At 43.0% G+C, this 72089-nt stretch overlaps 2 long non-coding RNA genes across 2 annotated transcripts; both read left to right on the top strand.

The window, feature by feature from the left end:
* Positions 1-12574: 12574 nt before the first annotated feature.
* LOC306920018 lies at positions 12575-15649 on the top strand. Its single transcript, XR_013789601.1, has 4 exons — positions 12575-12618; positions 14593-14714; positions 15296-15461; positions 15541-15649. It is a non-coding gene; the product is annotated as an uncharacterized lncRNA (long non-coding RNA).
* Positions 15650-27808: 12159 nt separating this feature from the next.
* Positions 27809-28933, top strand: LOC306920136. The gene is made up of 3 exons (XR_013789620.1): positions 27809-27933; positions 28228-28337; positions 28763-28933. It is a non-coding gene; the product is annotated as an uncharacterized lncRNA (long non-coding RNA).
* The last annotated feature ends 43156 nt before the right edge of the window (positions 28934-72089 follow it).

The following is a 72089-nucleotide window of genomic DNA, read 5'->3' on the forward strand; positions in this document are numbered from 1 at the left end:
AGTGTCTATCATTTTTAAATTATATGGAGAGAAAAGTCGAGAGTCGGGATTTGGAGATTTACGCACATACTGTAGTGTGACATGCTGACAGACAACGAAAAAGAATGTTCCACTTCCACTCACAATTTAGGTGGCTTTTACTTATTCCTTCATTAAAAAAATATGATTGGCACCTCATAAGTGTAAATATAAAATCAAATATAATATAGCCTACAATTGAAACCTGCTACTGCAGTGATTTTATCCTGTGTTCAATGCGTTTCTGCGTTTGTGTGTGGACATAGATATCTCTGTCGTATGGCCAGGGATTCTTTCTAAAACGGAGGACGAAAATATCCGTTTTGCAAAAGATCCAGAGTAGTGTGGCCTGGGCCTAAGAGGGTGTTTACACTGAGACGATCCGCAGTCAAACCGCATACATTTTGTATCGTTTTGCCCTTTCATCTACACACTGCCGACCAAAACGGTCAATGAATCCGTTCATTTTTTAAACCGGGTCCCAGAGTGGATAAATATGAAACCGCAACTTTTGCGCCACTGTGTGGACGTCCGAATCCGCATATTTCCTGGACCGATGACGCAAGAGCCCACATGTGTTTTAAGACGCATGCGCCACCCCCGAACAATAATAAACAAAGATGGCAGCACCCAGCGTTATACATTGCATTTGTCCTGCAGAAAATAGTTAATAGTTAGGGCTTTTACAGCTAATGTACTGCTCCTACACACCACCACCGTTGGCAACAAGTGGACATGGAGAATAGCATTCTCCTGTCTGTTTTTGTTTACATCGGAGCGTCTGCACTGTTGCCAGATTGTGTGAGAGAAATAAGCAACCAGGTCTATGAAAACAACCCCAAAAGCGACCAGGTTATTTGAGAATAGCAGATCTACAAGTTTGCGTCGTGATGTGACACGTTGTGAGCTTGTAGATCTGATATTTAAAAATATATATCATGGAAAACAAAGTGAAACATGTGGAATATTTTTTAAACAGAACAACAAACATTCTGATTGACCAGATGACAATAAATATGTTTTTTCTCTTACTGTAGATTAAGTGTTGTATTTTTTAATTAGAATACTTAATATATAGTCCAATCATGTATTTAGGAAAATCTATACAATCATGTCCTAAACCTAAATGTTTTATTGTAGTCTATCTTGTAGCCTCTACAGGTAGCCCATTGGGCTACTTGCCTCAACCAGGCACTTTCCCTTTTCTGTATTTTTGTTATATATAGTTTCATTATTTAGTTTGTATAATGTGCTAAATCAAATAAAATAAAATAAAATCATATCATAGGAAACAAGACCAAATAATCAACTATACACTTAACAAGCCAAAAAAGAAGCCCAAAGTCGCTTATAATAAACAGACATGGCAACACTGGCATCATGTCTTCTTCTCTCTTTTTGAGGCTTTGTGCCAGCTAGTGCTACACCACCACCTACAGACTGGCCATATATACTACAGGCGCATTCAGGGCCGGTTGCCGTTTTGGTTGTTTTAGTGTAGACACAGATTAATTGATTCGATTAAGTGTATACAGTCAACTTTTTGACACCGACTCCTTGATATATTTTAAAACGTCTCAGTCTAAATGGGGTCTTAGTCTCTTTGTGTGACCAGTGCAAACGGAGCTGCTGCATCCTGCTGCTGCTAGCTGCTTGTGGCTTGATTGCTTACACAAAAAACCTGTGTACCCAATTTCCATGAGCAGACCAAACGAGACACGGAACATGACTTTGACTCTTCAAAATAAAAGCATTACAACAACTTGACACAAATACATGAAATAATGTTTTAAACGTAAATGTGACTTAATTATGAACTTCTCCATTATGAACTTGGACCTTTTAGGAATAAAGCAAACTATATCACCTATAGTGGCAACAGTTACAATATGAATGTGTTTAAATGCCAGTGTAGTATGGGGTGAATTTAATGCCATTATTATCTGCGTAGTTTTACAACCTGCGTTGTAATTACACTTCACCATAGAATCTCATACGTACGTACTTTTACAGAAACGTACGTCTTTAGAAGGACCTACGTGTTATTTGTCCCATTGTAATCCAATTCACACGTAATTTACAGTTCCTAAAATTACGAATAAAAAATCACGACTAATGAATTCATAAGTACGTAGGTACGTTTCATCCATTACGCCCATCCATTTCTTACTACTAGGTACGTTTCATCCATTACGCCCATCCATTTCTGATATTATGCCCATCATTAAAGTCACGTATCACTCATTATGACCATCTCAATATAGGAGTCATTTTGGCAGTAATCTACCATGGGAAGAAGACGTACGTAAATGGACCAATCAGGGAATGGGGGCGGAGCCTCCGGTTGTTAAGGGAACCGGCACCCCATCTCTGAGGAGGACACCAAGCAGCAAGCAGTGATCCAGCACAATGGCAGACACGGAGGTAAACTTTAATGCACATTAATGTTTAATTGAATGATTCGAGTAGTCAGTTGCAGAAAGACAACCTTTTAATGGGTGATAGTTGTTGTTTGATAATGAAGCCGTTTGTTTGCTCTTGTTTGTTGCTCTGTAGGTCTAGGGTGAAACTATATGCTAATGCTAATGCTAATGTTGGGCCATGTGTTGATAATAAAAAACGAATTCCTCTATCAATCCCTAGTTTTGTTTTTTTATATCAAATAGTATTACTTGTAGTTTACTGATGCATTTGTCTGCTTTTAGTTACTTGTAGCGATCAGACAGTTGATCCATGGAAGTCTAACTCTTGGCAATATAGCCTACAAATGGAACCAAATGGACCACAATGTTTTGAGTTGAGGGGGGTTTTAAAGTTTGAGAAACACTGACATACAGTAGTGTGGCAAACCATATAGTTGCAATCCGAGGGTTTTATGTGTTGTTTGTGATAGGAAATGTATTGTGTTGGGTTCAAGAATAGATGTGTAAAAAAAAACTAGTATGACCAGTATGACCAGGTGGTCCCCAGCTAAATGATGGGGAGTTAAAGATCTGTAAGGTTCCATTTGGTTTCATTTTACACTCGAGATAAATTATTGTTTTCAACACTTTACTTCTGCTGATGTAATTGACGTAATTAATGTGTATGCATCCATCCAAGCCCTTGGCTTAATGGTATAATTCCCTATAAATGTGATAAAACTAATGTTGCGTGTTGCCATCATGTGACACTGCCTAGGTACTACTACAGACTTGCTCTATTAAGACTGATGCATTGTTTACCTAAAGTCTTAGAGGCATTGTCTCTGCATTTGATGTTTCATGTCTTTGCCTTGCTTCATGTAAATTGCTCTGGATTAAGAGTGTCTGCTAAATGCCTAAATTGTACAAATGGACACTAGAGTTTGCAGTCTTTTAGTTCATTTATTGTTTGTGATGCTCTCTCATCAGAAAATGAAAGAAACCCTCAGAGGGCTCTACAGTCTTATAGCAACTACACTGGAGGAAGGTGTATCTGAACCCCAGAGACCCCTGCCTGCGCCTACTGCTGGGCAGAGGCCTACAACCGCTTCAGCGGAACGGTGTCCAAGGCGTATGGCAAGCACTGCGGGGGGATTTCTACCCAGTGCAGCACTGAGCCCTGAACCCTCATTGACTTTAGTGACGTCAGCTGTAAGTGCTTGAGGGTGAGAGGCTACAGTGATACAGCTTTGTGCTGTATCACTGTAGTCAGTGAGTAAACAAAGAGCTTAGTCCATTCACCCTGGGTAAACAAAGAGCTTAGTCCATTCACCCTGGGTAAACAAAGAGCTTAGTCCATTCACCCTGGGTAAACAGAGCTTAGTCCATTCACCCTGGGTAAACAAAGAGCTTAGTCCATTCACCCTGGGTAAACAAAGAGCTTAGTCCATTCACCCTGGGTAAACAGAGCTTAGTCCATTCACCCTGGGTAAACAAAGAGCTTAGTCCATTCACCCTGGGTAAACAAAGAGCTTAGTCCATCAATCAATCTTACGTTTTTTGTTGAGAGGTTAAATCACTGTCTCCCCCGTTCTTTATTAAACAGAACATAAATTTTCAGGTATAGGTGACGCATTTTCAGCCAATCAGGAGAAAGTAGGCCATTTATCATCTTAATTGTTATAGTGTTCCAGTTTCAATGTTGTCTGCTCATTTCTTTGGCCCAATCCCAATCGCCTCCCTCAAGCCCTGAGCCCTGAACCCTCATTGACTTTAGTGACGCCTCCCTCAAGCGCTAAGCCCTGAACCCTCATTGACTTTAGTGACGTCTTCCTCAAGCCCTGAGCCCTGAACCCTCATTGACTTTAGTGACGTCTTCCTCAAGCCCTGAGCCCTGAACCCTCATTGACTTTAGTGACGTCTTCCTCAAGCCCTGAGCCCTGAACCCTCATTGACTTTAGTGACGTCTTCCTCAAGCCCTGAGCCCTGAACCCTCATTGACTTTAGTGACGTCTTCCTCAAGCCCTGAGCCCTGAACCCTCATTGACTTTAGTGACGTCTCCCTCAAGCCCTGAGCCCTGAACCCTCATTGACTTTAGTGACGTCTCCTTCAAGCCCTGAGCCCTGAACCCTCATTGACTTTAGTGACGCCTCCCTCAAGCCCTGAGCCCTGAACCCTCATTGACTTTAGTGACGCCTCCCTCAAGCGCTAAGCCCTGAACCCTCATTGACTTTAGTGACGTCTTCCTCAAGCCCTGAGCCCTGAACCCTCATTGACTTTAGTGACGTCTCCTTCAAGCCCTGAGCCCTGAACCCTCATTGACTTTAGTGACGCCTCCCTCAAGCCCTGAGCCCTGAACCCTCATTGACTTTAGTGACGCCTCCCTCAAGCGCTAAGCCCTGAACCCTCATTGACTTTAGTGACGTCTCCCTCAAGCCCTGAACCCTCATTGACTTTAGTGACGCCTCCCTCAAGCGCTAAGCCCTGAACCCTCATTGACTTTAGTGACGCCTTCCTCAAGCCCTGAGCCCTGAACCCTCATTGACTTTAGTGACGCCTCCCTCAAGCCCTGAACCCTCATTGACTTTAGTGACGTCTTCCTCAAGCCCTGAGCCCTGAACCCTCATTGACTTTAGTGACGTCTTCCTCAAGCCCTGAGCCCTGAACCCTCATTGACTTTAGTGACGCCTCCCTCAAGCGCTAAGCCCTGAACCCTCATTGACTTTAGTGACGCCTCCCTCAAGCCCTGAGCCCTGAACCCTCATTGACTTTAGTGACGTCTCCCTCAAGCCCTGAACCCTCATTGACTTTAGTGACATCTTCCTCAAGCCCTGAGCCCTGAACCCTCATTGACTTTAGTGACGTCAGCTGTAAGTGCTTGAGGGTGAGAGGCTTCAAGGGTTAGGGATTAGGGCTTGAGGGTGAGAGGCTGCAAGGGCTCCACATTGTTGTGAAAGGAATGGGACAGCACTTTGAAGATGAGTCCGCCATTCATGACACTTTGCATCACTTTATACAAACTGTCCTTATTCACAGCCAGTGCCTACATGAATATTCATATATAATAATATTCATTATAAATTGCATTTCCATATTATTTTACTTTGCTCATTAGTCATTTATCATCATTATTATGGTTATTAAATATATAGCCTATCCTTCCATTCCGTCTCCCTTTGAGAACAGTGAGACAGTGACATTCTAACCGCGATACATAACTCATTTGCATATACTTAAATGATTGACGTTCGGCGGATCCACCTCATTCCCCTGGTAACGCTATGAACTGTGGGTAATTTCTTTGCCAAAGTCAGCCAAAATGCTGACTTTGGCAAAGGGCACATAAAGGTGGTTAGCCGAAACGTTTATTCATTTGACATCAAGAACCAATAAAAGAGGAAACTCACTCTCGCTACTCTGACTGAGTGTGACCTATGACCTTTATAAATGTCTGTCACCAGTCGACGCCCAACCCACCATGTTGTTGACTGCTCTCCACACCAGGTCACGTGTCTCCCCAACATAGAGTCCTCTGTATTACTGATGAAGAGGACTACCAGGTCACATATCTCCCCAACATAGAGTCCTCTGTATTACTGATGAAGATGACTATCAGGTCACATGTCTCCCCAACATAGAGTCCTCTGTATCACTGATGAAGATGACTATCAGCACAACATTGGATGGAAAACTCATCATTGTGTTGATTCTCCTTCTTACAGATGGAGCGTTGATTAAAGAGAAACACATCCTGCAGTCCAGTTTGGATCAGTTACAGAACAGACATGACAACCTGACCGAACTGACTGACCATTTGGACAAGTTACTGACCAGACTTAACAATATGACTGTCCAGAGAGGCCAGTTACTGACCAGACTTAACAACATGACTGTCCAGAGAGGCCAGTTACTGACCAGACTTAACAACATGACTGACCAGAGAGGCCAGTTACTGACCAGACTTAACACCATGACTGACCAGAGAGGCCAGTTACTGACCAGACTTAACACCATGACTGACCAGAGAGGCCAGTTACTGACCAGACTTAACAACATGACTGAACAGAGAGACCAGTGTCAGACTAGTTATGATGAGTTACAGAGCAGACATGACAACCTGACCGAACTGACTGACCATTTGGACAAGTTTGAGACCAGACTTAACACCACGACTGACCAGAGAGGCCAGTTACTGACCAGACTTAACAACATGACTGTCCAGAGAGGCCAGTTACTGACCAGACTTAACAACATGACTGTCCAGAGAGGCCAGTTACTGACCAGACTTAACAACATGACTGTCCAGAGAGGCCAGTTACTGACCAGACTTAACAACATGACTGACCAGAGAGGCCAGTTACTGACCAGACTTAACAACATGACTGTCCAGAGAGGCCAGTTACTGACCAGACTTAACAACATGACTGACCAGAGAGGCCAGTTACTGACCAGACTTAACACCATGACTGACCAGAGAGGCCAGTTACTGACCAGACTTAACACCATGACTGACCAGAGAGGCCAGTTACTGACCAGACTTAACACCATGACTGACCAGAGAGGCAATACTGACCAGACTTAACACCATGACTGAACAGAGAGGCCAGTTACTGACCAGACTTAACACCATGACTGACCAGAGAGGCCAGTTACTGACCAGACTTAACACCATGACTGACCAGAGAGGCCAGTTACTGACCAGACTTAACACCATGACTGACCAGAGAGGCCAGTTACTGACCAGACTTAACGACATGACTGAACAGAGAGACCAGTGTCAGACTAGTTATGATGAGTTACAGAGCAGACATGACAACCTGACCGAACTGACTGACCATTTGGACAAGTTTGAGACCAGACTTAACACCACGACTGACCAGAGAGGCCAGTTACTGACCAGACTTAACAACATGACTGACCAGAGAGGCCAGTTACTGACCAGACTTAACAACATGACTGACCAGAGAGGCCAGTTACTGACCAGACTTAACACCATGACTGAACAGAGAGGCCAGTTACTGACCAGACTTAACGACATGACAGAGAGACCAGTGTCAGACTACTGAGACTAGTTATGATGAGTTACAGAGCAGACATGACAACCGGACCGAACTGAAGAGGATTCTTTGTGGTCAGTGAGACGTCACTGTTTTTATTCATTCTTGTATCATGTTGAGCAGATGTACTGTAGCTGTTCTGCTGTTTGATACATTTACACTCTCCTCAATCCAACTATTTTAAATGCTATTATAAAATACAAACCTACCACACTGAGACCACCTGTTGTCAATTACACTATCCAGTTAAGATGGCTCCCCCTCTGTGGGTTCCTGTCTCTCCCTTGATTCTGACAGTAAGACTCTTTCTCAATAATGCCACTATGCCAACTTCTCTATTTTACTTCTCAATAAGGCCAACTTCTCTATTCTCTCTCTCACACAATAAACTATAAAGGTCATTGACCCTTTAAGTTCAACTAGGTCTTTCTGAAGGGTTCTACCTGGTGCAGAAAGGGTTCATTCTGCTGAGAAATAGCCTTCCTGCCCAGGTTCAAATCTGGTAAAGTATGAAATTCAAATGACTATAGTTGGGACTTCTTTATCTCTACCGCTAGCTGTTAGCATAAACCCCAGTTCCCAGTGCCAGCATACACGTTCACTTTAAAAGACAGTGTTTGCCCCCCCCCCCCCCCCACACACACACACACACTCGCCACACACACTCTAGTATCTTTGATTGATTGATTGATTGATTGAAATATTTATTAACAGTTTGCAGAATTACAGTACATTTCAAGCACAAACTCAATACAAAGACTGTTAACTGTGAGTGGACGACCCAATTAAGCATTACACTTGTTTACAAGAGGGCCCACCTTGTTCAATTCATCAAAACATTTAGAGACGTACAAATAGACACTTCTATATACCGGTAGTCAAAGAACAGAACAGGAATTCATCATAAAGGAGGTAAAAAGGGAAAAGAAACATATAGGGGAGAGCCTGGACGGTTGACGCCCATTTTACTAATTCCCTCCCTGCACAGAGATTAATTAATTTCAAGTAACCAAACTTTTTTGTGAACAAGATACACTTGTCCTCTCCCATTACCCACAGTGTTTTTTAATTTTGGTGAAACGAGTCGGACGCAATCGGCAAGTAAAGTGATCTCGCGCTCACTTCCGCACAGCGCTTTTGGCAGGACGAAAGCTGCATAGGGACAGGGCGAAAGGCACCCTCACATAAATCGTCCTAAATAAAGCTATTAAGTCATGTTTCTGGCATCTAACGCTCATTTATGCTTCAATACAGCCTACAACAAAATGAAAAGTGCCTATAGCCTACATAGGCCAGTGGTGGGGGTCCGTAGACTAAATGGGGGTCCGTAGACTAATGCATGTCAAACTGGGGGTCCTTGAAATGAAATCACTGCTATAGAGCTGTAAAAATAAATCTTCTCTGGCATATGAAGAAAAAAAAACAAAAACATAAACAATGCGTAAATGCGCAAGGATGCAGCTTTCGTCCTGACCTCGTCTGTTTGTTATGTTTTGCTAGCTAGCTCAAAGGCTAATGCATATTTTTCAATGGAATTTTCGCCTGGGGTTAACATACAGATCAGTCTAACAGATGAAATCCATTAACAATCGTCAGCAAATAAATACATCCGTACAAACAGAATACACTCAAATAGGCGATTTTGTAGTTATAGCGTGCAAAAACACAAAAGAGTCTGTATCTCGGTCAATCTTGGGCAGAAATTAAAAAAGAATTGTCTGCAGGGCTTTCGCGCGATGTGGAATCGAATGACATCACCGAAAATACGTGTCGAAAAAGTGTTGCATGGTATCCAGGCCGACGTGAAACCGTCCTACCCCACCAACCGACCAGGCTCTCTACAGTGAGGGGAAAAAAGGGTGGGCGGAGGGGGGGGGGGGGGGTTCAAGTCCGTTGCTCTCCCCAGGTTGGCGGAGGGTGTGTAGAGCCCAGGATCACATTAGATAATTGACACAGGGGTGAAAAGATGGGTTACAAAAATCGTGGGATAAAAATTATATATATAAAAAAATAAGTATGTTGGTACACGACGAGTCGACATGGACTTTCCACCACGTTTAGCCTTTGCACTTTCTTCGGATGCTTCTGCACTCTTCGCTAACTCATTTCACACAGCAGGGCTAACTGTCTAATTAATGGTTTCATTAATTAATTGACTCTTTTTTTTTGGGGGGGGGGGGGGGGGGGGGGGGGGCTTGCTGCTGAGTTGCAGAGGGCTGGGATTGATTGCCTTGATCAAACACTGGGGAAACTTGGGCTGGTTTGTGTTATGATGATTATTGTTGTTGGGATTGTCGTCATTATTATTATTATTATTCCATTTATGAATGAATGTACTCATTACTGTATACTAGAGGTTGCACTGAGAAACGCTTGTTTAAACCCGTCGGTACAAAAACATGTCTTGGAGCTGAAATGTAAATCATCCGAGGGCAGAGAGGGGGGGGGGGGGGGGGGGGGGGGACGTCCTACATACGGTTTTAAAGGCCTGACATTGAAATTTAAAAAATGTATTCTAAATCATGACAATTTTCTGAAAAACGTTTCTATATCAGTGGTGCTCAAATGAGCGGGCGGGGTCGACATATGCCCTTACTGAGCTGCATTCAAGACACCTGACTTGTGTCTGAACACAGCTTTGATGGATGTGTTGTCATCGTCCCAGTCTTACTGGGGGGGGGGGCCCCCAGTAAGACTCTTTCTCAATAATGACAACTTCTCTATTTTACTTCTCAATAAGGCCAACTTCTCTATTCTCTCTCTCACACAATAAACTATAAAGGTCATTGACCCTTTAAGTTCAACTAGGTGTTTCTGAAGGGTTCTCACTGCAAAAAATAATGAACTTAGCAAGAATTGCCAACTTATATCTAGCCATACTAGATTATTGATCTTGTTTTAATAATGATATACTAAACAAGAGAAAATTGTATAAGAGGATTAATATTGTTTTTAGAATATATTTATTTTTTCTCTTACTAAGTTATTAAATCTTCAATCAAATAATTGTACATGTACATCAAGCTAAAATTACTCTCTGAGAAAAGATTGCAGCCACAGTGTGACTTTTAAGACAATTTGTAGTTGTAAGTACTTATTTTAAGACTACCAAATAACTGCTTTCACATTACATATTGAAATGTTTCCAAACACTTCTGTTGTGTCAACATCACATTTAAGGCCTTTTCAGAAGGGCAGCGACTGACGTGCCTAGTGATTCATTTTCAGTGAGAGGCACAGCCCTGTGAAATTGTTGCGTTCATGCTCATTTTGTGCACACGCCTGCATAGACCGGCCTGGATTGTGTTGAGCTTTATTTTTATTTTTATGCTACGCGTCCCTTGCCCCTCATGAGCAGACTTGGAGTTGATCCAGGTGACAACGCCTGCATCACACACTCCCTGTCTGAAAGGACCTTTATTCATATGTAATTCAGTACCGATTGGCTTTCAAAGTGCAAGATCAGAGTACATGGAATAAAGGATAGCAAATTGAAACCATCCCATAACAGGAAAGTTTATCTAAATATAACATGTCAGTGGATCTCAATGTGGGGTTCGGGGACCCCCTATAGGGGTCCTTAAGGTTCCAGTTGGTCAAAATTAGTTACTGGTATTATAGGCTACTATAGAGCGTCGCAGTCCCGCCCCCTTGAGAGACCCGGAAAATAAATCACCGTTCATTTTCCTCATAGACTTTTCAAAAAGTATTTATTTAAAGACGTTTACGCCGCGGACAAAGCCAACTCTTGTCGTGACAAATCATGACAATAAACACAATGTTTTGGGCCAAACAAAGAATTAGAAAGTAGCAAAAAAGGGTTATAAAATACGGGGTTATTTTTGTACCCAACATGTATATTCATTTTTTATTCATTCATTGATTGATTGACTGATTGATTAAATAGGCCTACTTTATAAGAATGTAAAATATTAAAATTGACAGTAACCAGGATAATAGCAATTGACAAATTTACAATTTAGGCATTTAGCAGACGCTATCCCGAGTGATTTACAGTAAGCGTTTAAGTTCTGCAGAAATTGGCCTCATGGTGGCGCAACAACAGGCAGATGTGGGAAATGCAGGGCAAAGGTTTTGTCTTGGCCTCTAGGGAGTGAGCATGCAAAGTTGTACACAGATCGGTGCAATTATAGGTAAGATTCAAGAACATGAATTGGTCTGTTATAGCGCCACCATGAGTCCTCTTTTTTAAGTGGCATTTCTTCCTCTGCCTAGTGGTAATGTGTGTGCATAATTTCACGGAAATCGCACACTGTGTTCATGATTTGAGGCATTTTGTTCAAAACGGACAAATCTGCAGAACTTTGAAAGGCAATCTTAGCCAATGGCGATGGAATATGGGGACGCGGAGTGGTCTGTGTTGATCACATGACTATAGAGATGGTGTATACTGAGTTGCGTGATGTATGGATAAACTATGTACGAGTAATATAAAGAAATGTGTTTTGCAAAAGTCCGCCTCATGGTGGCGCTATAACAAGCTGTTGTGGAAAAATTGGTCAGAGGTTCGTCGTTGGCATCCAGGGAGTGTGTGTGGAAAGTTTGGCATCGGCAGCGCCAACGGTGCCGGAGATTAGCTGTACACACAGACGGACGGACGGAGTGCAAAACATACTCTCTCACCATGCCTTCGGCCTGGTGGAGACAATTAAACCCAAAAACTGTATACTGTATTTTTACAGGTCATTTTTCTGTTATAAGCCTATCTGTATAATATTTTTCTTACCATAGTTCCATATTACAATACATCAAAACAATAAACAATGATATTATTGCAGTCTTAATAAATATACTACCTTACTGTGAAAATAAATGTCCTTTTGACATTGCTATGAAAATTCCTGTCAAAATATTTAGGCCTGCTCATATTGTGTGCGTGCGTGCGTGCGTGCGTGCGTGGTGGTGGTGGTTGGTTGGTTGGGGGGGGGGGGGGGCTCTGCGCGGACAATGCGCATCTGACGTAGTGAGTAGTGACGTCACTTATCAGGAAGTGTTTGCATCGTTGGAAAAAGCCATAGGAAAAAGCCCGCGCAGGCTGCTGCAGCAGCAGTCCAGAGAGCAGTGAGAGGAGAGGAGGATAACCAAAAGGATTACTTTCAGTGTGCCATTACATTAAAAGGTTTGTGTTCATTTGTATTTGTCTATGCCACCAGACCACCACGTTGTTGTTGTCTACACAATACACATGCTGGAAGCTTCATTATCCCAGTAGCCTACCAAGCAAGCAACCTGTTTGCAGTGCTAACGAGCAACATGCTAACGTTTTGCTAACGCCAGTCAATGAGACATTGTGGTCTCAGCAAGCTGTTTAATGTAAACTTGCTGTTCTGTTGAAGTAGTAGTTTGGTTGGCATGTGTATTTCTGTTATGAAATATATGGAGAGGATGTTTCTGGATCTAAATGCTACATATATAAGCTACTCAAATACAACCAGAGTACTACTGTGTCCTTCATGGCTATTATACCATAAGTGCAACACTAACATTTCCCCAGCTTTAGCATTAGTTGTTTATTCCGGTAGTCAACATGGCAAACATAGTGCTACATTAACAATGAACAAATGCATTCAGTGGTTTCTACTTTGTAGCAACCATGAGCTCACTGTGTTGGCTATTTGTTAAAATAGTTGAATAAATTACCCTAGCAGTGGTGTTCAAGGCATGCAAACATTTTTCTAAAACTTGTTTGTTTCTATATCAGTGATGCTCAAACTATTTCATATCAAGGACCCCCAGAATGATATGTATTTGGCCAACGACCCCCATTTGAAAATATGTTTTTCCAGGGACCCCCAGAAGCAAATATTTGAGTCAAAAATAGCTCATATCTAGCCCGTTTCCGGACCCCCCGGGTTGAGCTCCTTTGGACCCCTAACCCGTAGGGTCCGGTATCACCGGCTTCAAGCGACATGGGATGCAATCTGATTTACCCTGACTTACCCCTGTGCTGCGGTGTGGGTGTCACGCTGACATATTCCAAAAGAACCATATGAACGCTATAGGAGACAACGAACCTTCTGACCCCCCCCGCGAACGGCTCAGAAGGGAAGTATTTTTAATGTTTGTACGACCGTTTTGGCAGCTCTGAAATTCTCTCTTGTTGACATCCCATTGTACCGCCTCCAGCATCTCGGTTGGCTAGCTGCGCCTCCCTACGCGCCTCGTAGGCGCAGCTAGCCAACCGAGATGTCAACAAGGAGGGACACAAGAGAGAATTTCAGAGCTGCCAAAACGGTCGTACAAACATTAAAAATACTTAACGGCTTCTGAGCCGTTCACGGGGGGGGGGTCAGAAGGTTCGTTGTCTCCTATAGCGTTCATATGGTTCTTTTGGAATATGTCAGCGTGACACCCACACCGCAGCACAGGGCTAAGTCAGGGTAAATCAGATTGCATCCCATGTCGCTTGAAGTCGATGATAAGGAACCCTACGTAAAGTCATCAAAATGTCAGAAACTTTAACGTAGGGTTCCTAAAGGAGCTAGCTCATATCATGCTATGAGCCGAGTGCCGCGCTATGAGCTTGTAGATCTGCTATTTTTTTTTACAGCTAAAAATTTAAATAATGTTTAAAGTGGTTAAACACTATAAGGCAACACAAATTCAGGTCTAAAGTGCTTTGTTTTTTTGTTTTGTTTTTTAAGATCAATGGATGGCTTTGTCAGAGACACTACACAGTAGCAGCTGACATACCTTATTGATAGTCTTTAAGGTATAACTATTTTCTAGGGATGTGCCGATGAGACATTTTGGTCGATATCCGATATAATTAATTGCTGTTATGGCCGATATTACCAATGTCTTATGACCTCTTTCTGTATTGAATAATTATAATAACTTTGTCCATAATGAAAAATACATGTAACAGCCTGGGTATCTGTACTGCAGGCTTAGACAAGTCTGATTTAACTTTAATGCCTTTTTTATTTAATATTGTGAGCTTGTAGATCTGTTCGAGCTGTTACTCTGGTCTTGTTTAGCTGTAAAGACAATCAGACCGATCAAATCAATGCAGATTAATAATAAAAACAACTAGAATCGACCGATGTGTTTGGCGATTAATCTCCCATCATTACTATTTTCATATTCACAGCAGTGGCTCAGGGGTAGAGTGGGCAGTAGAGCAGCCTGATGGGAACCGTGAGGTTCCCAGTTTGATCCAGGGCTCCCCCAGAGTTGGTGTCGAAGTGTCCTAGAGCAAGATGATTTGTGACGGTACCTACCCATTCAGTGTTACTGAAACTTTTTTATTCTAATACATTCCATGCAATTTGCCCTATATGTTTTGCTTTCTGACATTTACCTATTTGCTAGAAATAATCACTTTACCCCTTTGCACAACACATGTACCAGTACCACATGTAGTTTTATGCTGATCCCCCGTTTGCTGCAGACAATGCTACAGCCATTATACTGGGGTGCGACACATGTTTTACTTAATCTAGTTTGACTCTGCTGGTAATTTTAGTTTTTCTGTGTTTACAGTACTACCTCTGAGACCAAAAAGGCCCAGACTACATCTTTGTTTCAGGGATTCCCTGCTTGGACGACTCAAGCATTGGAATCGTGTGTAATTAACATTTTCTAGAGGAATTTATGCTAAAACAGTCAGCTTGACATAATATAATTCATCTTCCAGCACCAGAGTACTGGACGTCTGTGCGTTTTTATGCCCGGTGTCATCAGACGGTTAAGATAAGAGAGACAAACCCTGTTCTAGCCACATCTTCTGGTCACACTGTAAAAATTAAAATGTGCCTTATCTGTATTCACCAATGATTTTCATTTCTTTACAGGGAATCCGGTACACCCCAGGATGGGGCAAATACCCATCTGCTGGATTCCTCGAACAGAGGCTTCGGAACACCATAAAGGGGCTGAGAAAGAGGCTGAGGTCACAGAGCACACAGCAGACACCGCCACAAAGTAATGAACGTGGTGATCATAGGACACGCATACCAGGTAATTGTTGGAACTGAATTCATTGTTGAAGCATTAGAGCCATATAATCATTGGTAATATTGTGTATTTTCTTTTATAGACTCTACCATATTGGATGAAAAAGCCATATTGCTTTAAGAATGGTTGAGAAACAATTTGCAGCTCCTCAGCCTGGTGGAGCAAAACATGCAGGAAACGGCAGTGTACAGGTCAGTAGGAATGCACTGAGGATACTAGCTGCAGCACTCATCAAATGTAATTTTGCCTATGCATGTGCCTCATGGTAGTGTAGTAATCTGTAGTAGTTTAGATTGTAATTACGTTGATGTACTACACTGTAGCACATCGTCATTACAATCTGAACTACTACAGACCTCCCAAAATAAACTAATTGGACTACTTCTACACCTCACACCTATAGCATAACCACCTCTGCTCATTATGTTAGGGTGGGATGGCAGAGTACAGCAACTTGCAATGGGCCTGGTCTACAAGATACTCAGGGGACCAGTGCCCGCATGTACCTGTTGTACTACTTCAAAGGCACAAAAATGGCTATCAATAAAGTGCAACTCCTTACCTTCCCTCAAAACTGCCATAAAAGATCACCTGTCTGCAATTGCCCTGAGGACATTTTGTGTTATCCTTTTAACATTCTTGTACAATTGCACTGCTGTACTTTCTGCAAAATGTAGAAAAAAGGGCCAAGTTGATAAGGGGAAACAAGGGTGCAGGAGATTGGCCAAGAGTTCCCACATCTATCCACTCCAGGCATGGTAAGTTACAAAGAAGTTTACATATGAGTGCATATAACGATATGTTATAACAATTGCATTGTTATAATAATCTTTTATCAGTATGTCAGCTGACACATTTGATTTTGTTTTCCTCCATTTGATTTTTTTTAAAGATTGAACGGATCTTGCATGGAGAGGCTGGGCCAAAAACTCCTGACACAAACGTTCCTGTACCTGGCAAGATGCAAATGGAAAATAACCTCCTCTCTTGATGGATTAACACACGGTAATATATTGTTATATTGTACAGCAGACTATGCAAATGGATATTTTAGCAGGTGTTTTATTGTGTTACTAAATGACATAATCACAGATATGCCATGCCACATTAATACATATTGATATAAAATTGTCTTCCTACAGTTTTGGGGGAACAGCTACCGACACTGCTTCTGCCAACAGTGTACAAAGTTGGGAGAAAAGTGTACCAGCACGCTATCGAGGAGTCCAACTTGGTGTTCGACCATAAGCCTGTAAGTTCCTCTGCATATCTAAATGGAAATGTTATTAATTTTAACCGCTTGAACCCAGCATCAATATTCTCAAAGATTTGGTGTAGATGGGAAAACCGTGCCAGCTCCAAGTGCAGTGCCAAGCCATGTCCAGTTGAAGTGGTTAAGAATGTGCCTGACTGCCTGTTATAGAATTATTCAGAAAATGTATTTCTGAACATGTACTGTATAAGACTGCAATCAGTGAACACCATTATCTTGCTTATACCCTTTGCTTTTCGACAGTCTTTTACATTGGTCCATGTATCTTTTTTGTTTGTCTTTCTCAGGTTGGAACAAACTTGGTGCTACCTCCATCAGGCGACGGCGTCAAGACCGTACCCATATATTCTGTCACCATCTCCTTCATCAGGACCTCAGAGGGGTCCTTGAAATTAGGAGGTTTGATAACGAAATGCATCTTTACAGAGGGGATCCTTAACGGTCAGTTGCTCAGAGTCAATGCCCACATCTATGGGTGAAATATTGTAATGCTCAGTGCCTATTGCATTTTGACAACATTCATAACAGTGATCTGTCTACCAAATTGTCTATTATCAGAGACCTTGAAACCTGATTTACCGGTAGTTGTTACCATTGAGACTAAGCCACTTAACATATGACTGCATGTGGTATGCCAGCAATCCCCCAAAAATCTAAAATTTACTCTAATATACATACTCCGTATTTTGTACTGCTTAGCCAAGACCCAATTCCTTCTCAAAATGCAATATGCACTGAACATCCCATTTTTGTACAACTTCAAAAATGTCTGTAAATCACTTGTGAACTATAATCCATGTTATGAATGTTAAGTTTAGATGGCCACTGTTTGATTACAAAAATCAAAGCATGCACATGTTAACGGGCCAAGAGAAATAATTTGAGCAGGGATGTAATGTCGCCACTTAATTCAATTTCAATTCACTTATAGCACCTTTAAGCCAGTGGTTCTCAACATGTGGGCCATTGCAAGTGGGACCCAAATGAACTGTGGCAAAACACATTTTAAAACATTTATATAAAACATATATTTTAATAATCAATCAAATTGTTACAAAGAAACCTGCACCTGGCCACTTATGCTCCAGAGCATCAGATGGATGCTCTGGAGCCCATAGTCTGGAAAAGGTTGAGAACCACTGCATAAAGCACTTATGTAAAGAGCACTTTGTTTTTGTATTAACATTTAATAAATGTTGAAAAAGTAAATTATGCCTTAATTTCTTTAATGTGAATGCCTTTAGGATTTTAAGACAGAAAAGCTCATGACAACCCTAGAATGAAGAAGAATCACCTTTTAATAGCACTTGTTTTAAGATCATTTCACCTCAATTAAGTAAAATTACCTGTGGAAGAAGAACTGACAAGCTAGTTTTGAGTGTATTATAATTAATACAGTGCTTGGGATAAGTTTTTACAACTTATTTGAAGGTATTTACAAGCTAGGTATGAGAACATTTGACTTGATGCAGTGCTTGGGATGAGTTTTAACCACTCATTTTAAGGGATTTGCAAGCTAGTTTTGAGTCCATTTCACTTGATGCAGTGCTTGGGATGAGTTTTAACCACTGATTTGAAGAGCTTTGTAAGCTAGTTTTGAGTTGATCTGACTTATTCCAGTGCTTGGAATTAAGTATTAATCACTTATATAAAGAATTCCCTCCTTCACTAATGCCTAGACATTTGTTCTAAATACAAGAATTCTTACCAAGTACGATTCTCTTACTGCACTGGCAGATTATTTCACTTGTTTTTAGTCCATTTCCTCTCAATTTTTTTTTTCTTATATTGAGACTGTTTTTTTTTGCATTGACCTGGTGCAGAGCTGTCCTTCAGAGGGTCAGCACTTATACAAACTGCCTTGACCCTGACCCCGACCTTGACCCCGACCTTGACCCCGACAGCCTACAGTCCAATACATTGTCTTAGTATAAAAGTGTGAAAAGAGACTCTTCAAAGAATTTAATACAATAATTAAAACAGCCTTTCTTTCACATCATGAGAATGAAACAATACAAGGAAGAATCATTTAGGAATGCTTAAACATTCTGCTGAGAAATAGCCTTCCTGCCCAGGTTCAAATCTGGTAAAGTATGAAATTCAAATGACTATAGTTGGGACTTCTTTGTCTCTACCGCTAGCTGTTAGCATAAACCCCAGTTCCCAGTGCCAGCATACACGTTCACTTTAAAAGACAGTGTTTGCCCCCCCCCCACACACACACACACACACACACACACACACACACACACACTCGCCACACACACTCTAGTATCTTTGATTGATTGATTGATTGAAATATTTATTAACAGTTTGCAGAATTACAGTACATTTCAAGCACAAACTCAATACAAAGACTGTTAACTGTGAGTGGACGACCCAATTAAGCATTACACTTGTTTACAAGAGGGCCCACCTTGTTCAATTCATCAAAACATTTAGAGACGTACAAATAGACACTTCTATATACCGGTAGTCAAAGAACAGAACAGGAATTCATCATAAAGGAGGTAAAAAGGGAAAAGAAACATACAGTGAGGGGGAAAAAAGGGTGGGCGGTGAGGGGGGGGTTCAAGTCCGTTGCTCTCCCCAGGGTGGCGGAGGGTGTGTAGAGCCCAGGATCACATTAGATAATTGACACAGGGGTGAAAAGATGGGTTACAAAAATCATGGGATAAAAATTATATATAAAAAAAAAATAGTATGTTGGACGTCCTACATACGGTTTTAAAGGCCTGACATTGACATTTAAAAAATGTATTCTAAATCATAACAATTTTCTGAAAAACGTTTCTATATCAGTGGTGCTCAATATTTCATGTCAAGGACCCCAAAGATTATATGTAATCGGCCGCCGACCCCCATCTGAACATATGTTGTCCCAGGGACCCTCCTCCCAGAAGCAAAGATTTGAGTTAAAAAACTATATATACTGTACTCAAAGATTTGAGGCACATTTAACGATTTTTCAAAAGTAGCAGACCTACAAGCTCGTAGCGCGGCACTCGGTGCCGCGCTACGAGCTTGTAGATCTGCTATTTTTCAATAGCTAAATTATAGCTTAAAACACGGGTTCCCGCCCAAAATGGGTTAAAACGTGACTAGTTAGTGTTGTATGGATCATTGGTGATGGAAGACCTAAGTAAATTAATAATAATAATAATAATAGTTAGTGCAACCCCTACTGTGTACCATGTTGGTTGTGGTCAGCACTTTACTAACTGTACTGTAACCCTGAAGGTTCTGTCACTGAGCACCGTTTGAGAGCTTTGTAAAGGTGGCGTAAGGGTTCTATTAAGAAAATGAATAAGGGCCTTTCTCGAGCCCACCCTTCTCCCACTGTTTATATTGTGTTTAGTTTCCAAGATGGCCGCAGCACCAGGAGGGGGTGGGGCGGAGGTGAGCGGGCGGGGTCGACATATGCCCTTACTGAGCTGCATTCAAGACACCTGACTTGTGTCTGAACACAGCTTTGATGGATGTGTTGTCATCGTCCCCCGTCCCCCCTGAGAAATATGATGTGTTGCGACAGTTGCGTACGTGCATGTGAAGAGGGTCAATGCGTGTGTCTCTCCCTTGATTCGGACAGTAAGACTCTTTCTCAATAATGCCACTATGACAACTTCTCTATTTTACTTCTCAATAAGGCCAACTTCTCTATTCTCTCTCTCACACAATAAACTATAAAGGTCATTGACCCTTGAGTTCAACTAGGTCTTTCTGAAGGGCTTTCTTTCACATCATGAGAATGAAACAATACAAGGAAGAATCATTTAGGAATGCTTAAACATTCTGCTGAGAAATAGCCTTCCTGCCCAGGTTCAAATCTGGTAAAGTATGAAATTCAAATGACTATAGTTGGGACTTCTTTGTCTCTACCGCTAGCTGTTAGCATAAACCCCAGTTCCCAGTGCCAGCATACACGTTCACTTTAAAAGACAGTGTTTGCCCCCCCCCCCCCCCACACACACACACACACACACACACACACACACACACACTCGCCACACACACTCTAGTATCTTTGATTGATTGATTGATTGAAATATTTATTAACAGTTTGCAGAATTACAGTACATTTCAAGCACAAACTCAATACAAAGACTGTTAACTGTGAGTGGACGACCCAATTAAGCATTACACTTGTTTACAAGAGGGCCCACCTTGTTCAATTCATCAAAACATTTAGAGACGTACAAATAGACACTTCTATATACCGGTAGTCAAAGAACAGAACAGGAATTCATCATAAAGGAGGTAAAAAGGGAAAAGAAACATACAGTGAGGGGGAAAAAAGGGTGGGCGGTGAGGGGGGGGTTCAAGTCCGTTGCTCTCCCCAGGGTGGCGGAGGGTGTGTAGAGCCCAGGATCACATTAGATAATTGACACAGGGGTGAAAAGATGGGTTACAAAAATCGTGGGATAAAAATTATATATAAAAAAAAAATAGTATGTTGGACGTCCTACATACGGTTTTAAAGGCCTGACATTGGAATTTAAAAAATGTATTCTAAATCATAACAATTTTGTGAAAAACGTTTCTATATCAGTGGTGCTCAATATTTCATGTCAAGGACCCCAAAGATTATATGTAATCGGCCGCCGACCCCCATCTGAACATATGTTGTCCCAGGGACCCCCCCAGAAGCAAAGATTTGAGTTAAAAAACTATATATACTGTACTCAAAGATTTGAGGCACATTTAACGATTTTTCAAAAGTAGCAGACCTACAAGCTCGTAGCGCGGCACTCGGTGCCGTGCTATGAGCTTGTAGATCTGCTATTTTTCAATAGCTAAATTATAACATAATGCTTAAAACACGGGTTCCCGCCCAAAATGGGTTAAAACGTGACTAGTTAGTGTCGTATGGATCATTGGTGATGGAAGACCTAAGTAAATTAATAATAATAATAGTTAGTGCAACCCCTACTGTGTACCATGTTGGTTGTGGTCAGCACTTTACTAACTGTACTGTAACCCTGAAGGTTCTGTCACTGAGCACCGTTTGAGAGCTTTGTAAAGGTGGCGTAAGGGTTCTATTAAGAAAATGAATAAGGGCCTTTCTCGAGCCCACCCTTCTCCCACTGTTTATATTGTGTTTAGTTTCCAAGATGGCCGCAGCACCAGGAGGGGGTGGGGCGGAGGTGAGCGGGCGGGGTCGACATATGCCCTTACTGAGCTGCATTCAAGACACCTGACTTGTGTCTGAACACAGCTTTGATGGATGTGTTGTCATCGTCCCCCGTCCCCCCTGAGAAATATGATGTGTTGCGACAGTTGCGTACGTGCATGTGAAGAGGGTCAATGCGTGTGTCTCTCCCTTGATTCGGACAGTAAGACTCTTTCTCAATAATGCCACTATGACAACTTCTCTATTTTACTTCTCAATAAGGCCAACTTCTCTATTCTCTCTCTCACACAATAAACTATAAAGGTCATTGACCCTTGAGTTCAACTAGGTCTTTCTGAAGGGCTTTCTTTCACATCATGAGAATGAAACAATACAAGGAAGAATCATTTAGGAATGCTTAAACATTCTGCTGAGAAATAGCCTTCCTGCCCAGGTTCAAATCTGGTAAAGTATGAAATTCAAATGACTATAGTTGGGACTTCTTTGTCTCTACCGCTAGCTGTTAGCATAAACCCCAGTTCCCAGTGCCAGCATACACGTTCACTTTAAAAGACAGTGTTTGCCCCCCCCCCCCCCCCCCCCCACACACACACACACACACACACACTCGCCACACACACTCTAGTATCTTTGATTGATTGATTGATTGAAATATTTATTAACAGTTTGCAGAATTACAGTACATTTCAAGCACAAACTCAATACAAAGACTGTTAACTGTGAGTGGACGACCCAATTAAGCATTACACTTGTTTACAAGAGGGCCCACCTTGTTCAATTCATCAAAACATTTAGAGACGTACAAATAGACACTTCTATATACCGGTAGTCAAAGAACAGAACAGGAATTCATCATAAAGGAGGTAAAAAGGGAAAAGAAACATACAGTGAGGGGGAAAAAAGGGTGGGCGGTGAGGGGGGGGTTCAAGTCCGTTGCTCTCCCCAGGGTGGCGGAGGGTGTGTAGAGCCCAGGATCACATTAGATAATTGACACAGGGGTGAAAAGATGGGTTACAAAAATCGTGGGATAAAAATTATATATCAAAAAAAAATAGTATGTTGGACGTCCTACATACGGTTTTAAAGGCCTGACATTGGAATTTAAAAAATGTATTCTAAATCATAACAATTTTGTGAAAAACGTTTCTATATCAGTGGTGCTCAATATTTCATGTCAAGGACCCCAAAGATTATATGTAATCGGCCGCCGACCCCCATCTGAACATATGTTGTCCCAGGGACCCTCCTCCCAGAAGCAAAGATTTGAGTTAAAAAACTATATATACTGTACTCAAAGATTTGAGGCACATTTAACGATTTTTCAAAAGTAGCAGACCTACAAGCTCGTAGCGCGGCACTCGGTGCCGTGCTATGAGCTTGTAGATCTGCTATTTTTCAATAGCTAAATTATAACATAATGCTTAAAACACGGGTTCCCGCCCAAAATGGGTTAAAACGTGACTAGTTAGTGTCGTATGGATCATTGGTGATGGAAGACCTAAGTAAATTAATAATAATAATAGTTAGTGCAACCCCTACTGTGTACCATGTTGGTTGTGGTCAGCACTTTACTAACTGTACTGTAACCCTGAAGGTTCTGTCACTGAGCACCGTTTGAGAGCTTTGTAAAGGTGGCGTAAGGGTTCTATTAAGAAAATGAATAAGGGCCTTTCTCGAGCCCACCCTTCTCCCACTGTTTATATTGTGTTTAGTTTCCAAGATGGCCGCAGCACCAGGAGGGGGTGGGGCGGAGGTGAGCGGGCGGGGTCGACATATGCCCTTACTGAGCTGCATTCAAGACACCTGACTTGTGTCTGAACACAGCTTTGATGGATGTGTCTGACTAGATTCTGACTTATGGAGGCTTGAAAATCCTCCTTTCAACTGCTTTGCACTGTGAATTTATTTGCAATCCCATAGTTCAGGGGTGGGCAACTTTGACGATGGAGAGGGCCACTATATTTCCACACTTACTCCCTAGGGCCATATATTACTGTCGTAGCAAAAATAGCCGATCGTTTTGAGCTTGTAGATCGGCTATTTTTGCTATATTCGAATGGAAATCCTGAATTTTTGCTATTTTTGAATTGGAATCCTGAAAATTAACATTAACATGTCATTTCAAATGCCTTTAATTATACTTGTGTTGAGCAATGAGCTACTAATTTAGACTGAAGTAATTAAAGCGGGTCATGTTTGCATGTTGTGGAATTGTAAACAGCTGAAACCAATATTATAATCAGTATTCTGACATTAACCTGAGGGCCACATTAAGTGAAGGTGGGGGCCGCATGTGGCCCCCGGGCCGCCAGTTGCCCACCCCTGCTTGGAACGGTGGGGCGTTGCTATAGGAACCAGACCCGTAGGCCTCAACCATTATATAGACGGAGTATACGTTGGGGTACGTATATATATATATATATATATATATATATGGACTTGGGGGAAAAAAGAGTTAAATGTATCATTTACATAGTGTACTAGTCCATATCTTACGGGCAATATCTTCATGGAAATCCCTCCAGAGTGGAACACCTACTGTATTATGTTTACAATGAGGCTTAATGTCATGTCAAGTCATCATTAGACATCATGTTGTCTGTTCTGTTTGTGTTCTGTTTATTTCTGTCAATCCAGAATAACAATAAAGAAACACTGAGGGCTCCAATGCTCCAAAGTGCCTTATTGCACTGTAGTGAGGGGCCTAGGGGACGATCTGTAGTGTAGCGAGGGGCCTAGGGGACGGACGAGGCCCCCAGAGCAGGATCTGTAGTGTAGTGAGGGGCCTAGGGGACGGACGAGGCCCCCAGAGCAGGATCTGTAGTGTAGCGAGGGGCCTAGGGGACGGACGAGGCCCCCAGAGCAGGATCTGTAGTGTAGCGAGGGGCCTAGGGGACGATCTGTAGTGTAGTGAGGGGCCTAGGGGACGGACGAGGCCCCCAGAGCAGGATCTGTAGTGTAGCGAGGGGCCTAGGGGACGGACGAGGCCCCCAGAGCAGGATCTGTAGTGTAGCGAGGGGCCTAGGGGACGGACGAGGCCCCCAGAGCAGGATCTGTAGTGTAGCGAGGGGCCTAGGGGACGGACGAGGCCCCCAGAGCAGGATCTGTAGTGTAGCGAGGGGCCTAGGGGACGGACGAGGCTCCCAGAGCAGGATTTGTAGTGTAGCGAGGGGCCTAGGGGACGGACGAGGCCCCCAGAGCAGGATCTGTAGTGTAGCGAGGGGCCTAGGGGACGGACGAGGCCCCCAGAGCAGGATCTGTAGTGTAGCGAGGGGCCTAGGGGACGGACGAGGCCCCCAGAGCAGCATCATGATTAGTTAACGTTTTAATAGGCTATTTAAACATGGCACTTTATGCCATTCTGAGCATAAATACCACTAATAACCCCATGCACGTGCACCGTGGATTAACATGTAGTTTCTACAATGAGAGGCCTATGGATGCTAGCTAACGGAGGCCAAAAAAGGGTAATGTTTTTTAATCAAATCTCGTGTTTCTCGTGGATGGCTCTGATGGAATTGATAACTTTCCACGAGATATCTCGTGGATAGCACGGAATGGGTTAAAGTGACTGACGTTTGGAGTACAATGCTCTTCCTCAGTGTCTGTTATAGTCACTCAACACCACAATGCTCTTCCTCAGTGTCTGTTATAGTCACTCAACACCACAATGCTCTTCCTCAGTGTCTGTTATAGTCACTCAACACCACAATGCTCTTCCTCAGTGTCTGTTATAGTCACTCAACACCACAATGCTCTTCCTCAGTGTCTGTTATAGTCACTCAACACCACAATGCTCTTCCTCAGTGTCTGTTATAGTCACTCAACACCACAATGCTCTTCCTCAGTGTCTGTTATAGTCACTCAACACCACAATGCTCTTCCTCAGTGTCTGTTATAATCACTCAACACCACAATGCTCTTCCTCAGTGTCTGTTATAATCACTCAACACCACAATGCTCTTCCTCAGTGTCTGTTATAGTCGCTCAACACCTGCCCAAGTTTGGGTTGGGGATGTGCATGTCTTTGTTGTGAATTTCCTCAGCAAGGATGCCGGTGGATTGACACATATTATGGGTCAATCCACCTGATTGGCTGGAAGCAGTGCAATTTCACCACATCCTCATCCTCTCTCAAACTTCCTCTCTTGTGACATGTGTTCCATCAAGCTGTATAAGGAGAGCAGTCTGAAAACCCACTACAATATCTGAAGACGTGTACACCTCAACTGGAGTCAATTCAACTCAGAAACTCAACTCAACTCAGAAATTCAACTGAACTCAACCTAAAATGTCTGAAGACATCTACACCACACCAGAACCGACCGACGACACTTATGAAACCCTCAGTGTTTCTGTCCCTGAGAACACAGCACGGCATGGAGGTATAGAACTAACCGTCTACGAAAACCTCCGAGGTTCTGACCCTGGGAACACAGCACAGCATGGAGGTAAAAACAAAGAATACTATTACTACTACTACTACTACTACTACTACTACTACTACTAAGTACTACTACTACTACTACTACTACTAATAATAATAATAATACAATGATTTAAGTAACACATCTATCAATCTTACGCAATAGCAGTTGTCGGCGCAGCCACATCACAGAGCCTCTCTTGGTGCAGGCACATCACAGAGCCTCTCTTGTCAATGCTTTATTGGATGTGTTTAATGGAATTCGCTTTTATTCACATGCGCAACACAATACATGTGCTCTGCCTTAATGTATACAATAATAGTGAAAATGTGTCTGATGTTTACATTCAGGATTTAAGAAGAATGTCTTCAAAGCTGTTGCAGCGTGTGTGGGGCTGCTCCTATTGGCTGGCATCATTGTCCTGGTCATACTCAGTGAGTAGCATTTTATAAACACTACTGTATCTTTATGTCTCATATTTGAGTCAGGAATAGTTTGATTGATTGATTGATTGATTGATTGATTGAATACTTTAACAGTTTGCCAAAAAGAGCACAGAAAAGTACAGTTCAATACAAAGTCTGATTAGGATTTGGTGTGTATCTGTGGATGAATGTGTGCTTGCGTGTGTGCGTTCATACCTGGCTCCTCCCCACAGTTTTTTGCTGTACAGCGGCGCACGCACACACACACACACACACACGCACGCACGCACGCACGCACGCACACACACACACACACACACACACACACACACACACACACACACACACACACACACACACACACACACACACACACACACACACCATGCTTCCAATCCTCTGAACAAACAGAGGTGTGAGTGTGAGTGAGTGTGTGCGTGCATGCGTGCGTGCGTGCGTGCAATAAGTCACAACATGACCTTTAGGAGTGGATTGACGCAGAGCATAATACCGCCCAAATTATAGACATTTGTCCGACAACACCAAAATAAATGACTGCGTGTGGACCTTTAGGACCTGGTCCTGTCTGTTAACTGTCTGTCCTTGTGGACACATAGATATTTTACAATGACAAACGCTAGAACTTCAACCCTGTGCCAACCGGACACCTCTATTTGTCTCATTGTCAAATGCAATAAAGTTGGATGTAAACCTAATCAGTTTGTTGATTTTCCTTCTTGCAGATTTGGACCTGACTAAACAGAGAGACCAGTGGAAGACCAGACATGACAACCTGACCCAACGGACTGACCATTTTGACAAGTTAGAGACCAGACTTACCAACATGACTGAACAGAGAGGCCAGTTACTGACCAGACTTAACACCATGACTAAACAGAGAGACCAGTGGAAGACCAGTTATGATGAGTTACTGACCAGACATGACAACCTGACCGAACTGAAGAAGATTCTTTGTGGTCAGTGAGACATCACTGTTTTTATACATTCTTATATCATGTTGTTCAGCATTTGTCATTAATCTGATCACATTAAAAAAAGTGTCTAACATTATATTTTGTTGTTAGAATCACATGGATTTACATTTGGTGATGGTGTGTGTTACTACATCTCTACTGAGAAGAAGACCTGGGAGGCCAGCAGAGCATTCTGTACAGCCAGACAATCTGACCTGATGACCATAAAGAGCAGAGAGAAGCAGGTGCAGTGTGTGTGTGTGTGTGTGTGTGTGTGTGTGTGTGTGTGTGTGTGTGTGTGTGTGTGTGTGTGTGTGTGTGTGTGTGTGTGTGTGTGTGTGTGTGTGTGTGTGTGTGTGTGTGTGTGTGTGTGTGTGTGTGTGTGTGTGTGTGTGTGTGTGTGTGCGTGCGTGCGTGCGTGCGTGCGTGCGTGCGCGCGTGTGTGCGTGCGTGCATGCTGTAACCTACTCCATCTAGTTGAGACACACATCTAGTATTGTACAGATTGTACTTCAGTAACCAGCTGCTTGTCTGTCCAGGACTTTGTTGACGGACTCGTTGGCAGAGTCAAGGGGGTGTGGTTTGGATTGACCGACAGCGAGACAGAAGGAGTGTGGAAGTGGGTGGATGGAACACCACTGACCACAACGTAAGACTTTACCTTCATTATTCTACTGAGGCCGATTCTAAAAACTCCTTCTAAATACTGACCTAAGTTTTCTGAAAAACAAATATTTATATAGCAGCATCACATTTATTTAATACTGTACATACTGTACAGAACCCCAAGAGGGGTTCCCGTCCAGAATGGGTTAAAGAAAACATTTTAACTACATTTATTTTCAGCAAACTACATTTCACATTATTTCCTCTTCATATTTATTTCTAAATGGAATCAAAGGCTATAATACAACAGTTACTCTGTATCCGTTGTCTATTTCATTGTCCAGTTAATTTGTACGTAAATATATAATGTAATATAATTTGAAGTCATGATTTAAAAAAAACCTAAACATTCAGATGAAATCCTTGTTGTGAAGGTATTGTAATGTATTAATGTTTCTCCTTCTACAGGTACTGGGAGCCTGGTGAGCCTAATGACTATAGAGGAGGAGAAGACTGTGCTGCGTTGTATAATGGAGGATGGGGCGACTCTGCATGTCGGTTTACAGACTATTGGATTTGTGAAATAGTTTTCTAGAGATATGCATTAACTAGTAATAGTTGTGTATGTGCAGCACCTGATTAACCCTTTGTGGTCCTGGAGCTACCACCCGCCTGTGGGGGGGTGAGGGTGGGGGGTTTCAAATAGACAATGAGCTTGTAGATCTGCTATTTTGGGAAATGTTCCCCCCATAATAGTCATGCTGGGGTTCAAGAGGATAATTCATATTTCCATTATTCAGATAAAGGGGAGACTATGTAATGTAACATGTAATTGTAACCCCCACCTGTACCCCACTCTGCGTATTACGGTGGACGCTTTGTTCTAGGTCCGTTAAAGCTGTTATGTTCGATGTACAATGACCACAGTGACACATCAGACGACACATTAGCTTTGGTTGAGTAACCTTTTAGTATTTTAGCAGCTGTAGATAGTGCACATGAAATACATACAAACAATGGTACATTAGCCGGCAACAATAACCCCCAAAATAAAAATAGAAAATGAAATGTCTTAAGTGAAGTCGTCACTTTTTAGAGCTCTGTACTCTTAAGGTCAACAGTATGGTCCAAAGTCAATTCAATCAACTCTTGTAAGTCAATTGGGTCAAAGGTCAGTTAGAATCAGACTGAACAAGTCTGACTCTGATCCAGAGTTCCACACAGACCGGGTCTATGTGATCAATTCAGTTCGTTGGAGTGCACTCTTAATTCACGCGTTCGAATTCAGCACCAGTCGGGTGACTGGCACAATCCTACCATCAACAGACAGTCCGTCTGCTTGCTGAGAACGTGGTTGATGCAGATCTGGTCCTGGAATCATCAAACTGGGTAGCTCGCCATCAACTGGATCTCCAGGGTTACTGGGTCCCCAGGGTTCTGGTTACCAGGAATACTGGTCTCCAGGGATCTTCAACCTCATCAAAAAACCTGACCGAATCACATCCAATGTTCCAGTACTGAGCGACGTCAGGACTCAATTCTCACAACAGGGGTTTGCCGAGTGGGTTAACGTTTGGTTCACACACCAAACGGCTGCAGGATTCTCCCCTGGCAAGACTAACATACAGGACCACACTGTAGCCACAGCTGGTGTATCTGTTCTGTTATTTATATACTTTTTTATGAACTTAGTCTCTCTCAGCTTTTCACTGCTGCTGCTGAACACTCGCGCCAACGTGAAAGAGGAAGTGTAGACGTGGTGACGTCACTTTCAGCTACGCTGTTGCTTTCAAGTGTGTGTGTGCTTGTAAAAAGCAGTGCTGCCCTCTAGTGTTGCTTTCAAGTATACCTCATGAACAACTAAACCATTGTAGTAGTATTAGTTTGAGGTAGGTTCTTTTGTACATGTTTTTAAATAAAACAATACCTTACATTGAATTTCAATACAAATAAAATAATGTCTTGGTTAACCTTGTTAACTCTTTTAGCTTGTAAGCTGGGTTTTCCACCTGGGTTACATAATCAATGAATAACAGCCATCTGTTCCATTTTAACACCACAGACAGATAGATCAATAAAGTGTTTTTGCATGGGTTTGGTCCAAATCAGTTTGTTAAAGGACCACTTCACCACTTTTCAACCTATCTTCATATAATAGGTCCTCACTAATAATTCTCAAAGATTCTCAAAGACGTTTGCCTTGTTTATTGGTTTTGTTAAATTCTATATTGTATTTTTACTTTATTGTGCTCTGTTTTCCTGTTTGTTTTAACTTGTTGATTGCTTGTTCTGTGCTCACTGTTCAGCACCTCTTAACTTTATTTTGAAAAGTATTTTCTTACTTACTTACTTACTTACTTACTTACTTACTTAGTAATTTAAAGTGGCCAGAAATGTGTTTGCTTCAGTGTTGTTTTTGACAGCAAATTTTGTCGTAGTCTCTTGAATAGTTTTCATTTTAGTCACCCGGAATGTTTTAGTGTTAGTCTAGTTTTAGTCGACTAAATATAAGATTTAATCGAACAAAATGTATTTAGGTGGGCCTTGATGCCGTCGTAATGACAGTTTTTTACACTTCTACAAGCCCACAAGTGAGCTTGTAGATCGTCTATTTTCAGCATGCAACTAATTGTAAAATGACTTATTCTGGATCTCTTGTCCACTAGTCCCTTCCTAACATTTTAGTCTAGTTTTTATTTGTTGACAAAATTGTCAGTATATTTACTCTTAGTTTTAGTCATCATAGCTTAGTTTTCATTTAGTTTCCATTTAGTTTTCGTCAGTGGAAAAATGTAGTCGACGAACAGTTTTCGTCTTATTTTTAGTCGACGAAATCAACACTGGTTTGCGTGTGGATTTAATTTAATAATAGTGATGTGTATTAGTTATACTTACACAGTGATGACCACCAGTGGAGGAAGTTACTATACTGTAATGATGGTACAATATAGAGCGTCGCAGTCCCGCCCCCTTTCATGACGACGCCAGGCCCAGGAAATGATTCCCAATGCATTTTTCCCATAGACATTTCAAAAAGTATTTACTGTTACGCCGCGGACAAAGCCAACTCGAGTTGTGACAACTCATGACAACAAACACAATATTTTGGACGAAACAAATAATTACAAACAAGAAAAACAACAAAAAAATGTATTGTAACGTGACGTTTTTTTCTTCTTTATAATTATTTGTTCAAGGTTCAAGGTTCAAAGTTTCTTTATTTTGTCTCACGACTCACGAGGGAGAAATTTGTCTTGGACCCCAAGGACCCGCCCTGCAGCATACAGATCAAGGACCCGCCCTGCAGCATACAGATCCAGATACAATACAGTCTCTTTGTCTTGGACCCCAAGGACCCGCCCTGCAGCATACAGATCCAGATACAACACAGTCTCTTGGACCCCAAGGACCCGCCCTGCAGCATACAGATCAAGGACCCGCCCTGCAGCATACAGATCCAGATACAATACAGTCTCTTTGTCTTGGACCCCAAGGACCCGCCCTGCAGCATACAGATCCAGATACAATACAGTCTCTTTGTCTTGGACCCCAAGGACCCGCCCTGCAGCATACAGATCCAGATACAATACAGTCTCTTTGTCTTGGACCCCAAGGACCCGCCCTGCAGCATACAGATCCAGATACAACACAGTCTCTTTGTCTTGGACCCCAAGGACCCGCCCTGCAGCATACAGATCAAGGACCCGCCCTGCAGCATACAGATCAAGGACCCGCCCTGCAGCATACAGATCAAGGACCCGCCCTGCAGCATACAGATCAAGGACCCGCCCTGCAGCATACAGATCCAGATACAACACAGTCTCTTGGACCCCAAGGACCCGCCCTGCAGCATACAGATCAAGGACCCGCCCTGCAGCATACAGATCCAGATACAATACAGTCTCTTTGTCTTGGACCCCAAGGACCCGCCCTGCAGCATACAGATCCAGATACAACACAGTCTCTTGGACCCCAAGGACCCGCCCTGCAGCATACAGATCCAGATACAATACAGTCTCTTGGACCCCAAGGACCCACCCTGCAGCATACAGATCAAGGACCCGCCCTGCAGCATACAGATCCAGATACAATACAGTCTCTTGGACCCCAAGGACCCACCCTGCAGCATACAGATCAAGGACCCACCCTGCAGCATACAGATCAAGGACCCGCCCTGCAGCATACAGATCCAGATACAATACAGTCTCTTGGACCCCAAGGACCCGCCCTGCAGCATACAGATCCAGATACAATACAGTCTCTTGGACCCCAAGGACCCGCCCTGCAGCATACAGATCCAGATACAATACAGTCTCTTGGACCCCAAGGACCCGCCCTGCAGCATACAGATCCAGATACAATACAGTCTCTTGGACCCCAAGGACCCGCCCTGCAGCATACAGATCCAGATACAATACAGTCTCTTGGACCCCAAGGACCCGCCCTGCAGCATACAGATCAAGGACCCGCCCTGCAGCATACAGATCAAGGACCCGCCCTGCAGCATACAGATCAAGGACCCGCCCTGCAGCATACAGATCAAGGACCCGCCCTGCAGCATACAGATCAAGGACCCGCCCTGCAGCATACAGATCAAGGACCCGCCCTGCAGCATACAGATCAAGGACCCGCCCTGCAGCATACAGATCAAGGACCCGCCCTGCAGCATACAGATCAAGGACCCGCCCTGCAGCATACAGATCCAGATACAATACAGTCTCTTGAATAGTTTTCATTTAGTTTTAGTCACATTTTAGTCACCCGGAATGTTTTAGTGTTAGTCTAGTTTTAGTCGACTAAATATAAGATTTAATCGAACAAAATGTATTTAGGTGGGCCTTGATGCCGTCGTAATGACAGTTTTTTACACTTCTACAAGCCCACAAGTGAGCTTGTAGATCGTCTATTTTCAGCATGCAGCTAATTGTAAAATGACTTATACTGGATCTGGACGAACTTGTTTAGAGCCCCTATACCCTGTCTGCCCTCTGCAAGGACTCTGTTAAGGAGTGTGATTGACAGAGGCCCAGAAATTGTGTTTGTTGTCATGATTTGTCACGACAAGAGTTGGCTTTGTACGAGGCTTAAAAGGTCTTTAAATAAATAATTTCCTGGGCCCTGGTAGGGGGCGGGACTGTGACTGTTCGGATTTCGGGAGATTAGCCGAGTATCCGACAGACTCTAGCAGCAGACGGGATTTACTAAAGAATTAACACGCATAGGCTAAACTAAATGTTCCAATAATCGCTTCTCTTACAAACTCAACATGCTTTTTATAAGGTTTATTAGCTCATTATACAATACAAACACATAAAACATACACACTGGTTTGTTTCTCCCTCCCCATGACACAGGTGGATACGGTACTCTGGATCTTTGCCTAGTAGTCTGTTCCTCTCCTAGCTGTCTTTGAGGAGTTCAGCCCCTGTTGATCTTGGTACTATTTAGCTCAACACTACCAACTTAAGTTCACCCATGGTAGTTTACAACCTACGTTCACCTGGTTATACCTATGTTCTAGCTATGATCACCTGGTGTAGCTATGATCACCTGGTGTAGCTATGGTTTTAGCTATGGTTTTAAATCTACGGAGACAAACAAGAGGCACAGATACATACATTGTTATAATCTAAACATCACACAACACAACACATGATATTAATTAAGCCCACTTGTATATATATTTACCACTGGCCTCCCGCCTTCCTGCTTTCCACGATGGTCTCCTTTCAAATCTAACTCCGGCCCTGCTTGCTTTCCCCCACATACAGCAGGTCCCTCCTCCCCGGCCAATCAAAAGCCCAGTGGCCCCTTCTCCGCCTGAGATAGGCGGTTCTAAGCCCTTGCCTGTCAGCTAACTTGCATCACACTCCTTGTGATGCAAGCCTGGAACTCTCTCTGACCAGCTTAACCGGTAGACTCTTAGATATTATTATAAAGGTGTTTGGTAACCCAATACCTAAGTATTGACTCTAGAACACATATTGATACACATATGACAGGAATAAAGTGGTACTTGGTTACACATTGTTCCCCTGCCATTATATGTGCCCATTCAGTGAGTCATCACCCCCACCTCTGTGAGGTGTCTGGTAGACCCCTCACACTCCAGGAAGGTGGCTTATCACCAAAACCCCCCTTTATGGCCTTACTGGAATGTAGAAGACCCACCACTTCAGAGAGTTAGCTCTCCTCTCTCCCTGAGAGCACATGGTAACACCACATATATTTCCCCCGATGTTGCCATATACCGTCCATCCATAATTGGACAATACAGTGACGCTCTATTGGCCTCTAAATGTAAATTGAATAAATGTCTAACCTAACCCTGCAATATAGATGTTGTCCACTTGAGGGTGACACAGACTATAGACTTTACTGTATTACTTTTCGAAAGGGTAGGATAAGGTCATGAATTCCTCAACTCATTTCTGTTTGTACAACAAACAAACAAAAATCACACACGTGTGAAGTGAGGGGCGCTCTTATCAAGTTATCATCATACATCACATTCCGTGCTCGACCAATCAAATTATCACTAATGTCACGCCGGCCAATCACAATTTGCGGTGCTCACATGTCAATGTTTGTGTGTTTACACAAACACCAAACGCTGGGCATAGGAGGGTTCTATAGAGCCGCTCGGAAATTAGAAGTCGCGCCTAGTCTTGTTTAACCCATTTTGGACTGAGGTCGATTAAAAAAAAGACTTCTAAATCCTACATTTTTTCTGAAAAAACATGTTTCTATGTCAGTGGTGCTCAACCTTTTTCATGTCAAGGACCCCCATAATTATCTCTATTGGGCCACGGACCCCCATCTCGAAATATGTAGTTCCAGGGACCCCCCCAGAAGCAAATATTTTAGTTAAAAATGTTCGCTCTGAAATATATATTCAAGAATTTGCGCCACATTTTCACAACTTTTCAAAAATAGCAGACCTACAAGCTCGTAGCGCTCCACTCGGTGGCGCGCTATGAGCTTGTAGATCTGCTATTTTTCAATAGCTAAAGCATAACATAATGCTAACACCAAAAGGGGTTCCCGCCCAAAATGTGTTAATATCGGAATCGGTCAGAATCGGTATCGGCAGCTACGATCTTGCAAATAATCGGATATGGATCATACGTGCACGCCTAATACTTACGCATTGTTCTACATATGCCTTGTTCTATGAAAGTGTTGCTGATGTCGCACACAATGGATCTCATTGTGAGCTTGGAGATCTAAATAGCTTATCGAGGGGCGCTCGCTAGCCCCTCCTATATACAGCTTTTGTCCCCACACGTCTTTAGGTCAAACATTAGGTCAAATGTCCGCCGAATATGACGCAAATTTGTGGCAACACAACATTGACAATGAAAGGGAACATTTTCGTCATTATGTAGACGAGCAAATCGGCGAACCAATCACATACATTCAGTTGTTACATGAGATGATGTATAATGATAAGAACGCCCCTCACTTCACACAGGTGTGATTTTATTATATATTATTTATAGGCCTACATATATAATGATGTTATTGAGCGGTGTAGCCGCTCCATTGCACAGCTCTGTGTGTATGTCTGTCTGTCCGTTTGAGCAGACATCACGTTGTGACCTCCCAGACATCACGTTGTGACCTCCCAGACATCACGTTGTGACCTCCCAGACATCACGTTGTGACCTCCCAGACATCACGTTGTGACCTCCCAGACATCACGTTGTGACCTCCCAGACATCACGTTGTGACCTCCCAGACATCACGTTGTGCCCTTCATTGTGATGAAGGGCACCACTCACTTCACACGAGTGTGATTTTTTATTGGGTTCCCAGATAGGCCTATCTCACAGCCCCCTTTCCACGCCCCCTTCCGTTAGCTAGTGGTGTCATTTAACATTAGCATTTACACGTTTGTTTCAGTAAAAAAAACACTCCCAGCTTTGGGATGGATCTGCCTGTCTGCCTGCCTGCCTGCCTGCCTGCCTGCCTGCCTGCAACTTGAACAAGGTGTGTAAACATTTATTTCACGGGTATGGGTGTTGACCTTGGCTTTTGTGTTCTCCAGGTGTTTTTTGAAGGAGAGTCCTGTCCAGTGTAACACCAAGTTACATGGTGTGTGTATGGTTGGAGAGTTTGTGACCATCCCAAGTGACGCTCAGTTCTTTTTTCGCGTCTCGGTTCCTCAGGTGGAAGCTGCATAGTTGGGTTTGTGTGTGTCTTTCTTTTTCTGTCTTTCTTTCTTAGGACGGAGATCAAGGTAGACGCCGTTGGAAGGCTCAACACAAGCCGAGGCCCCTAGAGATCCATCCCAAAGCTTCCCTCAGGGAGCCCAGCTAGCAAGCAAGCCCGCCCAGTCAGCCAACGCAGCCAGCCAGCCCCGCCAGTCAGCCAGTGTAGAAAGTCAGGCCGCCAAGCCAGCGCACATCAGCCCTTGCAGCCAGGCCTCTCTCGCGGCCTGGCTCTCTGTCTGCCTGGCCCGGTCTGCCCCGCCTGGCCTTGCAGCAACAGAACTAGCCGGCCTGGCAAGCCAGCCAGCTCAGAATGCTGCAGAATTTGGCCTTTCTCCAGACAGAAGGGATGGTTTTCTGTGCCATGCATGTGTTCAGCATCCCCACGAGCCAGGTCTTTGCGTTAGGTCCCACGTGCTGTATCATGTATGTATTGTGGGATTTTTGAACACAATCTGGAGGAGTAATATCAAAGAATGTGTTTTTCAAAAGTCGGCCTTCTGGTGGTGCTATAACAGGCCGTTCTGGAAAATTTGGGGCAGAGGTTCATCGTTGGCATCCAGGGAGTGTGTGTACAAAATTTGGCATCGGCCGGGTTAATGGTGCCGGAGATTAGTTGTTAACAGACACACACACACACACACGGACGGAGTGCAAAACATACTCTCTCCCCATGCCTTTGGCCTGTTGGAGACAATAATTCAAAAATGTTAGTTTTGTGCTTCTGTGTTTTTCTTCTTTATATACCGTTATTAATTATTGCCTACAATGTAAATTGTGAAATTACTTTACCGTTGAAATGTAAAATTTACATTTCAACCAATGGACGTGTAAAACAAAACAAAAACTAAGGCACTGGTGTGGTACTTCTGGTTTACCGGAATGGGGTTCAACTCCCTGCAGTGCTCTGCTCAATTTGTTGTATTTACATGGTTCAATTTTTTTCCTGTTCATTGTGTTGCCTTTTCATAGATAGCCCCCAGGTTATTTAATGTGTTTGCACTCCCTACAGTTGGGTTACCAACTATTTATGTATTATTTCTGTTCACTAGAACTAGAACCAATTGATGATATGCACACGGCTGCCATCTTGCCAGCAAGGTGCTACCTAGGTGCAACTTCCCATAGACAGCCCATTCATCAACATTGCAGCTGTACGAAAAGCTTGAATTATCATCTTACTATCTGCAAAGTGTTTGTTTCATAAAAATCCACTGATACTGGTGAAGGTCATTTACTAGTCTTATGAAGGTCATCTATTTTGGTCAAGGTAATTTATACTGGTCAAGGTAATTTATACTGGTCAAGGTCATTTACTAGTCTTATGAAGGTCATTTATACTGCTCAAGGTCATTGATATTGGTCAAGGTCATTTACTAGTCTTATGAAGGTCATTTATACTGGTCAAGGTCATTGATATTGGTCAAGGTCATTGAGCGGCGCGGTCAAAAATGATGAAAAACGGCATGCTATAGTATGCCGCCTGAGATGGGCTACAGCCCATGATGAAAAACGAGGATTTGAGAAAATCAATAGTGATTTCTGCAAGTCATTCCTTTAATTAGCATCAGTACTAGCAGGTGTGATCTCCTCTCCTGTCCTAATAGCTCTCCTCTCCTCTCTGTTATCAAAGAGTGGTTCGGGGACTCCCTGAGGTCCCTGATGGGACCCATGGGGTCCAACACATGGTTATTGAGGCGTGCACGCACGCATGCACGCACACACACACACATGCACACGCACAGACGGCGTGCACGCATATGCTAACCAAATGTAACTCTGAGGACCAAATGGACCCTTACAGGTCTGTGACTCTGAGAGTGTAACACATGTAACCAAATGGACCCTTACAGGTCTGTAACTCTGAGAGTGTAACACATGGAACCAAATGGACCCTTACAGGTCTGTAACTCTGAGAGTGTAACACATGTAACCAAATGGACCATCCATTACATGTCTAACTCTGAGAGTGTAACACATGGAACCAAATGGACCCTTACGGGTCTGTGACTCTGAGAGTGTAACACATGGAACCAAATGGACCCTTACAGGTCTGTAACTCTGAGAGTGTAACACATGGAACCAAATGGACCCTTACAGGTCTGTAACTCTGAGAGTGTAACACATGGAACCAAATGGACCCTTACAGGTCTGTAACTCTGAGAGTGTAACACATGGAACCAAATGGACCATCCATTACATGTCTGTAACTCAGAGTGTAACACATGTAACCAAATGGACCATCCATTACATGTCTGTAACGCTGAGAGTGTAACACATGTAACCAAATGGACCCTTACAGGTCTGTAACTCTGAGAGTATATATGGTGGCCGACGGGCACGTACAGGTCTAGTGTAACCAAATGGACCATGTCTGTAAGTCTGAGAGTGTAACACATGTAACCAAATGGACCCTTACAGGTCCAACACTGTTTTTTGTTAATCATCGAATTAAATGTGGGAGGTCGGCAAGAGAACGTTTAAAAAATCAAAGCAAATAATTCGAAAATGTTATTTTTGTGCTTCTGTGTTTTTCTTCTTTATATATTACTTTTTCAACGAAAGGACCTGTAAATAACACAAAAACTAAGGCACTGGTGTCGTACTTCTGGTTTACCGGAACGGGGTTCAACTCCCTGCAGTGCCCTGCTCAATGTGTTGTATTTACATGGTTCATTGGTCCATGGTCTCAGAGGTCATTGAGCGGCACGCTATAGTGAGCGATTCTTCATCATTGTTGAGGATTTTAAAAAAGGTGAAAATCAAGGAAAAGCGAAAGGCTATAGTCCATGGTTTCGGAGGGCATACTATAGTATGTCGTTTTTCACGATTTCGGAGGATTTGAAAAAAGGTGAAAAGCGAAAGGCTATAGTCCATGGTCTCGGAGGGCATACTGGTCAAGGTCATTTATACTGTTCAAGGTCATTTATACTGGTGAAGGTCATTTATACTGGTCAAGGTCATTTATACTTGTCAAGGTCATTTATACTGGTGAAGGTAATTTATTAGTCTTATGAAGGTCATTTATACTGGTCAAGGTCATTTTTATTGGTCAAGGTCATTTATAATGGTGAAGGTCATTGATATTGGTCAAGGTCATTGAGCGGCGCGCTATAGTGCGCGATTCTTCATCATTGTTGAGGATTTGAAAAAAAAGGTGAAAATCGCGGAAAAGGTGAAAGGCTATAGTCCATGGTCTCGTAGGGCATACTATAGTTACTATAGTATATACTATGTATATAGTATATACTATAGTACATACTCATGTATGTCGTATGTATGTATGTATGTATGTCGTATTTCACGATTTCGGAGGTTTTGAAAAAAAATTGAAATCACGGAAAAGCGTCTCGGAGGGCATGCTATAGTGCGCGATTCTTGTTGAGGATTTTAAAAAGCTGAAAATCAAAGACATTTATACTGGTGAAGGTCATTTACACTTGTCAAGGTCATCTATACTGGTCAAGAAAAACGACATGGTATAGCCTTCCGTCCAAAACCAAGAACTATAGTATGTCGTTTTTTCTCGATTTTCATCTTTCTCTCAAAATCGAGAAAAACTACATGCTACAGCCTTCCGTCCGAAACCATGAACTATAGTATGTCGTTTTTTCTCGATTTTCATCTTTCTCTCAAAACCTCAAAAATCGAGAAAAACGACATGCTATCCGAAACCATGAACTATAGTAGTTCATGGTTTCGGACCATGAACAATGAGCAGAAAACACAATTTTCTGCTCATTGTGTTGCCTTTTCATAGATGATAACCCCCAGGTTCTCTACTGTGTTTGTACTCCCTACAGTTAGGTTCCCAAGTCTATTTATTCCATATGATTTCTGTTCACTAGACCCAGAACAAAATGAGTGTCTCTTATTTTTGTTTGAGAAAGTTCTCACACGTATATTTCTTCTGCAAAAATTGGTGATGAAGTGATGTTTTATGAGCAACACAACACAATTGACACTGACGAAGTCCTGCGCGCCGAAACGCGTTTGTCTGTCTGGTATGTCTGCTGCTGCGGAGCACTTTGATCATTAAACAAAGACTCTTCCTCGACTGGATGTGCGGATTTTATTTATTTTCTATATGTTCATTTTGAATCTGCACCCAGCACACGCCTGGAACTATATGAAACTGTCTGAGTAGAGCGGGCCTTTTCCCTTGAAGTCAACACAACACTGACTCATCAAAGTTGGTTTGGGAACTTTATACATTGTGAGATACCTGAATGTGTTCTTATATTATCACTTTACCCAAATACAGCTCAATGTGTTCTTATCTTATCACCACTTTACCCAAATACAGCTATTTGTCCATGGTCTGGGAGGGCATACTATAGCATGTAGTCTTTCCCGATTTCGGAAGATTTGAAAAAAAGCGAAAATCACGGAAAAGCGAAAGGCCATGGTCCATGGTCTTATGAAGGTCATCTATACTGGTCAAGGTCATTGATACTGGTGAAGGTCATTGAGCGGCGCGCTATAGTGCGCGATTCTTCATCATTGTTGAGGATTTTAAAAAAGGTGAAAATCAAGGAAAAGCGAAAGGCTATAGTCCATGGTTTCGGAGGGCATACTATAGTATGTCGTTTTTCACGATTTCGGAGGATTTGAAAAAAGGTGAAAAGCGAAAGGCTATAGTCCATGGTCTCGGAGGGCATACTGGTCAAGGTCATTTATACTGTTCAAGGTCATTTATACTGTTCAAGGTCATTTATACTGGTGAAGGTCATTTATACTGGTCAAGGTCATTTATACTTGTCAAGGTCATTTATACTGGTGAAGGTAATTTATTAGTCTTATGAAGGTCATTTATACTGGTCAAGGTCATTTTTATTGGTCAAGGTCATTTATAATGGTGAAGGTCATTGATATTGGTCAAGGTCATTGAGCGGCGCGCTATAGTGCACGATTCTTCATCATTGTTGAGGATTTGAAAAAAAAGGTGAAAATCGCGGAAAAGGCGAAAGGCTATAGTCCATGGTCTCGTAGGGCATACTATAGTTACTATAGTATATACTATGTATATAGTATATACTATAGTACATACTCATGTATGTCGTATGTATGTATGTATGTATGTCGTATTTCACGATTTCGGAGGTTTTGAAAAAATTGTGAAATCACGGAAAAGCGAAAGGCTATAGTCCATGGTCTCGGAGGGCATGCTATAGTGCGCGATTCTTGTTGAGGATTTTAAAAAGCTGAAAATCAAAGACATTTATACTGGTGAAGGTCATTTACACTTGTCAAGGTCATCTATACTGGTCAAGAAAAAGCGAAAATCACGGAAAAGCGAAAGGCCATGGTCCATGGTCTTATGAAGGTCATCTATACTGGTCAAGGTCATTGATACTGGTGATTCTTCATCATTTGAGGATTTGAAAAAAGGTGAAAATCACGGAAAAGCGACAGGCTATAGTCCATGGTGTCGGAGGGCATACTATAGTATGTCGTTTTGCGATTTTAAAAAAGGTGAAAATCGCGGAAAAGCGACAGGCTGTAGTCCATCGTCTCGGAGCGCATGCTATAGGGTGCCATTTCACGTTTTCGGAGGATTTTAAAAAAGGTGAAAATCGCGGAAAAGGCTGTAGTCAATGGTCACGGACCGCATACTGGTCAAGGTAATTTATACTGGTCAAGGTAATTTACTAGTCTTATGAAGGTCATTTATACTGGTCAAGGTCATTGAGCGGTGAGCTATAGTGTGTATCATGATTTCATGATTTCAGAGGATTTGAAAAAACGTGAAAATGTAATGGTTATCATCTATTTAAAGGCAACACAATGAGCAGGAATTTAAAATAAACGATGTAAATACAACACATTGAGCAGAGCACTGCAGGGAGTTGAACCCCGTTCTGGTAAACCAGGAGTACCACACCAGTGCCTTAGTTGGTTTTGTTGTAATTTACAGGTCAATTCTTTAACTTTTTCCTCAAATCCTGCAAAATCATGAAAAACGGCATGCGGTCTGAAACCATGGGCTATGCTCAATGGTTTCAATGCTGCACATGCTGGACCCACATTCTGTTTTGGGCTTCCATGTTTAATGCTACATAAAGTGTTAATGCTAACGAGCTAAAATGAAGCCATCCTTGCTCTAGAAAGCGCCAATGTTTCCATCTAAACCACCGTCTCCATTAGGCCTGTATGAGGTCATTAATACATCTGATACACTGTCTCCATTACGCCTGTTCATTGAGATGTAATTCATTTGACAGTCTTTAAATGCCAAAACACAATGATTAGAGCGCAGCAGGGAATTGAACCCCATTCCAGTAAACCAGAAGCGCCATGCCTGTGCCTCGTTTTGAGTTTTATTTATTATAATAACATAAGACTATGAAAGTTCTCTTTATACAAGTTAAAACTGGAAGACTCACTCCACAAATACCTCAAGGAAAACTCCTAGACTTAAACTAAGAAAATATATTAATTGTTTTTGTTCATGCTCATAAAGTGCTACAAAGTGCTAAAAGTGAAAAGTGCAGCAGAAAACGTTTGGGTCATAGGCCCATTGTCAATGCCTCGCCTACTGACAGGCGTGAATGGTGACGTTTTAACTGCAAATAGAAGCATAAATAAATCTCATCAATACACATCACATACCGGGGCTGTGTTCATATGGTATGTGTACAGACACGATGAAGCTTCACTCGCACATTATAAAAGACATACATAACATCAATCCACATCACATACCTAAACCTAACCTAACCCTGCGTTCATTATGTGATGTGGGGATGACATGAAGCAGCTTTACACAAATTAGATCTGATGATAGAGCACAGACAATGGTCTTATGACCTAGATGTTTTCTGCTGCACTGTTGACTTTGAGTAGCCTGGTTAATAAACCAGACCGAATCAACCGTTGGCAAAAAAAATTGCCTGCCAGCGGATTAGGGTCTGGCGAGGCTCAGTAGCACGCCTCTTTCCTACAACCGAGAACAGGTCGGGCCAATCGGGACATGGTATGCAATATGGGCGGGCTTTGGTACAGTGACGTTCAATGCTTGAGACCTTTGACTGACAGTAGCTCTGACCAATTGCGTCGAAGAGAAAATGTTTGAACCCGCCCCCCAGGAAATGAAATCCAAGTGGAGCCAGCCCAGACTAATATACCGCGACAGTGTTGTGTGATATTAGTCTGGCTTATTAGCCAGGCTAGACTTTGAGCACTTAGAGCGCTTTACGAACATGAACAATAAAATAAATAGATTTTCTTGGTCTCTGCCCAAGTAGTCGTCATTAGGTTTTCGTGGCGCGAGTATTTTTTCCAGCAAGTTGTCCCATGTTTCCTACATATCAATTTTAAAATAACATTCACAGAATTAAGGGAATGAGAAAGAGAGAAATACTGTATAATGTATGCCATTTGTGGATGATTGACATAAATTATACAAGGTGCAAATTATGCAATGGCAGCAGCATTCTTATTTGCTTCATGTTCTTTGTGCCCCTGTATTTGTCAGCAATACAACAACACTATGAACATTAGTACACAACATACAACACTATGGATGACATCAGAACACAACATACAACAGCAATAAACAAAATTCGTATGGTATGAACGATGCGCCTACATCATTTCCCGTTCTGAACGCAACCTAAATAAAATGAGGCCGACCGACGTGAATGGTGAGCTATCCGCAATTGCTGTGAAATAATCACATTAAAAAAAAAATCACATAAATGCACATCACATACTGGGCCTGTAGTCATATGTGATGTGAACTGATGGGATGACGCTTTACCGGCAATTAAATTGACGAAACGTAAAACGATACAGTCCCAATCAATTGATGAGAACCTGTACGCGATACACAACCTGAATCACACACACACACACACCACATACACTAGTGAAGAACTAGTGCTACAGAGGGGCAAGAAGAAGAAATGACTTATTAAAAAAATAAAATGCGATTAAAAACTCAGAGACCACAAAAACAAATAACTTTATTAAAGCAAAGAATAGAAAAGATGAAGGTCGGGTAGAAACCTTGTACGTCCAAAACAGTTACTATTCTGGACTGTGATCCAATGATATTATTAATATAATAATCTGTTGTGTTTCAATGTTAATATTTAGTTACAAGCTCTTGTTGATACGTTACCGGTTCAATATATTAAAAAACAACAACAAAAGGTTATATTATTAAATTCAATAATGGATTCTTTGCATCGTGAGCTTGTAGATCGGCTATTTTTGCTACTTCAGTGTGTGACACTGTAGCATGATCAAGTAAGGAAGTTAATTTACAAAAGAAGGTTGAACTATGGAGATACAAGGTTTCTGCCCGACAGCCAAAGATAATAAACTACGCCACTTACCTTCAATATCAGCCACTAAACACAAACCACACACTAAACAAGCAAGAAAATGGCCATGTCATTTTCACAGATCTACAGCATAGAAGGCTGTAAACAGTAGGGGTGTAACGATACATGGACGATATTGGTTCATTATGGTGATACGATACAATGATTTGAAATCGATGCAGTAACTATTTAACACACATTGAAAAAGGAGTATAATTACTTGATTTAAAAAAAAAGTAATTCTAAAAATTGCTAAATACCACACAAGTAGTATTGATACAATCGATTAATTGCATAGCAAAACGATACATAGTCATTGTTGCCGTTTTCATTTAGATATGCTTCGATTCTTGAAATTAAAATACATTTTTCGATGCAGTTACTATATCGTTACACCCCTAGTAAACAGTGTTAAGCAGGCTACATGCTACCATAATGATACCGACATAAATCACATACCTCCACATCACACAAAGTCCACTAGTGAAGAACTAGGGCAAGAAGAAAGAAATTACTTATAAAAAAATAAGTGAAATGCGATTAAAACCTCAGACAACAAAAATATATAACTTTATTAAAAGCAAAGAAAAGATGAAAGTGAAGAGACTAGAATCGGACTGGCATTATACACACAAATGGTGTGAAACGATACATGGCACGAATGACAACATACGGTATGGTAGCATGTAGCCCACTTACACAAGCAGCAGGAATCAAAAGGTTAAACACTAACCTTCACTGCTAACAGCAAGCAGCAGCAGCAGCAGCAGCAGCAAAGGAAGACATCGGTATGAAGGTACAAACTCTTGTCAGCTTCACGTTCTGAAATGACAGGGGAAAAAGAAAAACAAATTTAGTTGTCGGCCTACAGGATGACATTTTGGAAGTCATAACAGTCATCGACAGGGCTGCGTCACCATTATTTACTGTATTAATAAGAGTCACTGACAGGGCTGTGTCACCATTATTTTACTGTATTAAAGGCAAGGTATTCTCAAACATTAAAAAAAAATATATATATATATATAAATAGCAGATCTACCCGCTCAATTTTAGCTTGTACAGCGGCCATTTCCACTCAGCTAATCTGACTATATTCAGACCGCTGCCATCTTGCCAGCAAGGTGCAACTTCCCATAGACAGCCCATTCATCCAAACAGAACAGTCCTAATTATATTAAACATCAAACTCACCAACATTGCAGCTGTATGAAAAGCTTGAATTATCCCCTTTCAATATGCAAAGCGTTTGTTTCATAAAACATACACCATAGACATGTTATGAGCTACTTCCTGTCAATAAATTCCTTGCAGATTATTATTTTCTAAGCATCAGAGTTTGGAAGCGCTCGTTATCAGTAAAGCAACCGCCTGCTGCCTCCTGCATTGTGTGCACATTCAAAACAGGTGGTAACGGCAAGGACCGTTGAGTGATATTCAACGAGCGCTTCCACACGCCAACACTTGGGGGAAAAAAATCACATGCAAGGAATTTCTTGACAGGAAGTGGCTCATAACATGTCTATGGTGGATTTTTATTATGAAACAAAAACTTAGCAGCTGTACGAAAAGCTTGAATTATCCTCTCTGCAATTGTGGTGAGTTTGACATTTAATACAATTAAATAGGACTTTTATGTGTGGATGAATGGGCTGTCATTGGAAGTTGCACCTAGTTAGCGCCTTGCTGGCAAGATGGCCACGGTCTGAATGAGGTCAATTGGGACACTTCACCCCTTTTGCAACCAGATCTTTGCTTGGGAGACAAGAACACTTTCCTGGGGTTTTTATGTGGGTAATATGCATAGAGTATATATATATAATAGAGACTGAACTGGCGCGAAGCCCCGCCCCCCCCAGCTATTCATGTCAGTGGAAGTTGCTCAGTGGCGTTTTGAAGCACCCGGAAGACTGCCGGAAGTACCGTCTCAGAACGTCTACTTCCGCATTTGACCACCAAATTTTGGTGGTCAAATGCGGAAGTGCAACCGAGCGCTCAATGTTAAAGCCCAGCTGCACGGGGTTTCCCGGTCATGAATCCACGGGTCCGCCTGTAGTCCCTCCTCCTACCACTAGAGAGGAGAGCTTCAACGTTGAATAGCCTCACTGGCCCCTTGGTAATATGTCTTTAGCATTTCAAAGTGTCCATGATGTAGGGCATTCACTTCTAGTCATTTTTACTAGTCGACTAGTTGTTTAACTACCCATTATGGTTTTTTTTTTAAATAAATATTTGTACATTTAAAAACGATGTACATTGGTGACTATAACTATAATCTACCTGATCTTGAGGCCTACAAAAGAGGGAAAAATAAATAAAATGTACTTTTTTCCATCAACTAGTACCAACAAGGTCGACTAGTAAACTAGTCGCTTAATGCCCTACCATGATGTCATGGACACTGGGCTCACACTCTTCCTGGACTACACGTTGTCTCAGTAAGACAGTCTGGTTGCAAAAGGGGTGAAGTGTCCATTTAATTTATTTTTGGAAAAGTATAAATGTAATTAATGCATATAATTAGTCATATCTGCCTCGTGCAACTATTTATTTCATGAAGCCTAAAAAAGCCATGAAGAAATTTAAACTTCGTATTCATGTGTTCACCGACAAACACAATTTAAAATTGTTAAAATCGCAATCATTTGTATGACAATGAATGGTCAACTTAACATGTAATGGTGACACAGCCCTAGTTTCTACTACAGCCACATGTAATCCAGGTACGTACCGTGGGGGGCCTTCCGTCGCTCGGTTGAAGATGAGCTGGTATTAATAGAGCCGCGAAGGTTGTACAGCACATATGTCTCGAGCACCGTTCGCCTCGTAATCTCAGGGAGAGCGTTCGTTGACACCGTTATACGTTTCAGCTCTCGGGGGCTAGCTGCTGTGTCGACTCCATCTCCACGCCCCCTTTCCTGAGTAGACACTCTATTATACCAGCCATCTCCTGACGACATCCAAGGTCACCGCATGACACCAAGGTCACATGATTCACCTGTAAGACACATACATAAACCAACATTACTCTTTATCCAGATTTTACACATTGTAGAATTCATATAATATGATTAAAATAGAAGGATAAAAAGAATCTTCAAAAATCTAAATTAAATAAGTATTGGCATCAAAATGTACTTCAAAATGACCAAAAGTATGCAGTATGACCCATTTGAAATGTTGAAAAAAAAAGCATTTGAAAATAGCAGATCTACAAGCTCACAATGTGACGCATCACAATGCATTGCGAGCTTGTAGATCAGCCACTTTCAAATAAGAGGGGATTATTCTAGGGGGATGAATCTAGAGTTGCAATACCCTCCATTGACATCCTATTGATCCAAATTGCATTTCCAAACTGCTTGTATTAAAACAATGTTAAACTCACTAACATTGCAGCTGTAGGGAAAGCTTTGATTTCTATCTGCAAAGCATTAGTTTCATAAATGTAGACATGAAATTTGACTGAGAGCCTGCCATCGTGCAAATTCCAGTTTTTCCCCAGAGGAGAAAGCCCCCCAAACAAAAATGAGTTGATAGCACAGGCAGACTCTTCAGATACCAGAGCATGTCTGAAATAAGTGTCAGAGAGCTGAAATCGACATGTAAATATGAAATAAATGCTTAAACATGTAGGTAGGTGTAATGTTAAGAGTCCACAGAAGTGAACCTTTCAAGCCTGTTCTCAACTCGCTGTGTCTCTGCAAGACATTACTCTATAAGCCTTATCTCCAAAACTGGTGGGTCAAAGTGAACCAATGTCAATTTGAAGCTATGATTCCCTACTTTCATATGAAAACATTTTTAAAAAATCCAATGGCAGTCCCTCAGTGTGTTGGAGTTTGGAAGCGCTTGTCGAAGTCACTGGAAGTCCCTGCGTACCACCCGTTTCAAATAAATGCAGGAGGCAGCAGCACGAACAGTTAATAAAAAGGAGTGCTTCCAAACTCCACTTAGAAAAAAATATCATAGCACGGAATTTCTTGACAGAAAGTATCTCATAACATGTCTACTGTGGACAAACGCTCTGTAGATTGAAAGAGGATAATTCAAGCTTGGCCTATAGAGCTGCAATGTTGGGGATTGTGTAGTTTAATACAAGCAGATCGCAAAAGCAATTTGGATCAATGAGATGTCAGAGGGTATTGCAACTCTAGATTCATCCCATTATTTAAAAAAAAAGTGATTGTGTTTTGTAATAATAATCCAAATCTACAAAAGGAGCTAGTAGTTAAGTTTCCAAATAGTAGAGTATAAAAGTGCATTGTCCAAATGCAGTAGCTACTTCAGTAAATGTTACTGAAGTAAATAATGATTTACTTTACACCACTGTTTACTTTGTTCCCTTCTCAAAAAGGACAAACATTCATCAGATTGTTGTCACAATAAACCATCAACAGTCAAACAAACAATGTTGAAACAATAACATCTTAAGGAGGATTAAACCACTAGTTTAAACAATAACCTGTTTGTAAGGACGATAAGGATCTTGTAGTCAATGCGGTATTTGCTGGGCAGCCAGTGGAGTTGGTGTAAAACAGGGGTGATGTGACTGATCTGATGACAGGGGTTCTGGTGATGATGCGGGCAGCAGCGTTCTGGACCAGTTGAAGCTTATGGAGGAGTTTGTGGGGGAGACCAAAAAGGAGGGAATTACAATAATCCCAGCGGGAGGTGACGAGTGTGAACCAGGTTGAAGGTGAGTTGTAACTGAACAGTATGTGTACAGTATGTGGCTCTTGATCACTTCAATAATCCTATGAGTAATTCCTATTGTTTCGAGCTAGAGGTTTTAGGCTCAGCCAACAATTCCAAATGTTCATTTTCAATTGAAGACTGATAAACAGTAGGTTGTGTGTTGTGTTGTGGTTGTTGAGGTTTGTTGTGAGTTATTGTGAGAGGGTGGCTGTATTGGTTGACTGGCATGGCGGCAAAGAATCTTTCTTTCTTTCTTTCTTTCTTGTCTCAGTGGTCCATGGAAAAATATTATGTGGTTCTAAAAAAAAAATAGTTGATGCATTCAACTGTGACTGTACCTTTGAAAACTATAGTTGTTTTGGTACAGCTCATGAATATAGCCTGTGATAGTGTGATTAGTGAGTAACAAGGAAGGAAAGAAACACAAAATAATCTTAACCCATGGAATGGTGCATGAACCCCCACCACTATTGTGTCTATGACGGACCCACCCGACACAATAGTGGTGGTCCCCAGGTTGCTTTTAGTCAGGATGGTGGTCCCGGACCCTGGTCAAAATCAGTTGAAAACCCCTGAGCTTAGGAGGGTCAAACTTGGATTTCGCTGTCTCTCGAGCTGTCTGCATACAAAAACAAATGTAAAGGGAATGAGTCCAAACAAGTGTCCACAACACACAGTCCGCACACAAACCGCAATGGCATCACTCCGTCAACCAATACTAATTAAATAAACAACGTAATATTGACTTTTAGACGTTTATTTAAACCATAGAGTTGCTTTAAACTGAGAACTGAAGAAACAACAACAAACGGGGCACTGTTTTTTTGGCAAATCTAAGGGAGCAAATATAAGACTTCCGGTGGACGATCTCTTCAAAATAAGAGTACCCTCTAGAGTATTGAAAAAATATTAATTTGCACATTAAAACTACAAATGAAGCATTTAAATGATGCTATATGATGCTATAAGACACACATCATGTTTCTGTGTAAAAATAAGTAATTAAATAACGTAAGAAAGTTATCTAAATGGATAAATGCTATTCACTGGAGTGCATGGACTTTCCAGACCCAGAGTGGACACTGGACAAAAGACGGCTCCGCGAGGCAACTGTTGTGACATACGCACGCGTTCAGGGAGATGTCCTCTACCACACCCCACTCTCCACTAAGCGGGAGAGGTGTAAAATTCCGAGCAGCAGACCTTCTACTGCTGTCAACGGTAAAAAAAAAGTGCCGTTTCCAGACCCAGAGTGGACACTGGACAAAAGACGGCTCCGCGAGGCAACTGTTGTGACATACGCACGCGTTCAGGGAGATGTCCTCTACCACACCCCACTCTCCGCTAAGCGGGAGAGGTGTAAAGTTCCGAGCAGCAGACCTTCTACTGCTGTCAACGGTAAAAAAAAAAGTGCCGTTTCCAGACCCAGAGTGGACACTGGACAAAAGACGGCTCCGCGAGGCAACTGTTGTGACATACGCACGCGTTCAGGGAGATGTCCTCTACCACACCCCACTCTCCGCTAAGCGGGAGAGGTGACTGTTAATGGTCGATCTACATAGTACTTCACAGTAATAGTTAAGTACTACCATTACCATTCATGCAGACATTAGTGTTCCAACACCAGTAATGACCAAAGTAATTAGTAATTGCAATTGCATGCATATGTGTGAAACATTGATAGCTCTAAATTAGGGCGTGTTTGACAAGTTGTTAACGGCATGCATGCACACTTGAGTACAGCCATTACTGCCCACACACACACACCAGGTGGAAAGTAACCAAGTACTTTTACTTGGTTACTTTTCAATTTTGAGGTATTTGTACTTTACTTGAGTATTTCCAATTTCTAGTACTTTTACGTCTACTCCCCTACATCTTGGAGCCAAAATGTGTACTTTACTTCACTACAATCATTTTAAAACTTGTTACTACTAGTTACTTTGGAGATTTTAATTTTGATTAGAAAACATACATTAACCACTTCAACCCTATACATTTCGGCCATTTGAAAATAGCGACGCATTGAGAGCTTGTAGATCGGCTATTTTCAATAGATTTTCTACACATGCAACAGTTTCCGGGTCAGGTTGAACGCCGCTCAGGATACAGTTCTCACACAGAGGTCATTGAGGTCAATCTGACGTCATCCCAAACCCAGTAGCATGTGTGTCCATTGCAAGGCTTCTTCTATTTTATGTCATTACATACTTATTATTTAATTAGAAATATAGCTTTTGTCATAAAACAGAGATTTTAACCTGGTATGTGTATGTGTGTGTAGGCTATAGTGTAGTGCAGAGGTACCCACACTTTTTTGACCTAAGAACATCAACATGATCTAAGAACATCTACAAACCAAACATTATACAACATAGATCTACCAACCAACCAAGGCATTATAAGACAAAATATATAAAGATAAGATATGAGTTGACAGCAGTAGAAGGTCTGCTGCTCGGAATTTTACACCTCTCCCGCTTAGCGGAGAGTGGGGTGTGGTAGAGGACATCTCCCTGAACGCGTGCGTATGTCACAACAGTTGCCTCGCGGAGCCGTCTTTTGTCCAGTGTCCACTCTGGGTCTGGAAACGGCACTTTTTTTTACATTTGACAGCAGTAGAAGGTCTGCTGCTCGGAATTTTACACCTCTCCCGCTTAGCGGAGAGTGGGGTGTGGTAGAGGACATCTCCCTGAACGCGTGCGTATGTCACAACAGTTGCCTCGCGGAGCCGTCTTTTGTCCAGTGTCCACTTTATAAAGTCCATGCACTCCAGTGAATAGCATTTTTATTTAGATTTTAGCATTTAGATACCTTTTTTACGTTATTTAATTACTTATTTTTTACACAGAAACATAATGTGTGTCTTTACAATACCTGTAATGTAATAATAATACTAATAATGTAATGTAATAATTATTTAATTAACAGCACTTTTATTCTGAAAGCAACCGGATGTCTTAAATTTGCTAGCTCTCAAACAGGAAGTTCTAGATTTGCCAAAAAGACGGAGCCAACAAACGGTCCGCGCGCGCGCGTCTTCTCTTTAAAGGGACAGTGTCACCACTAACTGTGTCCCCCTGACAACACGACAGACTACATAACCAGTTCCGGCAACACTATCGTTTTTCAATACTTTAAGGGGTACTCTTATTTTGAAGAGATCGTCCACCGGAAGTCTTATAGGCTATTTGCTAGCTTAGATTAGCCAAAAACCACTGGCTGTTCGCCAGACTGATTTGATTCATATACAAAGAAAACTAAAACTAAAATGTTTCTTTGAAAACAGTGTCGTCGTTAAGCAGCAGGAGAGGACGTGTGTTAACAGCACAACCAACTGAAAGAAACACAGCTACAGGTGAAAAGATGAACTGATTCATGTTGTGTTTTTCATCTGTTTGTTATAAATGTGATTATAAACAAACAGTTACTAGCAGCAGTAATACATTGTTTGGCTAATTGGCTGCATTGTGTGGAGCTAAAATGTTACACTGATATAGACAAAGACAAATCTTACCCCTTATCCCTAAATGTATTTTTTACTATTGTGAAAAACATTTTAAAATAGCCAATCTACAAGCTCACAATGTGTCGATAGATCGTCTTATTTTAATAGTAAAATATGGCTAATAAGTTTAGGGATAAAGGGTAAGGGAAGATATGGCCCTAGGGTTTCGTGCAGAAATCCCTGAAGCCTCTGTTAGCTGTCGGTCTGATTACCAGCGTTGGTGTTACCATCCACTCTGGGCTCACCAGTTTATCTCTGTTGAAATTCTCACTTAACCGCCAGCATTTGTCAGTGAAACCCTTATTTTGAAGGTTCCACCATCCATCCATCCATCCATCTTCAACCGCTTATCCGTAGTCTGGTTGCGGGGGCAATAGCTCCACCAGAGAGCTCCAGACTTCCCTCTCCAGAGCAACATTAGTGACTTCCTCCTGGGGGATCCCAAGACGTTCCAAGGCCAGTGAGTCGATGTGTTTCCTCCAACTGCGCCTTGGTCTGCCCCAGGGTCTCCTCCCAGTGGGACGAGGACCTCCCTAGGGAGACACCCGAGAGGCATCCTAACCAGATGCCCGAACCACCTAAGCTGGCTCCTTTCCAGGCGAAGAAGCAGCTACTCTACTCAGAGTCTCTCTCGCGTGGCCGAACTTCTCACCCAATCTCTAAGGGAGATGCCAGCTACCCGTTGAAGAAAACTCATTTCGGCCACTTGTATTCGCAACCTCATTCTTTCGGTCATGACCCACACTTCATCTTCTTCTTTCGTGTATCATCCTCAAATGTCCAACTCAGTATCGAGTAGCCACGCCCTTGTCTCTGGTCCCACGTGGAAGAGGCCGGCCTCCGAAGGAGGTCTGTACAAAGTACAGGGGGCAGGTGTTAACTATGTGCTCGGCAGACTGCTCAGGCTCGTCACACTCGCATACTGCACTGTCCGCCAAGCCCCACCTCTTCATTGCTGATTTGAAGCAGCCGACTCCAGTGCGCAGGCGGTTCAGTAGGGTCCACTGTCGGCAACGCCATCACCCGGGTCACAGATGTAGTGGTGCATACGGGAGGCCCACTCCTGCTTCCAAGGCTTTCCTTGCTAGCTTGATGGTAGCAGCCTCTCGTCAGAGGCCTGCCGGGGACATTCCCGCAAGGACTGGCAGGTAGGACATTGGAGTGGGCTTCAGGCAGCCAGTTATGGTTCGGAGAGAGTTGTTATTACTGTGTCCACCTTTTTGACATGTGGGCTCCTACACCAGACTGGGGCACAGTATTCAGCTGCAGAGAAGACCAGGGCTTGGGTGAAAATCCGCAATGTGTTGGCGGAAGCTCCCCAGGTCGTACCAGCGAGGCGACGGATAAGTGCGACCATTGATGTGACCTTTGCCCTCACGTCTTCAAGGTGTTGGTTGAAGGACAGAGTTCTGTCCAAGCGCACCCAGAGGTATTTTGGGGCTTGTTTGGAACTCAAGGTGCTTGACCCACACTTCATGACCATTGGTGAGAGTAGGAACGAAGATTGCTCGGTAGACAGGTTCCACCAGAATCGGAAACGGATGTAGAATTAACTTGTGACAGACCCCTGTATTTTCTTCACACTCGGAGAAGACATTGGTCCTCATTCACAACGGCGTTTACGCTCATGCAGTGACGTTACGTGAGCGGACAGGCATTTACGTGGATTCCCACATTACGTGGGAATTCATTAACTTGAACGTGAACTTGACGCTGACGTTGGTTGGTCGGAAATTCCGGTCGTGTACGGCATGCGTAGATTTATTAAGAAGGCTTTAGTCTTCATGCTGATTCAATTAAAAGTCCCCAAACCTCAGATAAAATATGTAGGCATGTGTCCCCAACATTGGTCAGCACATAAAAAAAATGATAGCCTATGTAACGGTTGTGTACCCGTCCCGTCATGCAACACACACACAGAGGCACTGGATTGGTTGTTGTGGTTCTTTTACTGAGGTAGCTGCAAATGAGTGGTTCATAAGCACAAACATATTGTGGTTAGCTCCTCCACTGGTTGTGACGTCACAGCAGATAGCTAGTCAGACTGTGTAGTACAGAACATCTTAAATAATACTTTACATTTTACATTAAATGCATTCAGATGTCTTTTTACAATGGTAACAGTATTCTTTTTAACATGTGATCGTATAGTGGTTTTAACTGGGTCTTAACATTAATGCTTTACAATGAATTCAAATACAATCTCTTTTTAACTTGTTTTTAACCTACAACATCCTTTTTATATAGAAATGAAAGACGGTAGACAAAGTGAATGAATAAACTGCATAACAGCACCCTCTGGTGGTACACAGAATATACAGCAGCCACCACGTTTAGGCGCGATGCGCATTATTCTAAAATGGCGTCCACGGTCCACAATACAATATGAACTTTGAACTTGTAAACATCTCTGACTTAATACAAAACATAGTGCAACAACATTTACCTGCAAATGAGTGGTTCATAAGCACAAACATATTGTGGTTAGCTCCTCCACTGGTTGTGACGTCTATAGGAAAGATAACATTGTCTTCAGTATCAAAATAAATAGTACAACCAACGTGAGCAACAAACACAAAACGAAAATACACTGGGATAGCATCTTCAAAGTTGTTACATGACTGTGTATCATACAGCAAATCTCACGTTAGCTTTTGTGTACTTTATAATACTTTTTCAGAGGAGCACCGGACAATTCACACTCACCACAGCAGATAGCTAGTCAGACTGTGGGGCATTTCCGTTTCCGGTCACATTTATAGGCTACCAGTAGGGGGCGCCAAACAACCACTCACGCAGGAGGATAAACTATAGACATATATTAGCAGGAATTTCACTACAATAAACAGAGTATTTCTTCTACCCGTTACATACACCCCTCTGAAATTCTGCTAAATATAGGAAGTGCAACTCTTGACACAAAACAAACAAAACCAAAAAGTGCGTATACTGAGGTAAAAAAAGAAAATAACTGTGCATCACTACAGGAACAAATGTGTATATGTCAGTTAAAAAACTCTCCCCAAAGGAGTATGTAAAGAAAGAAGGCGATCAAACTCCTAACTAAACACAGACTCAAAGATGCCAATTACACCTCTGAATTGTAAACTCTGTTCCTGCAGCTTCAAGTGTACTAACTAAACACTTCTGTGGTCAATACTCTCATAACCCTGTTACTCAAACTGAAAATGCATGTGTAAAGAACTGAACTAGGGAACTAACTGATACTGTGGACACAGAATCCTCATCTACTGCTTGGTTATTCATCTCACAGATTAGACGATTGGGGGGCCTGATGGACCCACGATCCCTGAGAACACGACGGCTAGGCCTTGTGTAAACTGCCTGAGGTAGGTTGCCTGGAACGCAAGTGTCTGAACAGTCACTACCTGGAATGGCTGTCTCAGGGGCGTCGGTGTCTGGGGATTCAATGTCAGGGGGATTGTCAACAGGAGGGGCTAAGTCTGTGGGGACATCGTCAGGAGGGGACATGTCTGAACGGACAGTGTCGGAAGGGGCCACGTCCGTGTCTGTGGGGAACATGTCTTCAGGGCAGTGTGGTGGGTCTTCCACACTGTCGACTGTCGAGTGGGCAACATCTTGGTCAGGGGCTTGGTGACCGGCTTGACTGGATGTGTCGACTGTGAGAGAGCCAGACTGGGAAACATCAGATCCCTGGTCAAGTGAGTCTTCGTCCTCTTCTGAATGGACTCCATCACTATCGGCCTGCATCAGCCAGTTGACTGTACGTACATCACTGTCTTCCATCACATCAGGTACATCAGGGCATAGATCACTTCCATGTGCAGCAGCATCACTCACTGAGTGCGCAGATCCAACGTCCTCATCTCTCTCACAGGGCAAGAAGCTAACAGAGAGCAACAGATTCCTGTGGACGACTCTCTCTCTGCCTGTCAGGGTATCCTTGACTCTGTAGACGTTGATATCAGGCTTGACTGATATGACCTCATAAGGAGTTGACTCCCACTTGTCTGCAACCTTGCGCTTCCCTGGCACACCTCTGTTGGCAATCAGCACTCTGTCTCCAACGACGAGAGGTGAGCCCTTGGCTCTGCGGTTGTACAGGTTGGCATGGCGAGTCTGTTCCTTGAGACTGTTCCTCTGCACAATCTGAGCAGCCTCACGTAGGTCTTTCTTCAGGTGGGACACAAAGTCCGAGTGACTGACAACAGCATCATTGGTGAGGGCATGCTGAAACATGACGTCGACAGGGAGACGAGGGATCCTTCCAAACACAAGGTAGAATGGTGCGAATCCTGTCGTCTCATGCTCCGTGCAGTTGTAGCAGAAGGTGAGCAGCTGCAGCATTTGTGGCCACCTTGCCTTGGGCTGAGGGGGAAGGGATCTGATCATACCTCCCAGCGTCCTGTTAAATCGCTCTGTGATACCATTTCCCATGGGGTGATACGGAGTCGTATGGGATTTCTGTACCCCGGCCATCTCTAGAAGCTCCTTAATCAGCTTGCTCTCAAAGTTGGCTCCCTGGTCCGAATGGAGACGACGAGGAAAACCATAAATGAGAAAGAAGTCATTCCAGAGACGACGAGCGACTTGCTTGGCGGTCTGATTCCTGCACGGGAAGGCGTGTGCCATTTTGGAGAAATGATCGGTCACAACTAGAACATCGACAGACTTGTTCCCTTGCTCAGCGGTCCAAAAGTCTATGCAGACTAACTCCATAGGCTCAGAGGTGACTATGTTCTTGAGTGGCGCACGGCTGTGTGGCTCAGGCGTCTTCCCTACTATGCAGCGCTGACAGGAGCGAACATAGTTCACAACGTCACGTTCCATGCCATTCCAGAAGAACCTTTGCCTCACCAGAGACAAGGTACGGTGTTGGCCTTGGTGACCCGCTGTGTCATGGAGACCATGGAGGACTTTCTGCTTCAACGAGTCAGGCACTATGAACTGGAAGATCTTCTTGTTCATGTGGGGGTCTTTCTTTGTCTTGTACAGCATGCCATTCTGTATGGTGAGTCTACTCCAATGCTTCAGCAACTTAATCACGCTTTGTGACTCAACAGCTCTCTCACGCTTGGTAGGTCTCCTGTGTCTCTGCACAAAGTACATGGCTCTGCTTATTGTGCTGTCAGCCTCCTGCTGACTGACAAGCTGGCTCTGTGGGAGTGCAGTGGACTGGTCTTCCTTCTGCAGAAGATTGGGGCTAGCACCGGTTCCCATCACATGACTCACACCTCCGGTGGACTGAGCATTGAGGATGGCAGCGACGTCCTCTGAAGCGACTGAGCCTCTTGTGAACGGTGGAACTGCCTCCTGCACAGGTTCGTTCGATGCTTCACCACCGCCGTCCACAACAGCCTGACAGTTGTTGGACACTCTGAAGACGTCTTGCACGAGTCTGTCGTTCACACCGTTGACCTGGTCCAACAGCGAGGCATAATGCTCATTCACAAGGCGATGACCCACACACGACTGGACAAACGGCTCACGGCTCAAGGCGTCGGCTACGATGTTCTTTGGGCCGGGGATGTACTTCAAGTCAAAGTCGTATGCAGCGAGCTTCGCCACCCATCGCTGTTCACACGCATCAAGTCTGGGTTTGGTCAGAATGTATGTCAAGGGGTTATTGTCAGTCCATGTGGTGAAGTGTCTGCCTTTCAACCAATGGCTGAACTTGTCACATACTGCCCATTTCAAGGCAAGAAATTCAAGCCGGTGTGCAGGGTAGTTCAGCTGGGAGCGTGAGAGGGTTCTACTCGCAAAGGCGACTGGTCTGGCTACTTTTCCACCAGGCGGCAGTTGCGACAGGACAGCTCCAATCCCATCGAAGGACGCGTCGACGGCTAGAATGAACGGGGCATTGAAATCTGGGTGGGCTAGAGTGACACTTGTCATGAGGTCGTGTTTCAGTGTCTCGAAAGCGTTCTGGCACGCGTCCGTCCAATCAGCAGGCGTCAGCTTCACCTGACCTCCTTTCTTCACAGGTTTGCGACCTCTCTTGTGCTTGTGCTGAGCACTAGGTTCAGCTGTGAGCTTGAACAGCGGTTTTGCCTTCGCAGAACATGCTTCGATGAAACTTTGATAGTACATCACCATGCCTAGAAACGATCTGATTTTACTAGGGCAAGGTGTTCTCCCATCGGACTCCATGAGGTCGGTGACTTGGACGTCATTTATGGCTCGCACTTTCTCAGGGTTTGTCCGAACACCATCTTCACTGATGACATGCCCAAGAAACTTCACGGTCCTTCTGAGGAAGAAGCACTTCTTGGGTGCGAGTTTAAGGTTGTGCTCCTTGAGGCGGGCGAACACCATCTGCAGGCGTCGGAGTGCAGCTTCCTCTGTAGGAGCAAACACCATTAAATCATCTAGGTAGCACAACAGACTTGTGAAATTCTCATCACCAAATATGGACATCATCATCCTCATGAACGTAGCTGGACTGTTACATAGACCTTGAGGGAGACGGTTGTATTCATGAAGTCCAAAGGGCGATGAGAACGCTGTATACTTCTTGTCGTCAGGGTGCATAGGGACATTATAAAAGCCTGATGTCAGGTCCATCGTGGAGAAGAAAGCGTTTCCACCGAGTGCGGCTAGCGCATCGGCTTGATGCGGCAGTGGGTAGGCATCCTTCACAGTTCTTGCGTTAAGCCATCTGAAGTCAGTGCAGACTCTGAGGTCTCCATTCGGTTTCCATACCAGAACGAGTGCAGATGCATACTCGCTGTTCGACTTCTGAATAATGCCTCTCTCTTCCATGTCATTCAGAGTCGTCCTCAGTTTCTCATACTGGCTCGGTGGTATGCGTCTGTAGGGTAGACGGAACGGCTTGTCGTCGACAAGGTGGATGCGATGCACAAACTCCTTAGCCTCTCCACAGTCCATTTTGTGTCGGGAGAAGATTGACTCGTACTGCTCGATGATGTTAAGGAGCTTGTCCTTCCACTGCAGCGACACTTCACACGACTTCAGGTCAATGTCTTGCAGACCCAGAGCCTCCAGTGCACGCACCATGTCCTCTTCTGACCTCGGCTGCACGTCTTCACTCTGCACACTCTGCACATTACACTTGACCTCGTCTGCTTTTGGTAGGTCTTCAACTGCAATACAGGGAGAAACATCTGCTATCTTGGCGTTCCTTCTCAGCACCACAGCTCGGTCTGTAGGGTTGATGATTTTAACAGGCACCCATCGATCTCCCCAAAGAGGAGTGACAACTCTCCCAACAAGGATCTGCTTGGGTCTGGCTTTAGACTGCGTTGGCTCAACGATCACTGTACTTCCTGCCGACATCACTGCTGACTCAGGTAACTTGCCCCAGACAAGGTGCTCACTCCGTGGTTTCAGTGTCACACAACTCTTGACTTTCACTGTCCCCACCTTATCCGGAATGCAATCACCTCTCCATCGCTCCGTGTTGGAAATCAGTGACAGGAATTGGCAGTGGTCATCAGTCTGACCATTGTTGGGCGAGGAAACTAGTTTCCAGTATCCGTCAGTGCTCTTTAGTTGGGTTAGAATGTGCTTGATGGCGTTGCTGCCAAGAATCATCTGTTCTGTCTGGCCTGGGACAACCATCGACGGAATGATCATCCTGCATCCGTAAACTGTGACATCAAGGTCATACATGTCTTTGGGGGAAACGCGGTGTCCACCGCAGCCAATAATGACATAACCATCAGCTGTGTCTCCTATCATGTCAGGGCATTGCTGTAGCAGGGACTCAACAGAGGACTCACTTATTGTACAGGCCATCGACCCGCTGTCTAACAGCGCTTTGAGAGTGGGGCCATTCTTCACAGACACAGGTGTGTAGAACAGGCTGTCAGTCTCCGCTATTCTCTGGGATCCCTGAAAGATCAGCTTCTTGGACGGGGGCAATGTACTGCTGTACAACTCATAGAGGGACTCTCTATCTTGCATGTCGGGTGTCTCATCACTGGTGGGAGGCTCATTGGGTTCATCTGCACTGTCCTCCCCTATGCGCAGACTAGTCAGTTTCCCTGCTGCTCCGGGACAGCCCTTCTTGCTGGACAGTCATTGCGTGAATGGCCTGGAGCATGGCACTTGAAACAGAGCCTATTTTCTCGGCAATGAGAGAAAGCACTGTGATCGTCGTTCTTGCAGATAATGCACGGCTTGTCAGTGAAACCGTCAATCCTGTCTGCACTGTCTGTAGGTCGCCTGGGCGGAGCTCGCCTCCTCACTTGTGACTGGTCAGACGCTCCACGCAGCAGAACCTTCTCCAACATAGACATCACCTCTGCTAGGGGGACATACTGTGGGCTCTGTGCCTGAGGTGGCTCCTGACCGCTGTGGGCAGGGACTGGGCTATGGCTCACCTCTGCTCTGTGCACAGCAATGTCCACCTTCTTCACAGGATGCACTGGGGAAGTTGCTTTGCAGCCCATTTCAGCGTGATACTCGTTCAGCACCTCCAGGACTTCACACGCTGACCACCTGTCGATAGTTTTGGATCTGAAAGTCAGGGCTAGGTCCTTGCAGGGACAGTTCCTAATAAACATGCGAGTCACCTCCACTTCAGGGTTGTCAAGTGTTTTGCCCTGCTCTCTCAGGCAGTCAGTGGCGAGGTCAGCTGCTCTGTTTAGTCTCAGCCAGTAGTCATAGGGGTCTTCCTGGTCTTTGGGCAAAGTCGAGTAAAAGTCAGCTAAAGGGACAGCAGAGTACTTAGTAGAACTGAAGTGCTTTCTGAGGAGAACATAAATCATGTCAGGGTGAGCAGTAATGTCAATGTTGCTGTTTCTAATTCCAAACCTAACTACATCCTTAGCCTTTCCCCTCAAATGCATAAGAATTTCCTCAGCCTGCTCTGCAACCCTAACATTACTCTTCTTTATGAATGTTCTCATCTGATCTTCCCAGTCATGCACTGTGACTGAGTCATTGCCTACAAAACATGGCGGTTCTTTAACCTTTCTCTGTGTGACAACCTGGACCTGAGATAAATCTGACACATGACTGGACTGACTCAATGTGCTCGCTACATTTTGTGTGGCTGTAGAACTGGGAGCCACTGTGTTGTGAGGCTGTATGTGCGACATGATGCTGTCAGCTAACTGACGTCCTATCTCCTGGATAACAGTCCTCATCTGGTCATTTACACACTCAGAACTGTTACTAGTAGGATGTGGCGTAGATGTGACCTGAGGTGTAGGTGTGCTGGTGTGACGGTCAGCTGCATTACGGACCCTGACACTGGTAACTGCCTCTAATGAGGGCATAACACCACCTGGAGTAGGACTGTCAACAGAAAAAGGAATAGGAGCACGCATACCCCTGCCTCTACTAACACTAATGGGTGTGCCAAACCGAAAGTGGTTACTCTGATTAAACATGGTTCAAAATGGTTTGACACAATTATGGATGTTCAAAATCCAAAACAGTATTCCACCATGGAGTGTGAAATCATCAATAGAAAAATGGTAAATAAATAAAAATGACAAAAACAAAATCAGTGGCTTCTGTGACACGACACTGGTGTGGCACATACAGTTCTCTGTGTCACTGTGACACACTGTACAGTGTACAGCAATACTTTTCACTGCACTGCAATGCTACCGTGTCAACTGTGAACCCACAAATACTGTGAACTGATGTCTTCATGAAGCGATGCGGCAGACAGGACGGTCACCGGTTCGCTGGACTTGATTGAAGTCACGGGTCACGGCACCAATGTAACGGTTGTGTACCCGTCCCGTCATGCAACACACACACAGAGGCACTGGATTGGTTGTTGTGGTTCTTTTACTGAGGTAGCTGCAAATGAGTGGTTCATAAGCACAAACATATTGTGGTTAGCTCCTCCACTGGTTGTGACGTCACAGCAGATAGCTAGTCAGACTGTGTAGTACAGAACATCTTAAATAATACTTTACATTTTACATTAAATGCATTCAGATGTCTTTTTACAATGGTAACAGTATTCTTTTTAACATGTGATCGTATAGTGGTTTTAACTGGGTCTTAACATTAATGCTTTACAATGAATTCAAATACAATCTCTTTTTAACTTGTTTTTAACCTACAACATCCTTTTTATATAGAAATGAAAGACGGTAGACAAAGTGAATGAATAAACTGCATAACAGCACCCTCTGGTGGTACACAGAATATACAGCAGCCACCACGTTTAGGCGCGATGCGCATTATTCTAAAATGGCGTCCACGGTCCACAATACAATATGAACTTTGAACTTGTAAACATCTCTGACTTAATACAAAACATAGTGCAACAACATTTACCTGCAAATGAGTGGTTCATAAGCACAAACATATTGTGGTTAGCTCCTCCACTGGTTGTGACGTCTATAGGAAAGATAACATTGTCTTCAGTATCAAAATAAATAGTACAACCAACGTGAGCAACAAACACAAAACGAAAATACACTGGGATAGCATCTTCAAAGTTGTTACATGACTGTGTATCATACAGCAAATCTCACGTTAGCTTTTGTGTACTTTATAATACTTTTTCAGAGGAGCACCGGACAATTCACACTCACCACAGCAGATAGCTAGTCAGACTGTGGGGCATTTCCGTTTCCGGTCACATTTATAGGCTACCAGTAGGGGGCGCCAAACAACCACTCACGCAGGAGGATAAACTATAGACATATATTAGCAGGAATTTCACTACAATAAACAGAGTATTTCTTCTACCCGTTACACCTATATAAAAGCCAAGTATCACTTGTATGCCTATATGCATGCATTCTAGAGGCAAGTTAGCCTAGAGTCCCATACAGAAACTGCCCCCGAGCCCGACACCTTTTTATTTATTTATTAGGATATTTCTAGCATGCGCGATTGGGGCTGCTCACTCGGCAGCCTTCTACTCGCAGTACAACGCGTTGTGAGCTTGTAGATCGGCTCTCGCAGACTCGCGCTGCATGTTAAAAAACAAACTCACAATTATAATAAGAACATACACTTATCTGCATTCTGCACTGTACGAATCCAACGTTGTTTAGTGTAGTAATGTCTGCAGTATAGGCTTATTTAAATTGTTTCGTTATGGAGCTCCTTTGAGTCTGACTGTCTGACTGTCGGTGTGTGTGTGGGGGGGAGGGGGGGGGGGGAATTAGCCCTATATAAAAAATAGAAGACCACATTAGCCTATTTGAATGAATGGCATCAGCGTGTTTGAAAGTCGGCCAGTCATATCATAGTTTTAAGCCAGCTCACCTCCACTCGCGCTTGTTCACAAACATGACGGACAGACAGACAAGAAAGGCTGTTGATGATTATTATTGTCTCCACCAGGCCGAAGGCATGGGGAGAGAGTATGTTTTGCACTCCGTCCGTCCGTCCGTCCGTGTGTCCGTCCGTCCGTCCGTGTGTCCGTCCGTCCGTCTGTGAACAGCTAATCTCTGGCACCGTTGGCTTGATCGCAGCCCTACTCTGCACACACACTCCCTGGATGCCAGAGCTGAACCTCTGCTCCAAAGTTTTCACATTGGCCTGTTATAGCGCCACCAGGAGGCCGCTTTGTGCAAAACAAATGTTTTGACAGTACACCTACAGATTTTGTCCAAACATTACGCAAATTGGTACACAGTCTCTCTAGAGCCATTCAACAAAACGGGTCTTTCAGATTTTTCAGACTCCATCCTGATTGGCTACGATTGGCTTCCAAAGTTCGCAGGAGTGCTCAGTTTCAAACAAAATGCTGCAAATCATGAACACATCGTGTGATTTCCGTGAAATTTTGCACGCACATTCCCACTAGGCCAAGGAAGAAATGCCACTTGAATATTTTCAACTCAGCCTCATGGTGGCGCTATAACTGGCCGATTTGTGTTTTTACCTAGAACTGCACCGATCTGTGTAAAACCATGTATGCACACTCCCTAGAGGCCAAGGAAACACCTTTGCCTGGAATTTTTCACATCTGCTCTTTATAGCGCCACCAGGAGGCCGACATATGTAAAACACATTTTCTAATATTACTCCTTCAGATGTTATCAACATTTCACGCAAATCGGTACACATGCTCTCCATAGTCATGTGATCATGTGATTTGTTTGATTTCTCATAATTATCCATCCTGATTGGCTACGATTGGCTTCTAAAGTTTTCAGGAGTAGCCTGTTTTGTACAAATCGCCACAACTCCTCAACGCAGCGTCCGATTGCGGTGAAACTGTGCATTCCTATTCCCACTACTAGGCTGAGGAAGAAATGCCACTTGACAGTTTTCAAATCAGCCTCATGGTGGCGCTACAACAGGCCAAGTCGTGACACACACACACACACACACACACACACACACACACACACACAAAACCCAAATAAACATGTTTATATTACTCCTAAACATTTTTCCAAACATCACACACACTCCTATCCTCCTGGTGGAGACCTGTGCCCAGAAGGGCACTTTTTCTAGTTACCACTGTAACTCGCTGATCAGCATGTTGACAGAGACTCAGCCAATTCAAGTTTCACGTAGGCCTAAATGCCTTTGCTGCAAGCACCTATCTGCCTCCATTTGCGTCGTGGTATTAATTTATAATAATGTATATTGATCACATGCGGACGCCACACAGAATAGCCAACTCTTACCTGCAGCTGAGGAAACATACAACGTAGTTGGATCGGATGAAATATAGCCTTTAGTCCAAATCCCACAAGAAAAAAAAGAAAGAAAATATGTCCTGTGTCCATGCATGTCCATATATTTGCTTTCCAAATCCGACAGGGCAGGGAATCAATCACCGCAGTAGACTAATCAATATGGCCTTTTATCATTGCCGAGTTTTAATATAGCATTTGGTCGTGTGGTGAACAGTACAAATTAACTTCTTTCTCATTATGTGAAAGTAACTGTAACATCAGTTAACTTATTAACGTTCTGACATTTAACAAGGAGTGAAGCAATGCGTGCCAAGTTGGCAAGTTTCGTTTATAATTATATACATATAACTTGCGCTGTTTGCTTGAAGATCTGTCCGTGCAGACCCGCCTGTCAAAATTAACTGCTCTACAAGCTCATCGCGGCTGTTGTATATAATTTAAAACTTGGGAATCCTCTGTGCAGTCTATGATGACGTATTTCGATATTTCCTGTTGCCTTATATGGTCGTGGATGTTCCATCAAACCAGGCGACACCAGGCGAATCGCTTGGAAAAAATGCGGAAAGGATACACTCGCCGATCCGCACAAATTAAGTGATTACACCTGGTTCCCTGAATAACACGGGACTTAACCATAGCTTGATCGGACGGATTTTCCGCTATCTATACGCATGACCTTTACGCTTCCGTTACACTGTGGCGTATTTCTCCTTTGTGAATGAGGACCATTGTCTTACTGCGATTTAGACTTGACATCGGCGGTGAATGTGTTAAGTGATCTTCTTCCTATCTGTTATGTGTTCTATAAGGTTACTGAATGTAACCACTGTTCTATGAAATACTGTATGTATGTAAGGTTACTGAATGAGAACTAAAAGGTATTTTATTTCTACAGATCGCCACAGGGAGAGATCTACTGGATCAACACATGGCCTCCAAAGGGGAACCGAGAGAGATGGACCAGAGATGTGGACTGATGAGACCTGTAGTGACGTTGTACAGGATAGGTATGTAATAGTGATGCGTGGGTCAGGTGATGCGTGCCTTGGGAGCCAACTTGCCCCGCCAAACAAATTAATCAACAACCCGCCCGCCCTGCAAAAACCCTACCGACCGGCTTTTCAACACACACAAGTCCTCCATCAAGTGACATGATTGCGTCCTCTCAATTTAGTGAGTCTATACGCTGCCAATAGAGATGCTCCAAATCCTGTAGGCGAGTTTTTTTTTCCTAGGATAGCTGCGTTTTTTACGGCTTGTGATTGGTTGTCAGTGGAGTAGGGAGCGCTGGGCTGTGTTTTGGACCGCACCCAAGTGGTTATATGCCTAATCTCACAAAACTATGCCTAAACCTAACCCTAACCTCACAAAACACTATGCCTAAACCTAACCTTAACCTAACCTCACAATAACTAGCGTATTTTCCAAAAAAGTAGTCTGGAATTGTAGGGAAAAATTGTAAAAAAGAAGTCTGTGGTTGTTGGAAAAATAATGATAACAGGATTTGAACTCGTGAGGTGTGGATTCAAAGTCGAGGGAGCAGTCCACTATACTAGAAGTGCGTTTTGTGTTTGTAATAGAAGGTGAAGCTCCGCCCGCACGGGTGTTTCTTTCTTTGGCTACTACTACTACTAACCCTACTAGTAGTAGCTGGTGGCGTGAAACCATTAATTATAATTGCATTTAAGCACTTTTGATGCACTTTTGCTATTATTGGCACACTTTATGCATAAGCATAGTACAAGGTCTTTTCCTAATTAATGTGATATCGTGCCTTCATTTTTAAAGAATGTCATTGTGTATAATTCATGTTCAGTGTGATCACAGAAGTGGTTAATCTGAACATTTACTGATGGTGATGTTACAGTTATGAGAAAATTGTATTGTATCTGAATTCATGGGAGCTACACATAGTGTACATTTATCTTGACTGTCATTTTGGGGAGAATTCATGGTAACAAGATCACATGCTTATGGCAGTAGTGTTTGTGTTGCTATTATTGTACAATGATGAGAGGTAAATGTAAATGGTGCATTTATATAGCGCCTTTATCCAAGGTGCTTTACATAGAGCATTAGGGGTGCAACGGTTCACTTAGCCCACGGTTCGGTTCGTACCTCGGTATGGGAGCCACGGTTTCGGTTCGGTTTCGGTACAGAAAAAATAAAATAAAATAAATAGCAATAAATGTTTTTTCATTATTATAATTTTATTTTTCCCCTATCCAGACACACTCCAGTATGTTCTGCCTTTTCATTATTTTCAAGGAAAAAAAATATCTTATGTCTGTGCCTTTCAATATTATACTCAAGGGAAAAAAATCACCCTATGCACTCACACACGTGCAGCGGCAGGGGAGAGGGAGGGAGGGGGCAGTGTGCACACTGCTGCGCAGAGAAAAAAGTAAATACAAGTTTAGTTTACAATAATAGATCCACATTTAATCTCTGCATAAGTATTTAAGGATATGCTTATAATGCTTACAAGAAGAGTTCCTATATACAGCCAATCAGCCATGGATTATTTTGTTGTTTTTTTCTGACTACTAAGCAACGACTGTTTTCAGGACAGCTCCGCTAGGCGGAAGTACGGCGGCTATGACGCCGTATGCAGCGTGTGTCAAACATAAACACTTGCCGATATTGCTTAATTCTTACATGCACTGGACATGATCAGCAGTGGAAAGAGGAAGGTGCTGGAGCAATCTGTGTTATTCTAAAACCGTTTTAATAATAAACATGGTTAATATGACATATGATATGGTATTAGTGTTATTTCTTCATTCAGAGCATGCCAACACATTACACAGCATAAGAGAGGTGATGGAGCAATCGGTGTAAATGTATGACAGCTATAATTTCAATAAACATGGTTATGTCATGGCCTTAGCCGTCGTTCCTTAAAGTCCCTATTGAGCTCCTGCTGCGACGTCAGGTAGGCTAATCAATATGATCATGTATTAATCCGATGGTGTTGCCTGACGAATATAGACGATCTACAGGCTCCCAATGTGTAATTGTGTATTGATGCTTGTGGATCAACTGCTTCCAAACAACACCATGGATTCACTCGCGGGTCGAAGGGAACTCCTTTTTTTTCTCTAAACCGAAAAAATTGCGGTCCGTAAATGCGCATTGAACCGTGCAGGGCGTACCGAACGGTTTGGTTTTAAACCGTAAAACGCTGCACCTCTAGTGTGCATTATTACATTCACCCGTTCACACACACACATTCATACACCGATGGTGGCGGAAACCATGCAAGGCACCAACCAGCACATCAGGAGCAATTAGGGGTTCAGTCTTGCTCAAGGACACTTCGACACTAACTCTGGGGGAGCCCGGGTTTGAACAGGCAACCTTGCGGTTGCCATCCATCCACTCTACCCCTGAGCCACTGCCGCCCCGAGATAAAGTGCCGTTTGTGTTTTGAAGAGAGACACAGCGCCATGTGATTCATTGAATTCACTCACACATTGTCCCTTTTACAGGGGCGCTACACACACACCATTGTAACATATCTTATGGAGTTATGCTTAATGCGCTATTGTGTCGTGTTGTGTGTTAAATTGAGATGGACAGCCTGAGTGTGATTTTAAATGTCAGCTTGGTGCAGCAAGTCGTGTGGGAAGTACTGGGTGCTGATGGTAGGTGTGGCGCTCCACCTCAGCAATCCATCTCCCAGGGGGTCTAGCGCATTGTAACAGGGATAGACTCCATCTCCCAGGGGGTCTAGCGCATTGTAACAGGGACAGACTCCTGTGTGTTACCGGCTGAAGGCTCATATAGTCTTAGTCATCACATAGTCATCACATAGTCTGGATTTTATTTTTGATACTGACAATAAGCCATTCCCGACCTACTTCTTCATTAAACAGACTGTTGTCAGGAATGGCTGTTATGAGAGCACAGAGTTTCAATCTGACATGATATAGAGTTCACGATGACATGACAAAAATGATAGATGGCACGGGATACATTTATAAAAACAGAGTTATTTAATCTGTCACATAAATCCCATAATCTCAAAATGATTCACATGTTGGAGAGTTGGGCTAACACCACTCAGTCTCCAGTTATTAACCCATTCTGAACGGGTGTTTTAAGCATTATGTTATGCTTTAGCTGTTGAAAAATAGAAGATCTACAAGCTCGTAGCGCGGCACCGAGTGCCGCGCTACGAGCTTGTAGGTCTGCTATTTTTGAAAAATCGTGAAAATGTGGCTCAAATCTAATGTATATGAATGTATATTCTTTTTCGGGGCGAAGGTTTTTAACTCAACTCTTTGCTTCTGGGGGGTTCCTGGAACAACATATTTTCAGATGGGGGTCGGTGGCCAATTACATATAATTTTTGGGGTCCTTGACATGAAATATTGAGCACCACTGATATAGAAACATGAGGTTTTTAGATTTCGACGTCAGGCCTAAATGGGTTAAAGTCCTTCCTTGTTCACTTGCTTTCAGACCGGTGTGTGGAGTCCAGACTGCAGGTGAAGATGAACTCTCCAGACTCAGCCAGGGACGTTTCTATTAAACAGGAGGAACCTAAAGACATTTCTATTAAACAGGAACCTGAAGACCACCCACACCTCAGTAAGTTTCATGTGCTCTTTGTCTCCACCAGGCCGAAGGCATGGGGAGAGAGTACGTTTTGCACTCCGTCCGTCCGTGTGTGTGTGTGTGTGTGTGTGTGTGTGTGTGTGCGTCCGTCCGTCCTTCCTTCCGTCCGTCTGTTACCAGCTAATCTCCGGCACCGTTGGCCCGATCCATGCCAAACTTTGCACACACACTCTCTGGATGCCAACGACGAACCTCTGCCCCAAATATTCCTCAACGGCCTGTTATAGCGCCACCATGAGGCCGATTTAGGCAAAACACATTTCTGTACATTACTCGTACACATTTTATCCATACATCACACAATTCGGTATACACTGTCTCCATAGTCATGTGATCAACACGAATCTGCACCATTTCCCATCTTTCTTCCTGATTGGCTAAGATTCGCTTCCAAAGCTCACATGATTGGTCCGTTTCGAACAAAATGCCACAAATCACAAACACAGTGTGCAATTTCCGTGAAATTATACACGCACATTTCCACTAGGCTGAGGACGACATGACACAATTTATTTTCCAAACCAGCCTCATGGTGGCGCTATAACAGGGCAATTCCTGTTTTTACCTATAACTGCATCGATCTGTGTACAACTTTGTATGCGCACTCCCTAGAGGCCATGGAAAAACATTTTCCCTGCATCCCTCCACATCTGCCTGTTATAGCGCCACCATGAGGCCGATTTCTGCAAAACACATTGTTTATATTAGTCGCACAGATTTCATCCAAATCTCATGCAAATCGGTATACATGATCTCTGTAGTCATGTGATCAAGTAGAGTCTGTTTGATTTCTCAGATTCTACACTGATTGGCTAAGATTGCCTTCCAAAGTCTTCAGGAGTGGCCCGTTTTGTACAAAATGCTGCACATGTCCTGCTCATCCAGAATTCTATCCTCAGAGATGCTATGAGTGATCTGGCTCTGCATTTCCTCAACAAAATGAAGAAAATTGTAGCAAAAAACAAACATGTTTATATCACTCCTAAACATTTTGCCAAACATCACACACACTCCTATCCTCCTGGTGGAGACCTGTGCCCAGAAGGGCACTTTTTCTAGTCCTTTCTGTTTCTGTAGGGCTGCCACAATGTCTGATTTTCAGTTTCACTGTACAATAACGATGGCAAAAAAATACTAGGACACTCATAATATAGTCCAGTCGCTTGTGTAATTTCAAACCATATTGGATTCTGCACAAATGGAATCATGGATTTTCTGATTTGTCATACTATATATATTTCCATAAAATCTCCTGAAATGTTAACGAACATTAATATTTTGGACAAACCCATTTACAGACGTACAGAGCTATGCCATGAAAATGTTCTACATAGATTGTTAAGCTAAACAGAAGTGCTTCTGTTTCATAACGTCATGCAATGAGTGGCATGACTCATTTACTCCCAAATCAGAGCTCAGGTGTGAAGTAATTTCTTTTTAAATTGTTTGAAATTTTCATGATTCAAATATAATATTTGCTGTGACCAGTGGAACTCCCTTTTGCTTAATTAAATGTATTACTACTTTTTCTTTTTTTTGTATTAAAAAAGCTAAAATCAAAAAAAAAAGCTCAAATCTTGCTAAAACATTCAGAACTGTAATCTGTACTTGGTAACGGTTTAGTCAATCTTATCTTAGTAAGTAATACAGTAGTAATTTTGTACATGGAACATGGAAGAAGAATGGATTTATGTTTTAGGAATCCAGTGTTGACATTTGTTATTTTTCTGCTCCTAGACATCCTGCACATGGTTGTGTGTAAAGAGGAGGTTTCCCCTGAACAGGAGAGGAGCCCCAGTCTGCTCCAGGAGAAACCAGTGCCTCCACACATTAAAGAGGAAC

Source organism: Electrona antarctica (genome assembly GCF_951216825.1).
Source record: "Electrona antarctica genome assembly, chromosome: 3".
In the NCBI taxonomy this organism is placed as follows: Eukaryota; Metazoa; Chordata; class Actinopteri; order Myctophiformes; family Myctophidae; genus Electrona; species Electrona antarctica.